Genomic DNA, 72,089 nt, shown 5'->3' with positions numbered 1-72,089 from the left:
CTTCTCTTTGTCTTTGGTATCTTGCATGGTTACTATCATGTGTGTAGGCGTAGGTTAATTTTTATGTATATTTTTAAACTGAGGATTCATGTCTTTCACTAATTTTAAAAATTCTCCACCACTATTTGAATAGCATGTCTGTCTTACCTGTCTCATCTTTCATTATGAAATTCTTTTAGTGTTAGAACTTGTTCTACACTAAATGTCCCTTAATCTCTTTCTCATTTCCATCCTTTTATCCTTCTGTTCTAAATTTTAGCGAATTACTTTATCTCTTTCCTAGTGCCTTGTGGACACCTTGATTTTAGTCTGGTGGGAGCCTTGTCATACTTCTGACTTACAGAATTGTAAAATAATAAATGTGTGTTTTTTTAATCCACTAAGTTTGTGACAATTCGTTACGGCAGCAATGGAAAACTAATACATACGGCAAAAGTATATTTAACTCCTTAAGAAACTGTCAAACGGTCTTTCAAAGTGGTTGTGCCACTTCACACTCCCATCAACAATATACGAGAGTTGCTTCACTTAAGCTCCACACATGGTTTTAATTTTAGCCATTCTAGTGGGTGTTTCATTGTGGTTTTAATTTTCATTTTTCTGGTGTTGAGTATCTTTGTATATTCTTATTGTCCATTTGCATATCTCCTTTTGTAAAGTGTCTGTTAAATCTTTTGCATATTCTTATTATTGTGTGTTCGCTTCTATTATTGAATTCTAAGAGTTTTAAAATATATGTTCTGGATACAGTCTTGTCTTCAAGTTCACTAATCTTTTATTCTTCAGTATCTAATTTATTCTTAAGTCCATGCAAAGAATTTTTCATCTAAGATATTGTATTCTTCAGTTCAAGAATTTCCTTTTATTTCTGTTTCATAGTTTCCCTTACTCTCGTTGGTATGTTTACATTTTTTTCTTTAAACCTTTCAACATATTTAAAATGGCTGTTTTAAAGTCCTTAAGTACTAATTCTATCATCTTTGTCATTTCTGTTTTTTTTTTTTTTTTTGCTTATTTTACTTTCTTTTATGTTTTTATAGTTCTAGAATATTTTGTTTTGGTGATGGACATTCTGAATGTTAAGTTGATATGTGTCTGGATTTTGTTGTCATCCTTTAATGAACACTGAATTTGTTTTGGAAGGCAGTTAATCTAATTGCAGATCACTTGGATCCTTTTGGAAACCCTGCTGGTGTAGCGGTTAAGAATTTGGCTGCCAACCAAAAGGTCAGCAGTTCGAATCCACCAAGTGCTTCTTGGAAACCCTATGGGGTAGTTCTAGTCTGTCCTGCAGGGTTGCTATGAGTCAGAATTGACTCAACAGCAAGGGGATCTGGATCCTTTTGAGGTTTGCTTTAAAGATTTGTTAGGACAGAGCTAGTGTAGCCTTTATGAGGGCTAGTTTATCCCTACCCCTCAGGCCTTTCAAGAGTCTCTACTGAACGTATCAGGTGTTCAGAGAAGTGTCTCCACTCTGGTTGGTTGGAACTCAAATATCTTTCAACATATATGTTATATGAGCTCAAGAATGGTCACCTTACAACAGATCAGTAGCTCTTTTTCAGGTAGCTGTTCTTTCTCCAGTCTTGTGGAGCTTCACCCTAAACCTGGGCAGCTCTGTATCCAGCCATCATTTCAGGAGCTCTTTCTCTGTGTAGGCTGACTTCTTTCTGGTACTCTGTGCCACAGATTTTAGCCACACTCCGGCCTCTCTAAAGCCCAATCTTTGTCTGCTCAACTCAATAAAACTGCCGTGATCTGCTCAGATTCTTTTCCCTCATGCTAGCATTCAGAAAGGACCTTCAGATTAGAAGCCCAAGCTATCATAAGGCTTGCCTCATTTGTTTTTCTACTTTCTGGAACTGCATTCTTTCCCTGTCTGTTTTCCACAGTATGAAAACTATTATTTCATACATTTTATCCTATTTTCTAGTTATTTACAGAGAAAGAGAGAGAGAGGATTAGTCCAGTATCAATTGTTCTATGGCCAGAAGTGGAAATTCTTTCAGTTAAATATTTAAGATAATTTTTATTATATGTTCATCCATAATTTAGAGGAGCTTTAGCAAAGGAATTTTCTCAGTTTATCTTAGTTTATCTCCTGTTTTTGATGTTTTCTTTCCTAATCTTCAGACCTCAGAACAGAAATCACCTATCACAGGAAACTTTGATCTCCTAGGTTTGGTCAAGGGCTTATTCTAGCCTCCCTGTCCTTCCACCACCATGACCTGGGGGTCTCGTGTGGTTACTTTCTGGTTAAATAAGCTCAGAGGAAGGGACGAGGTCTGTCTTGGTCATAGTTGTATCACCACATTGCCCAGCCCTGAGCAGACATGGGAGAGGCATAACTTTGTAGTTGCTGATTAACCAGCTAACTGAATATGTCTCCTTCTCACCAGTTGCCCGTTGAGTTGATTCTGACTTATGGTGACTCCATGTGTGTTAGAGTAGAACTGTGCTTCATAGGGTTTTCAGTGGCTGATCTTTAGGAGCAGATACAAGTCTTTTCTTCCAAGACATCTCTGGGTGAATTCGAACTGCTAATCTTTTAGTTAGTAGCCAAGTGCTTAACTGTTTGTACCACCCATGTACTCTTTTAGCTCAGAATGCTGTTGTTAGGTGCTGTTGAGTCAATTCCAACTCATAACCCCAGTAACCCCAGTGCCGACTCATAGCGACCCTATTTTCAATAGAAACACTGCCTGGTCCTGTGCCTTTTACACAACCTTTGCTATGCTTGAGCCCATTGTTGTAGCCACTGTGTCAATACATCTTGTTGAAGGTCTTCCTCTTTTTCGCTGACCCTCTGCTTTACCAGTCATGATGTCCTTTCTCTAGGGACTGCTCCCTCCTGACAACACGCCCAAAGTATGTGAGACGTAGTCTCGCCATCCTTGCTTCTAAGGAGCATTTTGGCTGTACTTCTTCCAAGACAGATTTGTTTGGTCTTCTGGCAGTTCATGGTATATTCAATATTCGTTGCCATTTAGCACAGAATAGGGGCTTAAAAATGTGTCTTAGCCCAATCAGCCTAACACTACCAGGAGCAAAAATGTCATTGAAAAAGTCAGATTTATTGACCCATTGTACACATGAAGGAACCATGGGGACATCTCACCAAACAAAGAAAAAGATAGAGTTACTATATCATTTTGGGGAAAGGTGGCAGTTAGGTGAGATTTAAATGAAACAGTGTTTAGATAGGTTCAAAGAAAAGCAAGGCTGTGTGTAAATGGGTCAGGATCAAGTCAAAGTTAATATACATGTGGAATTTCTGTCCAGAAACTCCTTATTGGAAGCTCTGAACATGAGTTGGAAATTGAGACTGCTTCTCTGTACGATAGTGAATTAGACCTTCCAGACAAGTGTGAGAGATTTCATTTTTATTGTTAGAATGTCAAACATCAAAGTTTCTGAGAGTCTATGATTTTAGAGAACAAAGTTTCTCAATAAGGAAGAAAGCATTAGTCACTCAAGGAGAGGGCTGTTGTGGCACTTTCCAGGTCCACCATGTTCTTGGGAGAAATATCTTTTCCTGTTAACTGTACACCTGGCTTTACCTATATCTGTTATTTCATGCTGTTTGATATAGTTTTACTTTCTAAAGTGTCAGCTATTACTGTTATTGATTTTATTCAGATTGGGCACAAAACAGGCACTCTACAAAGTTGTTGGTTACTAGTACTATTGCTTTGTTGCTATTTTTAGGGCTGGAGCAGAGGTGTTTGTGTCTTATGTCTACGGGGCTTTGCAGGGAGGAGGCTGGGTCAATGAGACATATGTGACTCAATATGTAACCTAGGTCAATCTTTAATCCCAAAGTGGTTAAGAACATGTGTTTTTTTAGCCAGATTTCCAGATATAAAATGGAGGTAATATGAGGATATGCCACTTGGTGGTGTAAGGATTAAATAACCTGAAAGATATAAATTACCTAAAACAGGGCTTGGTGCATAGGGGACACTCAGTACAGGCTAGCTGTTATTTTCCTTGTAGCCACTGATAGTTTTCCAAGCCTTTTTATGATCTGATCTCATTTTTATTGAAATAACAGTAATTATCATCAACCTCTGCTTGTTAGGAAACCCTGGTGGCATAGTGGTTAAGGTCTATGGCTACTAACCAAAAGATTGGCAGTTCAAATCCACCAGTTGCTCATTGAAAACCTTATGGGGCAGCTCTACTCTGTCTTATAGGGTTGCTATGAGTCCAAATTGACTCGATGGCAACGGGTTTTTTTTTTTTTTTTGGTCTGCTTGGTAAAGAGGAAGACCCTCAACTGAATGAATTGACACAGTGGCTGCAACAATGGGCTCAAACATAATGATTGTGAGGATGGTTCAGGATTGGGCATTATTTGTTTCATTCTGTTGTACGTAGGGTAATTATGAGCTGGAACACACTTGACAGCACCTAACAACAACAACAGCAACAACATCATCATCCTCATTTCACAAAAAGGAAATTAAAAAAAAATTGTGTTTTAGGTGTAAGTTTACAGAGCAAATTAGTTTTTCATTCAAAAATTTATATACAAATTGTTTTGTGACATTGGTTGCAATCCATGCAATGTGTCAATACTCTCCCGCTTTCCGTTTACACCTTGGGTACTCTGTGTCCATTCTTCTAGGTTTTCTGTCCCTTCTTCTAGGTTTTCTGTCCCTTCCTGCCTTGTCATCTTTGCTTTTGGGCTGATGTTGCCTATTTGGTTTCCTATGCTTAATTGAACTGAGAAACATGTTCCTCCCATGTGTTATTGTTTGTTTTATAGGGCTGTCTAAGCTTTGGCTGAAAGGTGGACTTCGGGAGTGGATTCAGATCTGAGTTAACACATGTCCAAGGGCTATAGTTTCGGGGTCCCTCCAGTTTCTGTCAGACCAGTAAGTCTGGTCACAAAAGCAGAAATTTTTGTTCACAGAGGGCTGAGATTATACAAGGAATTTTGGAAAAGCTGGGCTGGTAATTCCATTCCTAGGCATATATCCCAGAGAAATAAGAGCTGTCACACGAATAGACATGAGCACATCCATGTTCATTGCAGCATTGTTCACAGTAGTAAAAAGACAGAAATGACCTAGGTGCCCATCAACAGACAAATGGATAAACAAATTATGGTACATACAATGGAATACTATGCAAATGATAAAGAACAATGATGAATCTGAGAAACATCTCACAACATGGATGAATCTGGAGGGCATTATGCTGAGTGATTAGTCAGTCATGAAATGGCAAATATCGTATGAGACCACTATTACAAGAACTTAAGAAAAAGTTTAAACACAGAAAAAAGCACTCTTTGATGGTTATGAGGGTGGGGGGGAGGAGAATCGCTTACTAGATAGTAGAAAAGGATCAACTTTGGTGAAGGGAAGGACAACACACGATACAGGGGAAGTCAGCACAACTGGACCAAAGCAAAAGCCAAGAAGTTTCCTGGGCACATCTAAACACTATGAGGGGCAGAGTAGCTGGGAATGGGGCCTGGGGATCATAGTTTCGAGGGACATCTAGGTCAATTGACATAGAAAAGTTTATTAAGAAAATGTTCTGCATCTCACTTTGGTGAGAGGCATCTGGGCTCTTAAAAGCTTTCAAGCAGCCATCTAAGATACATCAATTGGTCCCATCCCACTTGAAACAAAGAAGAACGAAGAAGACCAAAGACACAAGGAAAATATTAGCCCAAGAGACTAAAGGACTACATAAACCAGAGATTCCACCAGCCTGAGACCAGAAGAACTAGATGGTGCCCAGCTACCACCACCAACCGCTCTGACAGTAATCACAATAGAGGGTCTTGGGCACAGCAGAAGAAAAATGCAGAACAAAATTCAAATTCATAAAAAAAAGACCAGACTTAATGGTCTGATAAAGACTGGAGGGACACCCAAAACTTTGATCCCTGGACACTCTGTTAACCTGGAACTGAAACCATTCCCAAAGCCCACTCTTCAGATAAAGATTAGACAGGACTATAAAACAAAAAATAATACACGTGAGAGTGTGCTTCTTAGTTCAATCAGATACATGAGACCAAATGGGTGGCTCCTGTACGGAGGCAGGATGAGAAGGCAGGAAGGGACAGGAACTGGTTGAATGGACACAGGGAACTGGGGGTGGGAAAAGGGGGAGTGTGCTGTCATATTGTGGGGATTGTAATTAATGTCACCAAAAATGTGTATAAATTTTTGTATAAGAAATTAACTTGAGCTGTAAATTTTCACATAAATCACAAACAAAACAAAACAAAACAAAACACCCGGGGCAGCGGGGAAGCTGGGCTAGAACCCAAAAACTCTGAGGCCAGGATTGGGATTCCAGCTAATGTCACAAACAAGGATTTTTTAAAATTGAGAACTTGGCCCTTCCAAAAGTCTGAAGTTGATAGTGGGCAGCACTGGTTTGGAGAAGAAAGAGCAGGTATGTTGATGGCTGGGAGGAGATTCCCTTCAGCATCTGGGGTGACACCTGATGTCGTATCTACTTTCTCTGTTACTTTTGGGATTATCATGATTATCTCTCTTCCCCTGCCTCCACCCGTATAAATTGGAGACTTGGGACTAAATCAACATCAGACCATTCCTTTGAAAGTGGTCTGAGTTGATAGGAACACAAGAGACCCAGTCCCATTCTTCTTAAGTTCAGTGGGTGGAAAGAAATCCCACCTTCTTAAGAGAAATTTGCTACCACTGGGGAGCTGTGAAGGTAGTTCCTGAATTTGAGGACAGATGAATCACTTATTCTAAAATTTAAATGTCCATGATTTTAATAGTCTGTAATTCTCAGATTTTTATTCTATAGATAATTTTTTTTTTTTTCTGTCAAAGGGTGACTTGTTAGTGACAAATAAAAAAATGATGTCGGTGTAACTTCTGGTAATGGCGACAGAGTGAAGTGGTTGTGGAAATCCTCTCACAGTTAGTTATTATAAAAATTTGGCAAAATACTTTAAAACTCCAACTATTTAGTGATATTAAAAAAAATCTTTTTAAATTGAACTTTAGATGAAGGCTTACAAAACAAACTAGTTTCTCATCAAACAGTACACACACTGTTGTATGACATTGCTTAACAACCTCACGACATGTCAACACTTTCCCTTCTCAACACTGGGTTCCCTATTACCAGCTGTCCTGTTCCCTCCCACCTTCCAGTCCCTGCCCCAGGGCTGGTGCACCCCTTTAGTCTTGTTTTGTTCTATGGACTGTTCAATTTGGCTGAAGGGTGAACCTCAGGGGCAGCCTCATTACTGAGCTGAAAGGGTGTCTGGGGGTCATACTCTCAGGGTTTCTCCAATTTCTGTCAGGCCAGCAAGTCTGGTCTTTCTTTTTTAGTTAGGATTTTGTTCTACATTTTTCTCCAAAACTCCAACTATTTAAAGGAATTGGAAAGTGTGTAAGAGCAGATAGAAACCGGAGGAGTATTAGCTCTTGAAGAACTGCGACTAGAAGGCGTAGAAATGGCAAGTTTACGGCTTTCTGGCCTGTGGACTCTCCCAACTCACACAGTTACGGCAATGGAAAACTGCAGCCTTATCAGCTCAGGATGCCAGAAAAGAGAGTTCAGGATTGGAAGAAGAGTTTGCACTTAAAAGGAGGTGGGGAGGGGTCCTGGTAATGAAAAAATTAAAGGAATGAATTTCGAATTCTGAGTTAAAAGTCTTCACAAATTCCTGACGGACAGTTAAACTGTACATGCATCAGGGGACTTCAAAACCCAAACCCGTTGCTGCTGAGTTGATTCCAACTCACAGCAACTCTATAGGACAGAGTAGAACTGCCCCATAGGGTTTCCAAGGAGCGGCTGGTGAATTCCAACTGTCGCCCTTTTGGTTAGCAGCCACAGATAGCCATAGCTTTTAATCACTGCACCACCAGGGCTCTCAGGAGACTTCAGGGCCTGGCAAATCAGAAAGTCACCTGGTAGATACCAGACAGGATTTATTCTTGAAACATAGAGCTGCACCAGGCGAGATCTGTGACTCTATTGCTTTTTGAAATCAAGTGTGTCACCTAACTTTATGCAGCTCAAGCAGCAAAAAGGTGAACTATTACCAGCTTGAGGTGCCAGAAGACAAAGTCCAAGACGAATAAGCCTGTTGGAAGTTAGGGGGGAAATCCTCAGAAGCAAGGGAACCACAGAGATTGTAATCACTTCCTGAATCCTTGGCTCACTGCCAAATCAGGAGGCACAGAGCAACCCCCTGCAGGACAGGTCTAACAAAGCAGCAGCTGGAAACCATAAGTGTAGAAGAGAAATATCAGTCATCACACATCGTGGAGAAGAGTTTGCAGTTTCAGTCCAGGCACGTTAGCTTCCAGCTAGAACAAAGAGCCACACAATCCTCAGAAGAATACGACAGAATCCAGAGAGAAACCACTAAAAAATAAGGCAAAGGGGTAATAGCTAAAATCCAATACGTAAGTTAAAATGTAATTATATAATATTTCAAATCATCAAAAGAAGGCAGGAAAGGATGAAGGTAGCAATAAAGAACAGAGGGTCAAACAGAAACAAATAATAAAGTGGTAGTCCTAAATATAATCATATCAATAACTAAGTGTTAATGGACTAAATACTCAAATTAAAAATTTAGAGGTGTTCCTACTATATGCTGCCTCAAGAAACACTCTTTAAATGTAAAGACTTAGGTAGGTTTAAAGTGAATGATGGAAAATTATATACCATGAAAACAGTAAGCATAAGAAAACTGGAGTGGCTATATAAGAGACTTCAAAACAAAGAGTGTTATCAAGTATAAAGAGTGACATTTTATAACAGTGAAAGGCAGAATTCACCAGGAAGACTTAACAACCGTAAACATGTATGTGATTAACAACCCTAGATAGGCTCAAAAAAGTGAAAAAAATTAATAGAAGTGATGAAAAATAGACAATTCCACAATTATAGTGGGAGATTTTAACAGCCATCTTTTGATAATTGACAGAATAACTAGACCTAAAATGCAAAAAAAATTTCAAAAAAGAATGAAGCTGGAGGACTTATTTTACTTGACTATAAGATGTAGTATATAACGCTACAGTAATCAAGATAGTCCAGTATTGGTGTATGAATAGAACAGAATAGAGAATCTAGAAATAGACCCACACATATATGGTTAAGAGCTATGGCTGCTAACCAAAAGGTCGGCAGTTTGAATCTACCAGGCTCTTCTTGGAAACTGTGGGACAGTTCTACTCTGTCCTATAGGATCACCATGAGTCAGAATCAACTTGACAGCAATGGGTTTTTTTGGTTTTCTTCTAAGAGTTTTATGATTTTAGTTCTTATATTTACTTCCTTAATCCATTTTGAGTTCATTTTCATATATGGTGTGAGGTATGGTCCAGCTTCATTCTTTTGCTGGAAATCCATTTATCCCTGCACCACTTATTGAGGAGGCTATTCTTTCCCCATTGGATGGACTTAGCACCCTTGTTAAAAATCAGTTGACCACAGATGTATGGATTTCTTGCTGAAATCTCAATTCTATTCCATCAGACCATGTGTCTATCATTATACCAGTCCCAGACTGTTTGGATTACTGTGGGTTTATAGTATATTTTGAATTCAGGAAATATGAGTCTCCTTACTTTGTTTTTGTTTTTCAAGATTGTTTTGGCTATTTGAGGTCTCTTGTTGCATATAAATTTGAAGATTGGCTTTCCATTTCTGCAAAGAAGGCTGTTGGAATTTTGATAGGGATTGTGTTGAATCTCTAGATCATTTTGGGTAGTAATGACATCTTAACGGTATGAAGTCTTCCAGTTCAAGAATGTGGAATGTCCTTCCATTTAAGTCTTTTAAAATTTCTCTCAGCAATGTTTTATTGTTTCCAGTGTACAAGTTTTTCACCTCTCTGGTTAAATTTATTTCTAGATATTTTATTCTTTTAGATACTATTGTAATTGAAATTGTTTTCTTAATTTCCTTTTCAGATGGCTCATTGCTCGTGTCTAAAATCTCAACCGGTATTTTGCATGTTGACCTTGTACTCTGCCCCTTGGCTGAATTTAATTATTAGCTCTATGGGTTAGTAGCTTTCCTGTGGATTCTTTGAGGATTTCTATATATAGAATACTGTCATCTGCAAAAAGGAATATTTTTACTTCTTCCTTCCAGATTTGACTGCCATTTATTTATTTTTTCCTAATTGCTCTGGCTAGGGCTTTCAGTAAAATACTGAATAGCCGTGGTGAGAGTGGGCATCCATGTCTTCTTTGTGATCTTAAGGGGAAAGCTGTCAGTCTTTGTCCATTGAATATGATGTTAGCTGTGGGTTTTTCACAAGTGCCCTATCTTAGTTATCTAAGTGCTGCTATAACAGAAATACCACCAGTGGATGGTTTTCTCTCTCTGTCGGCTATGGAGGTCCTTGTCATCAATCTTTCCTGGTCTAGGAGCCTCTCAGAGCAGGGATCCCAGGTCCAAAAGATGTGCTCTGCTCCTGGCACTTCTTTCTTGGTGGTATGAGGGCCCCCTGTCTTTCTGCTCACTTCTCTTTTATATCTCAAAAGAGATTGATTTAAAATACAATCTAATCTTGTAGGCTGAGTCCTGACTCATTAACATAACTGCCGCCAATCCTACTTTATTAACATCATAGAGGTAGGATTTACAACACACATCAGATGACAAAATGATGGACAATCACAATACTGGGAATCATGGCATAGCCAAATTGACACACATTTTTGGGGGACATAATTCAAGCTATAACACCAGTGGTAGTTGGGAGGGGAGAAAGGAGAACAATAACGATCCAGGCATTGGTGGTTGGAAGGTGGTTCTTTCAACATCTCTGGTCTGTTTACAGCTACACCCATTTTTTTCCCCCTTAGGAATGGAGGCCTGGTAGTAATTCAGTATTAAGCCCTTACCTTGGGCTTAATTGCCCTCAGTTGACAAACTAGACTGGATGTAGCCCCAGCCTTCCTGTGGGTGGGTAAGATTTTTAGCTGACGCTGGAAGGCAATCCCACTTTCTTAGGACAGAAATTGGCCACTTCAGGGAAGCTGCAAATATAGTCCCTAAAGATGAGTACAGAAGAGACCCTGCTTCTTAGATCAAAGTGCCCCTGATTTAAAGGTTTTTAAGAATCTATTATTCTCAGATATCTATTCTATTTTGCTTCTAAGTGTCAGGAGAGGATCATCGGGGAAAATAAAAAACTGATCCTTGTGCTTCTGTGTATCGCGGTGGCCACAGCTTATCCCTTTGCAATACGCCTTCCCTGTTTTTGAAAGAGTCCCTTGGCTGAGTTTTACAAATGTGAGTGGAGTCAGCCCTCGAGGCCCTGGTGGCAGGTTTAACAGGGCTTGAGTAAAAGGCCAATTTATTTGTCATCTGGGTTAGGACACTTTGTGTTGCAAGTAATAGAAGGCCAACTCAAACCAGCTGTATTAGTTTCTCAGGACTGCCCTAAAAACGTACCACAAACTGGATGGGTTAAAATGACAGAAATTTATTGTCTCTCGGTTCTGGAGGCTAGAAGTCTGAATTCGGGGTGTGAGTAGGGCCATGCTCTCTTTGAAAGCTCCAGGGGAAGATCTGGTCTTGTCTCTCCCAGCTTCTGGTAGCCCCAGACGGTCCTCAGCTAGCAGCTGCAGCATGACTCCAACCTCCACCTCCGTCATCACATGGCATCTTCCCTCTGTGTATCAGTCAGGATTATTAAAGTTATTATCACATATGATAATAATTGGTTAAACTTGTTGCCGTTGAGTTGATTTGGACTCACAGCGAACCTATAGGCTGTAATCTTTATGGAAAAAGCAGGCTGCCATATCTTTCTCCTGAGGAGTGGCTGGTGAGTTCAAACAGCTTTCAACCTTTCACTTAGCAGTGAGCACTTAACCACTGTGCCACCAGGGGTTCTCAATAATTGGTTAATATATATGTGTATACACACACACACATATTGGAGTCCTGGTGGCGTAGTGGTTAAACGGTTGGCTGCCCATCAAAAGGTGGGCAGTTGGAAACCACCAGCTGCTCCTTGGAAACCCTATGGGACAGTTCTACTCTGTTCTACAGGGTTGGTATGAGTCAGAGTCCACTCGACAGTGACAGCAATGTGTTTGGGTTTAGGTTTTATATATATATATAATATATATATATGTGTGTGTGTGTGTGTTTTCTTTTAAGGAATTGACTCTTAATGCCCCCTGCTGGTCACCTACCACTCCAAAAGGCAACCACTCTTCTGACTTTTGTGGCACTGGTGGTGCAGTGGTTAAGAGATACGACTGCTAACCAAAAGGTAAGCAGTTTGAATCCACCAGCCTCTCCAAGGAAACCCTATGGGGCAGTTCTACTCTGTCCCATAGGTTTGGAACAAGTCGGAATCAACTTGATGGCAATGGTTTTTATTCTGACTTCTAATAGTGTCACTAGTTTTGCATTTTATATTGAAAAAGCTCCTAAAATATATACTCTTTTGATTCTGGGTTTTTAAGCTCAATTTTCTATTAACGAGATTCATAAATATTATTGTATGTAGTTGTAAATAATTTGCTCTTACTGTGGCACAGTGCTCCATTGTGTAAATATACCACCATTTATTTACCCATTCCATTGTTGAGGGTGTGCTATGAGTTAGCTTTAAAATTATTAATGGGTGTTAAATTTTGGAAATTCCTTTTTTTTTTGCATTTATTAAGAAGATCACATGATTTTATCTTTTATTCTGCTGTTTTTATGAATTGCATTAGCTGATATTTAAATGGACATACCCAAAATAAAACTTACTTGGTCCTGATGAACCATTACGTTATATATTACTGGATTTGGTCTGGTAGTATTTTGTAAGAATTTTTGCATATACTGGTTTATAATTTTCTTGTCCTTGTCAGGTTTTGAAATAAAGCTTATACCGATTTCACAAAACGAATATGGACATTTTCCCTAATTACCCCCCACCCCCGAAAAGTTTTTACGAGATTGTTATTTCTTTCTTAGATATTTGGAAGAATTCATTGTTGAAGTCACTGTGGGCTGGAGTTTTCTTTGTGAGAAAGATTGTAATCACTAATTAAATTTCTTTAATAGATGTTAGACTATTCAGATTTTCTCCTTGCATCGGCTTTAGTAAGCTGTACTTTTCAAAGAACTTGTCCTTTTCATTCAAATTATCGAATTTGTTGACATAAAGGTGTTAATAATTGTGTTAGATTATGAAAATAACCATAGATTCTTCCCTTCACCATCTCCATGCCTTTTCTATTGCCCTCACCACTGAATTTGGGCTTGGCCACATGACTTATTGGTCAGTGGGACGACAGCAAATATGACAGAAACTGAATCTTATAAAGTTCTTTCTCATCGGGGGTTGCCCTATTTCGCCTGTTGGAATCTTGCTGCCGTACGAACAAGCACAGATTAGCTTGCTTGAAGTGAAACATCTGGCCCAGTTACTCCATCACCCTAGCCAACAGTCTGCCAACTGTCGGACATGTGAGTTAAAGACATCAGGGATCAGCCGGCCCCCAGATGACCTGACAACCACAGACACCTGAGTGAGAAGAACTACCTAGCAGAACTGTGAGTGAAATCAATGGTTGTGTTTTTAAGTTATTAATGTTGGGGGTGATCCGTTACATAACAAAAGCAAACTAATACCATCATATTCCTTCATTATTTTTAGATGTCTGTAGAATCTCTAATAATGTTTCATGTAAAAATTCCTGATACTGGAGATTTGTGTTTTCTTTTATTTTCATCAGCCTTGCCAGCAATTGATAGTATTAATCATTTTAACAAACTAACTTTGATGTTTTTGATTTTTGTCTATTTTCTGCTGTTTTCTATTTCATTACTTTCTGCGTTATTCTTTTCGTTATACTGATTTTTTTTGTTTGAAGTCTTTACTTCTCCATTTTAATAAGTTGAAACCTTGAATCATTAATTTCCAGTCTTTCTTCTTTTCTATTATATGCGTATAAAGCTATAGCCTTGTCTATAAACACTGATATAGTAGCTTGTCAAAAGTTTTGATATATTTTCATTATCATTTGGTGCCAGTATGTTATATTTTGACCCAGTGATCATTTAGAAGTATACAGTTTAATATACAGACTGTTAGAGAATTTGTAACTACCATTTTATTATTGAATTTTAGCTTAATTCCATTGTGATCATGCTGTGAATACTTTCAACTTTTGAAACTTTTTAAAATAAGTATGAGATGGATTGACACAGTGGCTGCAACATTGGGCTCCAACATAGCAATGATTGTGAGGATGGTGCAGTAATGGGCAGTATTTCGTTCTGTTGTACATAGCGTCGCTGTAAGTCACAACCAACTTGGCGGCACCTAACAACAACAACGATATATGACCCAGTATATGGTTAATTTTGGTAAATTTTCCATGAGTTGTTGACAGATAAATAAACAACTAGGTGCTCTATAACAATCAAATGATTTACAGGAGGCAATATCCCTCATACAGTGTAAAGTGCCGGACACATTAAATGACAAAGTAATTTACAAATAGTAGAGTGTTTGTCAGAGCCCTGGTGGCTCAGTGGTTATAAGCTCAGCTGCTAACCAAGAGGTCAGCATTTCGAATCCACCAGCTGCTCCTGGGAAACCCTATGGGGCAGTTCTACTCCATCCTATAGGGCTGCTATGAGTCAGCATCGACTTGGAGGCAATGAATTTGGTTTTGGTTTGGAATCAACACTTGTGGCACTTTTGCAGTCGTTTGTGGACATGGGCTGAGTGGTGATAAATTGGAGTCCCCCTATGAGCACATCACCAGCTGAAGTTGAACAAGGGGGCGCTCTGCCTACTTGTTCAGGCTCTCATGCTATAAACAAGCATCTTTTTCATGGTATATTTGGTGCCACTTTTTTTTTTTTTTTGCATATTTGTGCTTTTTTGTTGTTGTTGTGATCTCGCTATTTAATATGGCCCCTGAAGGGTAGCCTTGAAGTGCTATATAATGCTCTCAACTGCAAGAAGGCTGCAATGCTCTTTACAAAGAAAACGCGTGCGTGAGATAAGCTTCGTTCAAGCATGAGTTATCGCACAGCTGGCTGAGTTCAGTGTTAATGGTAAGTAAAGTGTCTTTGAACAGAAACACACATAAAACAAGGTTATATATTGATTAGTCAATGAAAATGTTGTGAGCACAGACTCGAAGAAACCTAACCCACTATTTCTCTGAGGCGTAATGGTTCAGTATTCACTAATTCAGTGTTTGGGGCAACTTTATAGAACATAACTACTAAGAATAACAAGAATTGACTGTTGTTAATATAAACATTTAAGATAAATGTTTTAAGCTGCTAAATTTGTGGCAACTTGTAACAGCAGCAATAGAAAACTAATTCAACCGGTGAATGTAACTCATTTAAATTATTGAGTTACTGATGTATTTGGACTTATTTCTAGTATTTGACCTTTACTATACCTTCTTTTGGTCTCTTCCCAATTTTGGAGACAATTATTGGGTTTTTATCGGGTTTTTCTTTACTCCTTTTTTTTTTTTCATATCAAATTTGCTGGTTCTTATCGTCTTTTAAAGCTTACTCATGCATACTTGATTTAACAAAACAATCCCAAATAATACAAGGACCTTAGAATGTATAAATTCTGATGAATCCGCTCCTCTCTTTTATGTTTTTGTTTTCCATTATTTAATTCCAACTTGTATTCATACTCCCGTAACTAGTCATTTTATGCTTACTTTTTTACCCCGGCAATTCTTGTTTAATATCTGTAAGACATTATTTCTTAGTCTCCTTCTGTGTGCCTCTTTCTCTCTCTGTTTCTCACTTTCTGTTTGCTTATGCCTCTATCCCTGTTTGTATACCCGTCTGTTGCCTTCCCGTTCTCTTTCTGTCCAGCCTGTTGCCTTCCTGTTCTCTTTCTGTCCAGCCTGTTGCCTTCCTGTTCTCTTTCTGTCCAGCCTGTTGCCTTCCTGTTCTCTTTCTGTCCAGGTGTCTCTCTTTGAGCTAGTGTCTTTTTCTCCCTCTGCCTTGGTTTTTCCGTCTCGGCTCCTTGTCTTTAGTCCTCCACTGTGTTTATCTCCCACCCTGCCCTAGAAAAATTTGATTCCATCACCCGGGCTTCCCTGAGGGTGAGGACAGAAGGAATTACAGCTCCATGTCTTCCTCCAGGAAGAGTGTGACTTCCCCTCCCCTTTTCCCTAGGGCTCCTTCTCCTCCTTTTAACTCAGGCAGACCATGTTGCATCCATTCCAAAGATAAGTTTATTTGGAAATGAAACAAAAAGTCCAGAGAAGTGTGAGACATAGACAACTTCCAGTCTCTGCAAGTGGCTAAAACATTTCTTTTGCTGACTGTGGGTTGGTAAGTAACCATGGGAGATGGATCATGTGGAAGATTAAGTTGTGTGTGTGTGGGAGAGAGGTTAAAAGCGAGAGGGACACAGGAGAAAGAGAGTGTGACAAAGAGAAGCACTGCCAGCTGCTGTGAGTTAGATCTTACGGTGTGTGCAGGCACATCCGGAAGGGCCACAGCAGCCTGTTGGTGGCCTGAGCTGATTCCGGTTGGGTCGATGTCCTCGGGCGCCCCCAGCGTCTGCAGCGAGAAGCTCTGGAGGATGGCCGTGAGATAGTGGAATAGCTTGTGCCAGCAACTCACCCAGGCACTTAGGACTCCCTCAAGTAGCGGTGAGAGGTGAGTTGAAATGGTAGATGAGATGAGAGGTTAGGTGGTTTGATCAAGGTCACACAGCTAATTAGCTGTGATCAATGTCCATGTTCTTAACCACTGCTGTCTTATCTATAGTCATTCTGAGGTGTAGTGTGCACACAGTAGGCAACATCGTGTTACCTCTTACAGTTATTCTATTCTTTCTGCTACTATGTAAACACCAAGTTGCTTAGTTCTGGTGTAATTTTTTACACAGTAATAACTAATACAGTCATATTTTCTTGCTTCATTGCATGCTTAGCAATTTTTCTTTTGATGCTAGACATTATTGAGTGCTGGATATTTTTGTATTTTTAGATTTAATCTTAAACTCTATTATGGGATACAGTTAAGTTACTTGGAAACACTTGATTCTTTAAAGGCTTTCTTTTAAGCTTTGTTAGATGGGACTAGAGTATCTTTTACTCTGGAAATAATTTTGGATGACTACTGAGAGATAATACCCTTCTGACTACCAATTGCTGCATAAATGATGATGTTTTCAACTCTGTAAGGGGAAGCAGGAGCTGTTTCCAGCCTAAGCGAGCTATGAGGATTGTTCTCTCTGCTTCTTTTGGATGGATTTCTTTACTCCTTACACACACATGCTAATCAGTCTCAGCTGCACCAGAGGCAGACCCTCCGCAGATCTCCCGAGCTCTCAGTCTGTGCAGCTCTCTCCTTCATGGTAGGCTTCTCTGACAACTCTAGCCACCTTGGCTTCCCTGGACTCCTCAGCTCTGTTTACTCAACACAGGAAGACTTTTAGGTTTCACCTGGGTTCCCCTTCCTTGTACTGCAGCTTGGAAACTGTCTATTGGCAACTGTCTACAGGCAATAAGTTGGGACAATTATAGAGATCAGCTTATTTGTTTCTTCTCTCTCAGGCTCATTCTCCTATGATGCCTGTGGTCTAATGACTGAAGACCATTGTTTCATATATTTTGTTAACATTTTTAATTGATTTAAGTGATTCAGGATAAAACTTGTCTCTGTTAACCCATCCTGACCAGAAGCAAAAGTCCCGAAAGTGCTATATAAGTGGTTGCTGTGATTGTTAACTCTTTTCCTTGGATCCGCACCCAGGATGGTGTGGAAAAGCACAGGTTTTGACTCAGCTTTGAATCTTCGCTCCACCCCTTCCTGACTGTGACCTCGGGGAAGTGATTTAACCTCTCTGGGTCTTAGTTTCCTCCTCTGGAATAGTACCCACCCTAAAGGGTTATTCCGAGGATAGAATGAGCTAGCTTGTGTGAAGCATTTAAAACACTGTATGACATACAGTGAGTGCTCATTATTAGTGGGCACTGTAGTAGAGGTAATGTCTTAGATGTAAACTACATTGGTTGAGTGTGGACTGTAGTTCCTGTTAGATGTGGGTTTGAGTCCTGATTTCTCCACTTAGTAGCCTTCTGACTTCAAGATGGTTCTTTAAATCGCTCCGTGCCTCTGTTTCCTCATCTGAAAAACTGATTATTTTGAGGCTTAAGGAAGCTCTTGCATGAAAAAGTGATTAAGACAAAACTTGACACCTGTTAAGTGCTCAGAAATATCATCATCATCACTCTCACAGTTACACATAAACCCATTGCTGTCAAGTCAATTCCAACTCATAGCGATGCTATAGGATAGAGTAGAAGTGCCTCATAGAGTTTCCAAGGAGCGGCTGGTGGATTTGAACTGCTGACTTTTTTTGGTTAGCAGCTGAATGCTTAACCACTGCACCACCAGGACTCCTACCCATGGTGGGCTCCAAATACCACTCGGAGACAGATAATGGGGCCATATGCTGCTGCTGCCCAATCTAGCATATCTTGTCACCACTCCTCAGAGGACACAACATCACGAGCTGGGATATTTTGTTGCAAAACTTCAAGTTATGCCATTCACGTTATAGTCTAAGTTTGAATGAAGTCTCTAAGAGCTGTGCAGTGCAGTCTGTGCTCCATATACGGTAGATCTGAAAGGTAGAGTGCAAATGGCCGAGGACTAAGGCTGACCGTCAGTTTTCCTTAGCTCTGCTAGCAGAAAGTTGAGTTTTTCCAGGATCCACTTCTCCAGGCTCCTTTTCTCCATCAACAAGTTATGTAGGACCTGGTCAGCAAATTTTCTTAGGACCTTCCACTTGTCACTATTGGAGAAGGTAATGCCTGGGAGAAACAGAGGGAGCATAGCTCAATTGACTCCTAGCCCCTGACACCATTGTCCTGTGAGTCTCCCTTCCTTGATGTCCACTGGGAGAGACAGAAAGATTTTATAAGACTCTACACTAGGAAGAATTTCCTGACCTCCAGGTGGGTCATATATCTCCTTTGGGCTACTGTACTTTCCAGGGCTTTCCCATCAGATCCCTGACCGGTCTAAAATGTCACTGCCTGATGACAGAGCTGTCTGCCCCCCCTGCCCCCGCATTGGACTGAGAGCTTTGAGAGGGCAAGGTCTATTTGTCTCTGAATCTCTGGGCTTAAAATAAACAAATGCATTATCCCATTGACTCTTCAATTTTCTCAAGATAGCAAACTGAGCATCAGCTAGCACAGACTACTAGCCTGAGGGTACACAGAATAAATGGCAGACCTCAGGCTGTTTCCTTGGTTCTGTGCGTTGAATAGTTAGGTGTTGGCTATTTTTTTAAATTTATTGTGCTTTAAGTGAAAGTATACAAACCAAGTCAGTCTCTCATACAAAAACTTATACACACCTTGCTATGTAACCCTAGCTGCTCTCCCCTTAATGTGATAGCACACTCCTCCTCTCCACCCTGTATTCCCAGCGTCCATTCAACCAACTCCTGTACCCCTCTGCCCTCTCATCTCCAGGCAGGAGCTGCCCACATAGTCTCATGTGTATACTTGAGCCGAGAAGCTCACTCCCCACCAGCATCATTTTCTGTCTTATAGTCCAGTCCAATTCCTGTCTGAAGAGTTGGGTTTGGGAATCGTTCCAGTCTTGGACTAACAGAGGGTCTGGGACCATGACCTCCAGAGTTCTTTTGGTCTCAGTCAGACCATTACATCTGGTCTTTTAATGAGAATTTGAGGTCTGCATCCCACTGTTCTCCTGCTCCATCCGGGATTCTCTGTTGTGTTGCCTTTCAGGGCAGTCATTGGTGGTAGCCGGGCGCCATCTAGTTCTTCTGGTCTCAGGCTGATGGAGTCTCTGGTTTATGTGGCCCTTTCTGTCTCTTGGGCCCATATTTACCTTGTGTCTTTGGTGCTCTTCATTCTCCTTTGCTCCAGGTGGTTTGAGACCAACTGATGCATCTTAGATGGCTGCTTACTAGCATTTAAGACCCCAGATGTGGTGGTGGCTATTTTTAAGAACACACTAGTATGTTTTCAGATATATTACTGTCCTAATACAATATAGCGAGGTGACCTTATCCCCTTTTTTCTCTTCCCTATTCCACCTGTACCTGAACAGATGAAACCATAAAGTCAAGCCCAGAGAGAGAAACATGAAGTGACATCAATATTAATAAATGGGTTTTGCCCCAGAGCTCTGTTTCAAGTCTGGGAACAGCTGGGACCCATCCTATGCTGGGGGCAGGGGTTCCCCATGGAACTCTGCAGGGTTGAGACGGGGAGCTCAGGATGAAGTTCTCCAGGTCCCTCCCTTTCAGCTAGGTATCTTTTACCAGTCTTATGTTTTACTGATAAATATCTCCATTTTTTCCTAGAATGCTCAGAAAGGAGTGGTCACGTATCCAGGTCACACAGAAACTAAAGAGGCAGCACTGGGATTCATCCTTAGGTCTGATTGGTTCCAGAGTCTGTACTTCTATAATACATGTTAGTAATTACCAATTCCCAAATGACTGCTAAAATTCAAGTAAAAACACATTGGAAACGGAATTTTTTTTTTTTTTTTTTTTTTTTTTTTTATCTTTTTTGGGTTGAGACCAATTGCTGCATCTTAGATGGCTGCTTGTTAGCATTTAAGACCCCAGACGCCACATTTCAAAGTGGGATGCAGAATGATTTCATAATAGAATTATTTTGCCAATTGACTTAGAAGTCCCCGCAAACCATGCTCCCCAGACCCCCGCGCTTGCTCCGCTGACCTTTGAAGCATTCATTTTATCCCGGAAACTTCTTTGCTTTTGGTCCAGTCCAATTGAGCTGACCTTCCATGTATTGAGTGTTGTCTTTCCCTTCACCTAAAGCAGTTCTTATCTACTGATTGATCAATAAAAAACCCTCTCCCACCCTCCCTCCCTCCCCCCCTCGTAACCACAAAAGTATGTGTTCTTCTCAGGTTTACTATTTCTCAAGATCTTATAATAGTGGTCTTATACAATATTTGTCCTTTTGCCTCTGACTAATTTCGCTCAGCATAATGCCTTCCAGGTTCCTCCATGTTATGAAATGTTTCAGAGATTCGTCACTGTTCTTTATCGATGCGTAGTATTCCATTGTGTGAATATACCACAATTTATTTACCCATTCATCCGTTGATGGACACCTTGGTTGCTTCCAACTTTTTGCTATTGTAAACAGAGCTGCAATAAACATGGGTGTGCATATATCTGTTTGTATGAAGGCTCTTGTATCTCTAGGGTATATTCCTAGGAGTGGGATTTCTGGGTTGTATGGTAGTTCTATTTCTAACTGTTTAAGATAACGCCAGATAGATTTCCAAAGTGGTTGTACCATTTTACATTCCCACCAGCAGTGTATGAGAGTTCCAATCTCTCCGCAGCCTCTCCAACATTTATTATTTTGTGTTTTTTGGATTAATGCCAGCCTTGCTGGTGTGAGATGGAATCTCATCGTAGTTTTAATTTGCATTTCTCTAATGGCTAATGATCGAGAGCATTTTCTCATGTATCTGTTGGCTGCCTGAATATCTTCTTTAGAGAAATGTGTGTTCATATCCTTTGCCCACTTCTTGATTGGGTTGTTTGTCTTTTTGTGGTTGAGTTTTGACAGAATCATGTAGATTTTAGAGATCAGGCGCTGGTCGGAGATGTCATAGCTGAAAATTCTTTCCCAATCTGTAGGTGGTCTTTTTACTCTTTTGGTGAAGTCTTTAGATGAGCATAGGTGTTTGATTTTTAGGAGCTCCCAGTTATCGGGTTTCTCTTCATCATTTTTGGTAATGTTTTGTATTCTGTTTATACCTTGTATTAGGGCTCCTAGGGTTGTCCCAATTTTTTCTTCCATGATCTTTATCGTTTTAGTCTTTATGTTTAGGTCTTTGATCCACTTGGAGTTAGTTTTTGTGCATGGTGTGAGGTATGGGTCCTGTTTCATTTTTTTGCAAATGGATATCCAGTTATGCCAGCACCATTTGTTAAAAAGGCTATCTTTTCCCCAGTTAATTGACACTGGTCCTTTGTCAAATATCAGCTGCTCATACGTGGATGGATCTATGTCTGGGTTCTCAATTCTGTTCCATTGGTCTATGTGTCTGTTGTTGTACCAATACCAGGCTGTTTTGACTACTGTGGCTGTATAATAGTTTCTGAAGTCAGGAAAGGTGAGGCCTCCCACTTTCTTCTTCTTTTTCAGTAGTGCTTTGCTTATCCGGGGCTTCTTTCCGTTCCATATGAAATTGGTGATTTGTTTCTCTATCCCCTTAAAATATGACATTGGAATTTGGATCGGAAGTGCGTTAAATGTATAGATGGCTTTTGGTAGAATAGACATTTTTACTATGTTAAGTCTTCCTATCCATGAGCAAGGTATGTTTTTCCACTTAAGTATGTCCTTTTGAATTTCTTGTAGTAGAGCTTTGTAGTTTTCTTTGTATAGGTCTTTTACATCCTTGGTAAGATTTATTCCTAAGTATCTTATCTTCTTGGGGGCTATTGTGAATGGTTGGAAACGGAATTTTTAACTTAAAATTTTATTTTGAAAATTTCAGTCGTATTAAAACATAAAAGAAGAGCATAATGGTTATTCCTCCTCCAGCTTAATGTTTGAACTCATGCCCATTCTTTGAAAATTTTTTATTAAAACATTTTATTGTGCTTTCGAGGAAAGTTGACACAGCAAATTAGGTTCCCATTTAACAATTTCTACACAATTTGTTCAATGACATTGGTTACATTTTTCTCAGTGTGTCAACCCTCATGCCCATTCTTGTTTCATCTACCTATACACCTAGCGCTTACACTCATTAAATTATCTTGAAATAAATCTCAGACCTCCTGTTTCATCTGCAAATATTTAAGCATGCATCTCTAAAAGACAAACGATTCTTTTAAAGACATAATCTGAATACTATTATCAAACTAAAAACTAGTAATTTAAAAAACTTCAGTAACTCTCCCATGTTGAAGTAGCTCTGATTTTCTTGTTTTGAAAGAATCATTCCAATCAGAATCCAAATAGATTTCTTTTTCTTCAATTTTGGTGAAAATATTCAAGCCAAAACACTTGCCAATTCACCAGTTTCTACATGTAAAATTCAGTGACATTGATTACATTCTTCATATTATGCAACCATTATCATTATCCTTTTCTGAATTATTCTGACACTAATAACAAACCCAATGCCTCTTAAGCAAAAACTCCCCTTTCCCCCCCTCTTGTAAAACCCATTGCCGTCAAGTTGATTCTGACTCATAGCAAACTTATACGATAGAGTAGAGCTGCCCCACAGAGTTTCCAAGGAGCAGATGGTAGATTCAAACTGCCAATCTTTTGGTTAGTAGCCGAGCTCTTAACCACTGCACCACCAGGGCTCCCCCTCCCTTGTAACCACTAATAATCTTTATTTTCTATATATTTGCTTATCTCATATAAATGAGATCATACAGTATTTGTCCGTTTGCTATTGACTTATTTCACTCAACATAATGTTTTCAGAGTTCATCCATGTAGTGACATGCATCAGGACTTCATTTCTCTTTATGGCTGAGTAACATTCCATTGTGTGTATATATATATATATACATAAAAAAAAAATATATATATACACCACATTTTGTTTATCCGTTCATCTGCCGATGGACATTTCTCAAACTCTTCCAAAAAATAGGAGAGGAGGGACCATTTCCCAACTTATTCTCCTAGGACAGTATTATCCTGATATGAAATCTCTGGGATAACATGAATACTTTAATAAATGCTTACACAATTGATTAGCTGCTTGGGAAAAAAAAAGTAGAAATAGAGCCATACCTCATTCTGTACACAGAAATAAACTCCAAATTAAGGATCTAAATGTAAAAAGAAAGCCAAATAATTACTAGAAGACACATGGGCAAATTTCTTTCTAAATTGGGTATACGGAAAGGCTTTCTACAGTGCGATGAGTCTCTTATATAGGGCTCTTCTGGCGTTGGGTTTATAATTCTGTCAAAATGATTGGCTAGGTCACAAGCTTGCAAAGGGATTGGTTAGTTTACTATGCAAAACAAAAACACCAAACTAAATTCGTTGCCATCAAGTTGATTCTGATTCATAGTGACCCTGTAGGACAGGGTAGAACTGCCCCATAGGGTTTCCAAGAAGTGGCTGGTGGATTTCAACCGCTGACCTTTTGGTTAGTAGTCGAGCTCTCAACCACTGCACCACCAGGGTTCCTATTATAAGTTGTGTAAAACCATCCAATTGGATTAAGTACGTTTCGGGAACTGGTCAATTGCTATGCAAATTGAGTGACTGTGGTCTACTGAGGGGATCAGTCAGCTCTTTGGCTGGGAGGGCCATGCCTGGAATTTGAATATAAAGGTCAATCTCACAGAGGTTGAGGACCTCACTACCATCAAGAAGAGCCTGGAGTGTAGCCATCCTTTGGACCTGGGGTCCCTGAGCTGAGAACCTCCCAGACACAGGAGACACAGAGAGAGCTGTAACACAGAAGATGGCGTGAGACAGCGAGAAATGGTGGTAACCACAGCATGGCCCAGTGGGAGAGAATCAGTGGCAGTAGTCCAAGCAGCAAGAGCCAGGAAATCCATCTGAGGCAGCTGCAGTGGGCTTGCAGGCCCACAGAGCAAGAAAGAGCTGAGCACTTTTGTGCAGGCTTGCTGGCAAATTTGGGTGCCTCTGGGCACTTGTCAGTGGAAGTAAAGAGGGTTACAACACTTGCCTGAGCAGGGCAGAGGCCCAGAGAAAGGCTTGTTGGCTGGCACGGCCAAGAGAAGGGCCACCTGGCTGCAGGCATGGCTAAGAGAAGGGCCTGCTTGTGGGCACAGCCAAGAAGGTGCTGAGAGCTGTCTTGGTTGGAAGTTGCCCTGATTGAAGAACTGTATGCTGTCTCCTGAGTTGTATCCTGCTACTTCCAAGCTGATCCTGATCCCGAGCTGGAGCCTGTTACTTCCCTAATAAACCATATAGTCGTGAGTATGGTCTACGAGTTCTGTGTTGACATTGCAATGAATTATCGAACCCAGTAGAGAAGTAGAGAGTGCTATGGGGGGTGGGGAAGGGCTGGTGTCAGAAATGGTGAAAAAGTTGGAGAGTGGAGGTATGTATGACCTGCACCTCATAGGAGTCAGCTCTATATTGATCCTGATTCTCATCCTTCCTTGTCATGTAGACAAGGTCTGATGTTAGTAGATTACAATTTCTAACTATAAGTCAATAAATGGCAATAAAAAAAATCAATAAATTTGACTATTATTGTGGAGCTGTCTATCTCACTTTTCAATGCTGTTAGAGTTTGTTTTATGTATCTGGAAGCCCTGCTGTTGGGTGTGTAAATATTTAATATGGCAATATCCTCCTGGTATATTGTCCCTTTAATCATTATATAGTGTCCTTCCTTATCCTTTGTGGTGGATTTAACTTTAAAGTCTATTTTGTCAGAAATTAATATTGCCATTCCTGCTCTTTTTTGATTGTTGTTTGCTTGTTATATATTTTTCCATCCTTTGAGTTTTAGTTTGTTTGTGTCTCTAAGTCTAGGGTGTGTGTCTTGTAGGCAGCATATAGATGGATCGTGTTTTTTTAATCCATTCTGCCACTCTCTGTCTCTTTGTTGGTGCATTTAGTCCATTTACATTCAGTGTAATTATGGGTAGTTACAAGTTTAGTGCTGTCATTTTTATGTCTTGTTTTGTGTGTTGTTGACGGTTTCTTTTTTCCACTTAATTTTTTTTGTGTTGTGTAGTTTTTCATTATATATTGTCTTTTCCTCTTATTTGTTGTTGTTGATTTTGTTTTTGCTGAGTATGTTTTTCTTGTATTTTATTTTGATGTGTAGGATTGTTAGTCTCCTTTGTGGTGACCTTAATATTTACCCCTATTTTTCTAAATTTAAACCAAACTTTTATTTCTTTATATCACCTAGACTTCCTCTCCATGTGGAAGATCTATGACTACATTTTTTATTCCCTCTTTACTGTTTTAATGTTGTCATCTTTTACATAATGACCTTGCTGTTTCCCTGTTTTGAGTGTTTTTTATCTTGATTTATTTTGTGATTTCCCTATCTGGGTTGATATCTGGTTGCTCTGTCCTGTGTTCTAGTCTTGGGTTGATATCTGATATTATTGATTTTCTAACCAGAGAACTCCCTTTAGTGTTTCTTATAGCTTTGGTTTGGTTTTTACAAATTCCCTAAACTTCTGTTTACCTGGAAATGTCCTAATTTTGTCTTCATATTTGAGAGATAGTTTTGCTGGATATATGATTCTGGGCTGGCAATTTTTTTCCTTCAGTGCTTTATATAAGTCATTCCATTGCCTTTATACTGCATGGTTTCTGCCGAGTAGTCTGAGCTTATTCTTATTGACTCTCCTTTGTGGGTGACTTTTCTTTTATCCCTAGCCACTCTTAAAATTCTCTCTTTACCTTTGGTTTTGGCAGGTTTGATTATAATATACCTTGGTGGCTTTCTTTTGAGATCTACCTTATGTGGGGTTTGATGAGTATTTTGGATAGATATCTTCTCATCTTTCATGATATCAAGGAATTTCTGCCAACAAATCTTCAACAATTCTCTCTGTATTTTCTGTTATCTCTCCCTGATCTGGTACTCCAATCACTGATAGGTTATTTCTCTTGATAGAGTCCCACATGATTCTTAGGGTTTCTTCATTTTTTAAAATTCCTTTATCTGATTTTTTCTTGGGAGATATTGATGCCAAGTGTTTATCTTCAATCTCAATAATTTTGCCTTCCATTTCCTCAATTCTGCTCCTCTCACTTTCTATTGAGTTGTCCAATTCTGAAATTTTATTGTTAATCTTCTGAATTTCTGATTGTTGCCTCTCTATGGATTCTTGCAGCCTATTAAATTTTTCATTATGTTTTTGAATAAACTTTTTAATTTATTCAACTGCTTTAACTGTGTATTCCTTGGCTTGTTCTGCGTTTTGCCTAATCTCCTTCCTTATCTCTTGAAGGGTTCTGTATATTCATCTCTTGTATTCTCCATCTGGTAATTCCAGGAAGACATCTTCATTGAGAAGATTCCTTGATTCTTTGTTTTTGAGAGCTTGTTGAAGCTGTCATGATCTGCTTCTTTATGTGATTTGATATTGACTGTTGTCTCTGAGCCATCTGTAAATTATTGTATGAATTTATTTTGTTTGCTTACTGTGTCATAGCTTCTTGCTTTGTTTTGTTTTGATATGCTCCAATCAGCTGCTTGAGTGAGGTAGCTTGATTATTTGTGCCTCTGAAGCTCTAACATCTTGTCACCAGATGATTAGAGCTGTTGCCAGGTATATGAGCCTAGGAGCCCATTCTCTTTTCTTGTATGGATTCATCTCAGGTGTCCAGGTAGTTGGTCATCAAGTGTGTGGTACAGACTCTGCCTTGCAGTCTTAGAGGGGCAGGGGTGATTGTGGTAGGCACAGGTATCTGGTTGCAGCAGCAGATCATGCTCTGAACAAGGCAGGGGGCTGACAACCATCCCCCGAGTTTCTGTGAGGAAAGTGTGTCCCTGTTCCCTAGAGTGCACAGGTAGGTAGGTTCTGTAGTGGAACCATGGACACCCAATATTTTCGGTTGTAAGGATGGAAGGCACCACTTATCCTTGGACCCCTGTCGTGGGTGGCTTGGTGACCTGGGTGGAGCCACCAGTCCTCACACCCCTGACATGGGTAGGTGAGGACCCTGTTTCATAAGCAAGTAGTGTCAAACATCAAAAACCCACCTTTCCACTACATAGCTGGAACAGTTGAAGTCAGATCTCAAGCACATACACAGTCTGCCAACAAGTGCCTAATCTCCTGAAATGGGCCCACACAGGTATTCAAAGTCCACAGACATTTTGTGCCTGGACAGGAGCCGCTTCTGTCCTGAGCTCCCCAGCTTAGTGGAGCTGGCAGATTATCTTTTCTCCGATTGTTAATTTATTCCTTATCCAAGGCCAGGAGAATGGCTTAGGTTGCACAGCAGGACCTACCTCAGGCCCAGGGAAATCGACAGCCACTGAAGTTGGCTTTGGGGCTGGGGGTGTGGTAAAATAAACACAAGTACTTAGCTTTTGCCAAGAGCACTGTTCTTCTCTCGTTCCGGAGGTGTGAGTAGACTGTGTGGGTCGCTGTTTGTCTCTGAGGAAACTGCAGCCTGAACGCTACCACCAGCCTCGCTATGTTTGCTCCAGGGGATCCTTCCTGAGGGGTGCTGGTTCCCACTGAGTTAGGTCTGGCAACTCCTTGCAGCTTCTGAGCTTTCTCTCCCTCCCCCTGCTTCTCAGTCTGATTTCCTAATTTTGCCTTTGATGTTCAGGGCTCTTAGCTTATCAGATATATAATCATTTCACTTGTTTTTCCAGGTCTTTTTTGTAAGAGGGATCACTGGAAGCATCTGACTACTCCACATCTTGGCCCGCCTCCTGCCTTTTCTTTCTTTCTTTTTTTATTTATTTGTAACTTTTCTCTCCAACAATGAACGATTTGGTTCTCACCATCCGTCATCTATTTATTTGTTCAACCCCTGTGAGGAGGTAGTCCTTTGAACAAATCTGGCGGCCATGTCTTCCTCATTCTTCCCTCTGCTAGTACCTTTAGGCTTCAAGAATAAACCACTGCACTTTCCCCATCCCTCCAAAGTCTAATGGTTTGTCTAAGTGTCAGCAGGGTAAAAGAGATACAGTCCCGGGCTGGGGCCAAGATATCCAAGTACCTACTGCAAGGGTGGTCAGACAGGAAAAATCTCTATGTAATGGGTGATGTAGGCTGGGTGTATAAAATGACTCGGGGAGAGAATTTTCTCCATCTCCTCACGTATGGTGTTAGTGAGCATGGACAGCATAAGTTTACAGCTCACCTAAGTGGGCCCCCCTGGTCACAGGGAGAACGGCAGAAGGTAGGCTCTTCTTGTGTCCATCATCCTCAATGCCAGGTGGAGAGTTTGCATGGAAGAGTTCTTTACATCCACCAGGACAGTTTCCAGTAGCCAGGGGGACCAGCCTGTCATATAACTACCCCATTTAAGTCTCTCACCCACGGCACAGAGTGGGGTGTGCATGGAAGGGTGGTCATCTCCACCCAGATTGCGCATGTGTTGTATGCTGTTTGCTTTCCATGCCTTAACATGTGTTCATACTCTAACTAGAAGGACGTGATATTCATGGAGCATCCATATTAGTTATTAGTTCCCTTTTTCTAATGACTCTCTGTCTATTTAGAAATTGGGAACAACTTGTGAGTAACACATAATTCTGGTGTGTTGTCTCTTAACCCCAGTATACATGGAAGACAGTTTCAGAATTTTAAACCTGTACCCCTGGGAGAAACAAATTTATAGTGTTTATATACAGTGTCCAGTTCTTTTTATCTTTAGCCTTACAGTTTTTTGTTCAAACATTGTTTCCCAAAGTTCCTTAGGTTCTTTTTTCTCCCACCTTCTTTATCATACATTTGTATGCTCTATGTTTTTTTATGTTACAGCATACATTTGTAAAATAGATTCATTTGTCACAGACTACTTTCTCTCCAGAGATCCCCGATATCCTTGTTGATACCGTTTTTTATTTTATTTTGCCTAATTTTGTTTTGTTTTTGGTTAGCATAAAGTTCACTCTGATATTTATAGTGCTATGGGTTTTGACAAATGCATGAAGTTATGTATCCACCACCTCAGTATGGTGTTGTTGTTGTGTGCCATCCAGTCGATTCTGACTCATAGTGACCTTATAGGACACAGTAGAACTGCCCCATAGGGTTTCCAAGGAGTGGCTTGTGGATTCAAAGTACTGACCTTTTGGTTAGCAGCCTGAGCTCTTAACCATTTCGCCACTAGGGCTCTATCAGTTCAGTACATAACAGCTATTTCACCGTAAATTTTTCCATGTGAATGCCATTTGTAGTCAACTACTCCTCCCTTCCCTAACCTCTAATTCTTTTTCCATACCTATAGTTTTGTTCTTTTCAGAATGTCATATAAATGGAATCATACAATAGTTAGCCTGTGGGGTTTGGTTTCTTTCACTTAGTATAAGGCATTTAAGGATCATTCATGCTGTTAAAAGAGTCAAAAGCTTGTTCCTTTTAACAGTCAAAGAGAATCCCATTGTATGGATGTACCACAGGTTAATTCTTTCCCCTGCTTGGCAAGCACACATAGCTTGGAGCCCAAATCGTCCTCTCACCTGTATATTAGTTGCCTCCAGCTTTTTATGATTATGAATAAGGTGCTGTAAACATTCACATACAAATTTTGCCTGCTAACCAAAAGGTCAGCAGTTGGAATCCACTCTGCTCCTTGGAAACCCTATGGGGTGGTTCTACTCTGTCCTATAGGGTCGCTATGAGTCTGAATCAACTTGACAGCAATGAGGTTTTTTTTTTTTTTTTTTTTTTTGGTTTTTAAGTTTTCAAATTATCAGGTAAATACCCAAGAGTACAGTATGGTAAGTCTATGTCTAAATTTATAAGAAACTGTCAAATTGATTTCTGCTACTGTTTTATTTCTAGCACTTTCATTCAATTGTTTCTTATAATTTACATTTCTGCTGAAATTACTTATCTGATCTTGCTTGATGTTTACTTTTTCCATTAGAACCTTTAATATATTTATCATAGGTATTTTAACCATGTTTGATAGTTGCAGCATCTGTAATTCAATGGTGGCAAAGATTCAGGTTCCTTCCATGTTGTTGCTCCTCCTTAGGGCATTTACCTCTCCACCTTCCTATCATCCTTCCAGCCACCAGAAGCATGAAATTTTCAGGAGGAAACCTGTCCCTCCTTTGAAGAGCATAATGTGGAAGTTGCACACACTGTCTCTAGTCACATCCTATTGACTGAAACTTGGTTTTATGGCCACTTCCAGCTGAAAGGACGCCTCGGAAATGTAGTCTTTATTCTGGATAGCCATGTGTCTGGATATGATTCCATTACTGTGGTAGAAGAGGGAAACAGATATTGGGGGACGTCTAGATGCCTCTGAAATACATTTTCTCCAATCTGATCATACATAGATTGATGTATCAAACCAGATGGCAATGAGAACTTTACTTCCAAATACTCCAAAACATCTGAATGCATTTCTCCTGGTAGGCACGGTATTGTCCAATGGTACATACCATTCCAGGGTATTTCACAGACCTCCTTCAAGTCCATCCAGCCATCTTAGGTTAAGGACACTGTGTTAGGGTTACTTGAGTCATCTCTGACCACATGCCCTGCCTCGTAAAGTGGTTGTTTGGATCAGAAGGTATTCCGCTTGTCAAGTACATAGCTTGGTGCCTGGCACAAAGCTGGTACATTATAAATAAATAGAGATAGCTTTGGCAGCATCACAACATCACTTAGTTCCATAAGGAGGGACGTGTGACTAGGCATAAAATGATCCCGCACTTCATGTACCCACTCCATGGAGTCCAAATCATCCTCTCACTGTCTCACTCAGCCCTGAGCTTGCTTCTGTCTCTGTATCTCTGTTTCTTTGCCTCTGTCATTCTCCATCTCTGCCTTTTTTTTTTCTATTTTGAATTCTGTCCGAGTCCTTGTTGTTTTTTTAAAAATAATTTTTATTGTGCTTTAAGTGAAAGTTTACAAATCAAGTCAGTCTCTCACACAAAAACCCATATACACCTTGCAACACACTCCCAATTACTTTCCCCCTAATGAGACAGCCTGCTCTCTCCCTCCACTCTCTCTTTATGTGTCCTTTTTGCCAGGTTCTAACCCTCTCCACCCTCTCATCTCCCCTCCATGCATGAGAAGCCAAAATAGTCTCAAGTGTCCACCCGATCCAAGAAGCTCACTCCTCACCAGCATCCTTCTCCAACCCATTGCCCAGTGCAATACATGTCTGAAGAGTTGGCTTCAGGAATGGTTCCTGTCCTGGGCCAAAAGAAGGTCTGGGGGCCATGACCACCAGGGTCCTTCCAGTCTCAGTCAGACCACTAAGTCTGGTCTTATGGGAATTTGGGGTCTGCATCCCACTGCTCTCCTGCTCCCTCAGGAGTTCTCTGTTGTGTTCCCTGTCAGGGCCATCATCGGTTATAGCCGGGCACCATCTAGCTCTTCTGGTCTCAGGATGATGTAGTCGCTGGTTCATGTGGCCCTTTCTGTCTCTTGGGCTCTTAATCACCTTGTGCCCTTGGTGTTCTTCATTCTCCTTTGATCCAGGTGGGCTGAGACCAATTGATGCATCTTCGAGGGCTGCTTGCTAGCGTTTAAGACCCCAGACTCCACTCTTCAAAGTGGGATGCAGAATGTTTTGTTACTAGATTTTATTATGCCAATTGACTTAGATGTCCCCTGAAACCATGGTCCCCAGACCTCTGCCTCTGCTACGCTGGCCTTCGAAGCATTCAGTTTATTCAGAAAACTGCTTTGCTTTTGGTTTAGTCCAACTGTGCTGACCTCCCCTGTAATGTGTGCTGTCTTTCCCTTCACCTAAAGTAGTTGTTGTTGTTTTCAATGTGTATGAGAGAGAGGGAGAGGGAGAGAGAGCTAGCTCTTCAGTTCTTCTGTTTCCTTCTTCCATAGCCACTGTGTCACTTCTCAGTCACTATCTGTGACTCAATGAAACTTTTTTCTGTTTGCTTTTCCTTCTGATTCTATCTCCCTCTATTTCTTTGTATTTCCTTAAAAAAAAAAAAAACCAAAAAACTGCGTCTCCCTTGGCCTTTACCTTTGACTTATTGAATTTCAGCCTCTCCCCCTGCCCCATCTGTATTTTGATCTTACTTTGGTTCTATTCTCCTCACCTTTCTTTTCTGTTTGTCTCTCTTAGCCTTGGTCTCTATCTCTATCACATGACATAAACTGCCCTTCTTTGGGTTTCTCTGTCTCAGGCTCTCTGCTATGATTTTCGTGTTTAACTTGCTTCTACCCTTTAGCTTAAGTGCCTCCACTCCTGCCTCGAGGAGGGGGTGGTGGCGGGGGCTTCTCTAAAGCTACTTTCTCCTTCCTTCCTTGTCTAAATGGGGAGACCAGTCTACCCCTCCTCCACCACCACCACCACCACAGGATAGGTAAAGAGGAGTCCCTGCTCCATTTCTATTTCAGTCTCCTGGGCCAGGAGCGAGGCCAGCTTGCATTTCAGTGGTTATTGGCGTGTGTTCTGCTTATATATGAGGCAATTTTCTTTGCTTCTCATAGCACCTAAGATTAGGCATTCTCTTTCCCTCCTAAATTCTTAGGGGTGGAGCAAAATAGCAGAATCTGGCGAATAGGACTTATGCCTAGAAGTTGGAAGGTACAGTGTTTACAGGGAGGTTGTTAATTGGGTTGAAGGGAAAAATCTTTGTGTGTATGAAAGGGCCTGGCAGCAGTAGAAGGCCAATAAAGCTTCTGGTGGGTGTTCTTGTATAACAGAAGGGTCCTGGAGACCATCTGCCTGGGTTCAAATCTTGGCTCTGCTAGCTTTTGATTCTGGGTCAAGGGGCTTCACTTCCAGGTGGCAAAGATAAATTGAAAACCACTTAGCTCATTGCCTGGCATATATTCTTTACAAACTATGTTATGCCAATTTTGCTAGATGTTCCCCGAGACCACAGTCCCCACAGCCCTCAGCCCAGTAATTTGGTCCTTCAGGAATTTTGGATGTGTCCTTGGACAAGTTTTGCTGGCTTCCCCAGTATTGTGTACTGTCTTACCCTTCACCAAAGTTCTTGTTTTGTTTTATGGGCCCGTCTAATCTTTGGCTGAAGGGTGAACCTCAGGAGTGACTTACATTTTTCTCCAGCTCTGTCCAGGACCCTCTATTGTGATTGCTGTCAGAACAATCAGTGGTGGTAGCAGGCACCATCTAGTTGTGCTGGACTCAGTCTGGTGAAGGTAGTGGTACTTGTGGCCCATTAGTCTTTTGCACTAATCTTTCCTTTGTGTCTTTGGTTTTAAGTCTTCTTTTCCTGCTACCCCCAGGAGGTAACCATTCCTTGTCTGCTCCTAGGTCCCTAAAAACCTCCGCCCCATATCAGTAGGAAGTAGCGAGATGAGTCGCTGACCCTTATCCCTTAAGATTAAGGAATTGCTACAACTCAAGGGGGGATTGTAACCTAACCTTACGAATCCCAGTATGTTTCTATTAGTCCTTAAACAAGCCCAAGTCAGATTTGGCCCGCCCTGCATGCACAGAAGGGCCAGCTGTGACTGCCAATTGACCTCAGCTGAGGATGCAACAATAGGAGGAATGAATCAGAAGGAAAATCATCACTCAGATCCTGCTTTGAAACAAGAAGTCTGACACGAACCATGTCACCTCCTGTCTCCTGGCTGCCTTCTAGAGTTTTCCCTCCCCAGAACACCTGTGTGGCGCCGTTTTCCTGCCAAATCACGTATAAGCTCAGCCTACCCATAGCTTGGGGATCCCGGATATGAGGAAATTCCTCCCAGCTCCTTGCTCTGCACATTGCAATAAAGTTACTTTCTCTTTCTCAAAGACTGGTGTCCAGATAATTGGCAAGTCTGAGCCTGCTGGAAAAGGACCCACCTTTCAGGGTGGGTAACAGCACTGCAGCTGGAGGCCATCAGCTCACTGCACTCTCTGCAACTGAATGGAAGTTCTTTCGTGAAGGGAAATCTGCTTGGCACATCTCCATGGCAACCACACACACACTGGCATACATCATTAAATTTTGGATACCCTTTCCATAAGTACAGCATTTTGGAGCTCAAACATCCTTAATTAGTTGTTGCTGTTAGGTGCCATCCAGTCAGTTCCCACTCATAGGATCCTATGTACAACAGAAAGAAACACTGCCCAGTCCTGTATCGTCCTCACAATTGTTGCTATGTTTGAGTTCATTGTTTCAGCCACTGTGTCAATCCACATCAATGAGGGTCTTCCTCTCTTTCGCTGACCCTCTACCGTGTATGATGTCCATCTCTAGGGACTAGGCGTGTGTCTAGAGGTGATCTTCCCTCCAGAGATTTTGAGTGGTGGTCTCTACATCTTAGACTTTGAAAACACACACACACATTCACCAGCAGGGTCTGATAAACCAACACAGGTAATCCTTGATTATCATTACTTAATATTATCTTTTGAATAGTAAACAAAACAACTTGTTGAATTGATTTTGATTGATCAATTTCTCTTGGTATTCTAATCTTTGTCTTGTTTTCTTTATTAAAAAACAAACAAAATTCTGATTAATTAGGGCCTGGCAAAGAGAAAGTAAGGAGAGATGGATTGATGGATGGACAGATGGAGTGAGTAAATGATGTAAGTGACTTGGAATTGAAGGGTCTGGGTATGTAGGGATGCATGTATGGGTAGCCCCATAAACGAGTTGATGTAAACAGGGGATGCAGGAGGCTCTGTGTTGTGTATGGGTGATGCCCGTTTTCTAATAAGACTTTCTAAAAGAGTATATTTAGCCTATTTGACATGTAGGGAACCGGAGGCCCAGAAAGGTCAAGTGACTTGTCCACTGAGGAGAAGATGGAGCTGAAACTTTAATCTAGATTTTCTTAGTCCCAAACGTGACAGCCCTGTAATTATGTTCACCTGCCTCCAGCACCCCACCAAGAGATGTTGAGACTAGGGATTGATCTGGGGAAGAAGGTCTGGGGGCTAAAAATGTGAAGAGAGGGGATGGCCCCAGTGGATTTTCTTGGGAGAATTCAATATACAGCTATTCAGGTGGGAAATTATAGGTTATATAACTACTTTCCAACAAAGCAAACTCTTTCCTGATGGTATCCAACACCCAGAAAGATAAAATCCCAGGTATTCAGGTTTTGTGATAACCTAATCTCTCGAAAACCTATTTAGGTAGGCTCTGGGGCCCTGAACACAGGTTCTCCGCCTGGCATCATGGAGCTAGGAGGCACTTTCACTATCTTTCTAGCACTCTGCTCTTCTTGTCTGATCATCCTCATTGCCTGGAAAAGAATCAGCAAGGGAGGGAAGCTGCCCCCAGGCCCCATGCCGCTGCCTTTCCTAGGAAACACCCTGCAAGTCCGCACTGACGCCACCTTTCAGTCTTTCATGAAGGTGAGTCTGTTCACCTCCTCTTGGGCAGGAATGGAAGCATTTAATTCTATAGCCAGTTATGTTTGGAAGCTTACAACTTCAGAAAACACAGAATCTTGGAAACCCAGACTTCCTGAACCTTAGAATTCTAGACTCTTAAAATCTTGGTAGCACAGACCTCTAGTATATTGGAACTACAGACTCTAAGAATCGAAGGACTTTGGAATCACAGTACCTTAAATTCTTAAACACAAGGACGCTTGCATTGAGACTGCCTTAGATCTTTGAGAAGCAGTATCATGAAATCTTAGGGTTTCAGTAATTTAGCATCTCAGAGATAGAAGTATGAATCTTGGAGTTCATACACTCCAAGTCCATCATTTTACAAATGAGGGGGTTAAGGCTTGAGGTGATGGGATTTGCCCAGGATCACAGAAGCCCAGGCTTCTATGCTTTTTTCTCAACAGCCCTTCCAAACCCAGGGCTTACATTTTATTCTTCCTACCCTCATCAGTGTTCCCCTGAAATCACCACCGCTATAATTTTTGATTGATCTATACTTGGTGTAACAACCAGCACCCTCCTCTTTTCTTCTCCTCCACCCCCAGCTTAAGGAGAAATATGGTCCGTGTTCACTGTATACTTGGGACCCAGGCCAGTAGTTGTTTTATGTAGACGCGAAGCAGTGGAGGAGGTTCTGGTAGACCAAGCAGATGATTTCAGTGGCCGTGGAGAATTGGCTTCCGTAGAGCGAAACTTCCAAGGTCGTGGGAGGTAACAACAATGATAACAACAGACATGTTTATAATGTCTGAGGCTCTTTGATAAGAACTCTACATGCAATATTGCATTGACTCCTTGAGAGAACTACTGATTTTGTGCTAACTTTTCAAATAAGGAAGCTGAAGATGAGAAATCTCAGGATTCGGTACAAGGTAAGTAGTAAAACCAGGATTTGAATACAATTTACTGACTCCAGAGTGCCTGGTGTGTTACTTCTGTTTTATCTTTTAATGGAGTAGCTACAATCTTTGTGTACCCACTCATGCCCTCATGGCCAACCTTCCTTCATACCTTTCTAAAACACATACACAACACACAGGCTCCTGCATCCCCTATTTAGATAGACTCACTTATAGGGTTACCCATAAAACCATCTCTAGCTACTCATACCCTTCAATTACAAGTAGCCTCAGATCATTCATTCCATCCACTCATCCATCAATCCATCTCTCCCTACACCTGTACTTCCACCTGTCCACTTTTTCATTGATCCATGCATTTGCCCAAAAATCCATTTATTCATTATTTTTTCTATACAAATATCTAGACATCCATCTGTTACCTGCCATTTATCCTTTCACCTACCTATCCATCCATTCATTCATTTATTAATCTTTACAACCATTTATCCATTCAGTTCTCGAAACATGCATCCATAACCATTCACCCATCCATTAGCTCTTCCATCCATCCATCCAGTCATAAACTCTTCCTTTTATCCAACACTCCACCTACCCTTTTGTTAGCTTTCCAAATGTCTGTTCAAATATCCATGCATATCTGGAAATTTCTAAATGCTTCTTTTTGTTTTTTTTAGTGGTGAGGGGAAGGTAATGGATAGAAGAGGTGAGAAATTTGGGTGGGGTTGAGCAGAAGGAACAATGGAGAAGGGAAGGAATGTGGTAGAAGAATGACGGGGAAAAATTAGGTTGGAAATCTCTATATGTCTCTCACTGGATGGTAACTCCTTCTGTTTCAGTATACTGATGTCCAGGTCTGAGCTTGTGTGTACTTGTAGGTACATGTCCAGAGACTACAAGAGGTATATAGAAAATAGAGGGTGCCTGCCCATTTCAGGGTGCTCCACATGACATTCTATCCATTACTACCCAAACTTACCATGTTGTTGTTATTGTTAGGTGCCGTTGAGTTGGTTCTGACTCATAGCAACCTTATACACAACAGAACAAAACACTGCCTGGTCCTGTGTCATCCTTACAATCATTGTTATGCTTGAGGCCATTGTTGCAGCCATTGTGTCAATCCACCTTGTTGAGGGTCTTCCTCTTTTCCGCTGACGCTGTACTTTACCAATCATGATGTCCTTCTCCAGAGACTGATCCCTCCTGATAACATGTGCAAAGTATGTAAGAAGCAGTCTCGCCATCCTTGCTTCTAAAGAGCATTCTGGTTGTACTTCTTCCAAGACAGATTTGTTCGTTCTTTTGGCCAAAAAAATCCAAACCAAACCCAGTGCCATTGAGTCGATTCTGACTCATAGCGACCCTATAGGACAGAGTAGAACTGCCCCATAGAGTTTTCAAGGAGTGCCTGGCAGATTTGAACTGCCGACCCTTTGGTTGGCAGCTGTAGCACTTAACAACTACACCACCAGGGTCAGTCCATGGTATATTCAATACTCTTCGCCAACGCCACAGTTCAAAGGCGTCAATTCTTCTTTGGTCTTCCTAATTCATGCTTGCTTGCTTTCACATGCATATGAGGTGACTGAAAATACCAAGGTTTGGGTCAGGTGAATCTTAGTCTTCAAGGTGACATCTTTGCTCTTCAACACTTTAAAGAGGTCCTTTGCAGCAGATTTGCCCAATGCAATGCGTAGTTTGATTTCTTGACTGCTGCTTCCGTGACTGTTGATTGTGGATCCGAGTAAAATGAAATCCTTGACAACTTCAATCTTTTCTCCGTTTATCATGATGTTGTTCATTGGTTCAGTTGTGAGTATTTTTGTTTTCTTTATGTTGAGGTGCAGTCCATACTGAAGGCTGTGGCCTTTGATCTTCATTAGTGAGTGCTTCAAGTCCTTTTCACTTTCAGCAAGCAAGGTTGTGTCATGTGCATATCACAGGTTACTAATGAGCCTTCCTCCAATCCTGATGCCCCGTTCTTCTTCATAGAGTCCAGCTTCTTGGATTGTTTGCTCAGCATACAGATTAGATAGGTATGGTGAAAGATTACAACCCTGATGCACACCTTTCCTGACTTTAATCAGTATCCCCTTGTCCTGTCCGAACAACTGCCTCTTGATCTATGTAAAGGTTCTTCATGAGCACAATTAAGTGTTCTGAAATTCCCATTCTTCGCAATGATATCCATAATTTGTTATGCTCCACACAGTCGAATGCTTTTGCGTAGTCAGTAAAACACAGGTAAACATCCTTCTGGTATTTTCTGCTTTCAGCCAGGGTCCATCTGACATCAGCAATGATATCCCTGGCTCCATGTCCTCTTTTGAAACCAGCCTGAATTTCAGGCAGTTCCCTGTCGATATACTGCTGCAGCCATTTTTGAATGATCTGCAGCAAAATTTTGCTTGTGCGTGATATTAATGATATTTGCTGCAGTCTGAAATTGATCAAACTTGCAATCAAGATGCATTGATAATTACCAGTGTTTGGAATGGGAAAGTTGGAGACAAAGAAGAAGCATCAGTAGTTGGAAAATACGGCCTTGGTGATAGAAAAAATGCTGGAGATTGAGTGATAGAATTTTGCAAGACCAACGACTTCTTCATTGCAAATATTTTCCTTCACCAACATAAATGGCGACTATACACATGGACTTCGCCAGATGGAACACACAGAAATCAAATTGACTACATCAGACTTACCATGCATTCATCCAATTATTTATCCAGCTCTCTGTCCTTTGAGAAGCTCTCCTTGATACCTCCTAATTCTTTCTACTCTGATTCCTTTTCCCCTCACTTCAGCCCTAGGCTATATTTGAGGATCTTATAGAGAGGAAATCTTAGCCTCCCCATTCAGACTGGGGTTAGGAGGAGGTTTCTGGAGAGCAGAATTTACAGCTTTCATGATATGTCTACCTCATGGCTCAGCACAGAGTTGGAGATAAGAAGCAGGGCGGGAGATACAATGGCCTGATACTGAGATCCTGGCAGGTGTAGCCCTGGCTAATGGTGAACGATATCCCTGACCATTCTCTGGGACTTTGGGATGGGAAAGCGAAGCATTGAGGGGTGGATCCAAGAGGAGGCTGGCTACCTACTGGAGGCATTACATAAGACCAAAGGTACTGGGGCCACATAGCAGAAGGCTATAAGGTGAATGGGTGGTTGTAGACAGCTCAGTCTAGAAAAGATAGGCCTTGGCAGGAAGAGGTTCTATAATGATTTAGGCTTCACAGATTTTTCTAGTCAGGTTCCATGTTAAAAGTTAACATGAAATACCTTTACAATCCCCTTGTCCAGAGACCTTTAATCTCAGCAAATCTTAGGGAGTCTGTGAGCCGCTAAAATTGTGTGCCTACTTTGGGAATATAGGGCTTGTGCCTTTTTCTGGACACATAATTAAATTTCATTGTATTTTTAACTGAGTCCAATTCTCATCCAAAAATAAGGTTAGAAACCACTGAGGTCTAGAGAAAAAAGACATAGAAATTTTTCTCTGAATCAGAAATTCTTCACCTGAGCTCCATGGTTGCTTAACAGGATCTATGTGAAGGCTTTGAATATCTATACATGCCCAGAAATCATTTTCAAAATTGTATATATGTGAGTATGTACATTTTTCTGTGGAGAATGTCCCAAAATCCACTGGCATGACACCAGCATCCTATTTTACAGATGCGGGTGACTGAGGGCTAGGGGAGAATATTCCTTTTTTTTTTTTAATTGTACTTTAGATGAAGGTTCACAGAACAAACTAGTTTCTCATTAAACAGTTAGTACACATATTGTCTTATGAGATTGGTTAACAACCTCACAACATGTCAACACTCTCTCTTCTCAACCTTGGGTTCCCTATTACCAGTTTTCCTCTTCCCTCCTTCCTCTTAGTCCCTGCCCCAGCACTGGAGTGCCCCTTTAGTCTCGTTTTGTTTTATGGGCCTGTCCAATCTTTGCCTGAAGGGTGAACCTCAGGAGTGACTTCATTACTGAGCTGAAAGGGTGTCTGGGGCCCATACTCTCAGGGTTTCTCCAGGCTCTGTCAGGCCAGTAAGCCTGGTCTTTCTTTTTCAGTTAGAATTTTGTTCTACATTTTTCTCCAGCTCTCTCTCTGGGATCCTGTATTGTGATCCCTGTCAGAGTAGTCAGTGGTGGTAGCCGGGCACCATCTAGATGTACTGGACTCAGTCAGCTGGAGGCCATGGTAGACGTGGTCCACTAGACCTTTGCACTAATCTTTCCCTTGTATCTTTAGTTTTCTTCATTCTTCCTTGCTCCTGGAACGGTGAGACCAATGGAGTATCCCAGATGGCTGCTCACAGGCTTTTAAGATGCCAGATGCTATTCACGAGAATAAAATGTAAAACATATTCTTTACAAACTGTGTTATGCCAATTGAGCTAGATGTTCCCTGAGACCATGGTCTAGGGATAAATATTCTTAATAGCTCAAATGGCATCAGTGATAGAGCTAGAACCAGAATCCAGTTCTTCTTTGTATATAGCTGTTACTAGCACTTCTTTCCCAAATTTGTGACACCATCCCCCAAACATGTACAAAAAAAAAAAAAATAATAATAATACCAAGCCCTTCTAGCATTTATTGAGTCATTAATGCATGCCAGGCAATGTGCCAACCATTTTACATGTATCACTGTATTGAATCCTCATAAATCAATGAAACAGTTATTAAACAAATTTGCAAATTGTAAAATCTAGACTCAAGACACAGCAATGAAATGACTCACACATGATATTAAGTCCTAAAGCCAGGACTCCATGCAGGACTGAGTGTTTCCGCATCCCATGTTCCCAATAATTTCCTGCAACTTAGACAATTTTCATCACCAGGTGCCTCCATCAAGTCCACCTTCTTCCTGAGCCATACTGTGTTCCAGGTCATCAGTTCTGTTGTTTTTGGAAGCTGCTTCAAATATGAGGACAAGCAGTTCCTGAAACTGCTGAGGCTGATCAACGAGACTTTCATCAAGATGAGCACACCCTGGGCACAGGTGCCTACCACTTACTTTTCTGCCCACCCTACCACGAATCTCAATTACCTAAGTGCCTGCCTATACCTGACTTAATCCTCCCACAACCCTGGGAGGCAGGTATCAATATGCCCAAGTCTCCAAAGAGTGAAGGGACATGCCCAAGTCTCAGACCCACACTAGATTTTCAGCCCAGCTTTGTGATTCCGGATTCAGCTCATGCCAGCCCCACCAGTGACAAACCTTCTCTGATCTATTGCCCACAGTTATACAATATGTATTCCAGAATCATGCAATATTTTCCAGGAAGACACAATTGAATCTATTATCTGATAGAGGAGCTCAAGGACTTCATCGCCTCTACAGTCAAGGTCAACAAAACGTCTCTTGACCCCAAACATCATCGAGACTTTGGTGGCTGCTTCATCATCAAGATGCGTCAGGTACCTCCTCCCCTTCCACCTACACTTTCTTCTCATTTTCTCAATCCCTGGGCCTTGCCACAATAAAACTATATGTAAACAAGTTCGGGACAAAAGAGCAAGTATTGTTTCGCATGGTTTACTTACATTTGGAAATAAAATATAGAAACCATAAAAGTATAAACTCTTAAAAGTTTAGAATAGTCTTGGGAAACATCTAGCTCAATTGTCATAACATAATTTGTAAAGAATATGTTCTACATTCTACTTTGGTGAATAGTATCTTGGTCTTAAAAGCCTGTAGATGGCCCTCTAGGACACTCCATTGGTCTCACCCTTTCGGGAGCAAGGAAGAATGAAGAAAACTAAAAATGCAAGGGAAAGATTAGTGCAAGGGTCTAGTGGACCACATCTACCACAGCCTCCATTTGACTGAGTCCAGCACAACTAGATGGTGCCCAGCTACCACCACTGACTACTCTGACAGGGATCACAATAGAGGATCCCAGAGAGAGAGCTGGAGAAAAATGTAGAACAAAATTCTAACTGAAAAAGAAAGACCAGGCTTACTGGCCTGACAGAGCCTGGAGAAACCCTGAGAATATGGCCCCCAGACACCCCTTCAGCTCCGGAATGAGGCCACTCCTGAGGTTCACCCTTCAGCCAAAGATTGAATAGGCCCATGGAACAAAACAAGACCAAAAAAAACAAACAAACAAAAAAAACAAAAAAAAAAACGTGCAAATCAAGTCTGTCTCTTATACAAAAGTTTATATATACCTTGCTATGTATTCCTCGTTGCTCTCGCCCTAATGAGACATCACACTCCTTCTTTTTACTCTGTATTCCTGGTGTCCATTCAGCCAGCTTCTGTCCACCTCTGCCTTCTCATCTCCCTTCCAGATAGGCGATGCCCACATAGTCTCACACGTCTACTTGAGCCAAGAAGCTCACTCCTTACCAGTGTCATTTTCTATCTTATAGTCCAGTCCAATCCCTGTCTGAAGAGTTGGCTTTGGGAATGGTTCCAGTCTTGGGCTAACAGAAGGTCTGGGGACCATGACCTCTGGAGTCCTTCTAGTCTCAGTCAGACCATTAAGTCTGGTCTTTTTACGAGAATTTGAGGTCTGCATCCCACTGCTCTCTTGCTCCATCAGGGATTCTCTGTTGTGTTCCCTGTAAGGACAGCCATCGGCTGTAGCCAGGCACCATCTAGTTCTTCTGGCCTCAGGCTGATGGAGTCTCTGATATATGTGGCTCTCTCTGTCTCTTGGGCTCATAATTACCTTGTTTCTTTGGTGTTCTTTATTCTCCTTTGATCCAGGTGGGTTGAGACCAATTGATGCATCTTACATGGCCGATTGCTAGCGTTTAAGACCCCAGATGCCACTCACCAAGATGGGATGCAGAATGTTTTCTTAATAGATTTTATTATGCCAATTGATGTAGATGTACCCTGAAACCGTGGTCCTCAGACTCCTGCCCCTGCTACTCTGGCCTTCGAAGCATTCAGTTTATTCAGAAAACTTCTTTGCTTTTGGTTTAGTCCAGTTGTGCTGACCTCTCCTGTATTGTGTGTTGTCTTTCCCTTCACTTAAAATAGTGCTTATCTACTATCTAATTAGTGAATACCCCCCTCGCTCTCTCCCTTCCCACCTTCATAACTGTCAAAGAATATTTTCTTCTGTATTAAACTATTTCTTGGGTTCTTTTAATAGTGGTCTCATACAATATTTGTCCTTTTGCAACTAATATCACTCAGCATAATGCCTTCCAGATTCCTCCATGTTTTGAAATGTTTCAAGGATTCATCGTTGTTCTTTACTGATGCGTAGTATTCATTGTGTCAATATACCATAATTTATTTATTCATTCATCTGTTGATGGGCACCTTGGTTGCTTCCATCTTTTTGCTATTGTAAACAGTACTGCAGTGAACTTGGGTGTGCGTATATCTGTTTGCATAAAGGCTCTCATTTCTCTAGGACATATTCCAAGGAGCAGGGTTGCTAGATTCTATGGAGCCTCCTGCCTCCCTCTTATAAGGACACTTGTGATTACATTTAAAGATCATCTGGACAATCTTCCCATCTCAAGATCCTTAATTAAACTGCATCTGCAAAGAATCTTTTGTGATATAAGTTAATATTCACAGGTTCCAGGGGCTAGGTATCTTTGGTGGCAATTTTCAGCTACTCAATGCCTGTATTAGTGTCCCGCTGATGCTGTAACAAACTACCACAAACTTAGTTGCTTAAAACGACACAAATATATTACCTTATAGTTCTGAGGAGCTATAGGGTAATACAGCTAGAATCCATCTCCAGTGAGTGGTAATCTGGTCTGTTTGTGGAACCAGGAAGATGAGTGCTTCACTGTTTTCCTTAAGAAGTGTCTTCAATTTTAGCCCCTTTCACTCCTAATAAAGTTAAAACAAGGCAACAGGTTTCTCCTGGTTCAGATGATGGGAGACATTTACCTGCTTTCACTCACATTTTTATAGCCTCACCCCCATTGTCCTAGTTTGTCTTTTACCATTATAAATAATCAAATGTTTTTCAGACACCTTCTATAGTAGTTCCTAGTGCTGTAGTAACAAAGTACCATGAACTTAAAAAAAAAAAAACTTGTTGTCACCGAATTGATCTGACTTATAGCAACTTTATATATAATACCATGAACTGGGTGGCTTAAAAGAACAGAAATCTATTCTCTCACACTTCTTGGGGCCAGAGGTCTAAATTCAGGGTGTTGGCAGAGTCATACTCTCACTGAAGACTCTAGGGGAATATCCTTCCTTGTCCCTTCTAGTTTCTGGTAGCACCTGGTGTTCCTTGGTTTGTAGCAGCTTAACTCCAATCCCTGTCTTCACATGACCATCTTTGTTCTGTGTCTCTGTGTGTCTCTTCTTCTGTTCTTATAGGGACACCAATCATACTGGATTACGGCCCACCCTATTTCAGTATGACCTCATGGTAAGCTAACTGATTACATCTGCAAAGACCCTGTTTCCACATAATGTTACGTTCACAGGTACCAGGAATTAGGACTTCAACATATCTTTTGGGGAACACAATTGAACCCCTGACACTTTCTATGTATAGGCATGTTTTAGTTTCTTGCATGTTGAATTTTATGTAATCCTTGAGTGTCTAGGATCTTGATACAACTATCACACCTATTTTCAAGATGAAGAAGCAGAGGATCATAGGTAAGATTTTTTGCCCAAGGTCACTCATCCGGAAAGTGACAGAAGGGTGACTCCACCAAGGGTGCTTTTAATCACTATCACATAACTTCTCATGTGCTTCGACCCTGTCTTAGTTGCCTATCTGTCTTTTTCCCATCCTGCCAAAAATCGTTTATGAAAACTCAGCCAGAATGAGGACACTGCCCTGGTCATCAGCCTTCCATGGTTACTCTACTTTCAAGAGCAAATGCCTCAAATGGCATTCAAGGCTCCAGGCTGTCTTCCTCCCAATGGTCTGATGAATACTGATCGTGCACTACCCATGTGCCAGGTATGAAGTATAAAGAGGCAATCCAAAACTCATGCCCAGTATTCTACAGAGCTCACTGTCTGCTGGAGGTATGAGTACATGGCCCTTCCTGGCTCCCAAGTTGAGTACTCTAACACAAACACCTCCTGCTGTTTCTCTGCATCCTTCTCTATGTTTCTGGCTTATTCAAGTAAAGATCCATGAAGAGATAAGACAGGTGACTGGACCTCACCGAATCCCAAGCATGGACAACAGGGTCAAGATTCCCTGCACAAATGCCGTGATACATGAGATACAGAGACTTACAGACATTGTGCCTATGGGTTTCCCCCACAATGTCATCTGGGACACTCATTCCCAAGGCTTCCTTTTGCCCAAGGTAGGGTTGAAGCCACCCTATCGCCCTGTCTTCTCTCCTGCCCTTCCCTTCTTTCCTGTGTCCCTACCGTCATACCTCAACACTGGATAACCCCTAACTGTCCCCTTCTACAGTCCGGGGCACCTATGTTTTTCCCCTGCTTGATTCAGTCCTCAAAGACCCCAAATACATCCGCTACCCAGATGCTTTTTATCCACAGCACTTCTTGGATGAGCAGGGCTGTCTCAAGAAGAATGAAGCCTTTGTTCTTTTTTCCTCTGGTATGTTGTTATGGTCTGGACTTCCCCCAGGGACCTGCTACATACTGCATCCTTCCCCCAACCGTGGTCTATCTAGGACTCTGAGCATAAGAGAAGCAATGCCACCTATTGAGCCCCCTTGCTGAGCATGGTAATCCACAATCCCTTTAAGTGGGTATTATAGTGACCCACCAAGGCGCTGTGGAGGCATCTGAGGCTTGGAAAGGTAGTCTTGCCAAAACTCCCCATGCCCCACCCTTACACCCTGTGCAGGTGTGAGCTGACCTTTCACCCTCCCCTGTGCCCACAGGAAATCGCATCTGCCTGGGCGAGGCCATGGCAGGAATGGAACTCTTTCTCTACTTCACCTCCATCTTTCAGAACTTCTCCCTGTGTCCACTGGTGCTGCCCACAGACATCGACATCACCTCCAAAATCTCGGGATTTGGCAACATTCCCCCACCTATGAGCTCGGCCTGGTGGCCCGCTGCGCGCCCCCTGTTGGGCTCATAAGGTGATGCTGGAGGACAATGTCTGCTCACATGTACGGTCACAGCGAATCACCTTGTTTCACTAAATTTCCACAGTATTCACAGGAGACAGGCATTTTTAACCTGTCATGGAACACAAGTCTTCCAAGTTCACCCTGAAAATATAGAGCTGTATATCTTGTACTATCAAAGCCCCATCCAACAATTCTGCAAAATTCTCAAGGACTTACCTTCTCATGATCATATCCTGCTAGGCTTTCTGCTTCCAGCAAATTCTTATTGCCTGTAGGTTCTTCACCTTTAGGTGGTCCTGTTGTCTCTGGCCTGACATTAACCCAAATGTGGGTCACAATGCTTTCTTCTCGAATCTAATCTCCTTTCAAAAGGTGAAAACAAAACAAGCGATCAGGAACTGAAGACTGTTGAATGTAGGATGTTGATTGTTGTGTGTGACTTCAGTGTAGAACACAGCAAAATGGACCTTTAGATTCTGCTATTATTAATCACCCTTTCTCCAGCCCGCATCACAGAACTCTGATTGGCTGGGCTATCTCGAGGAATACCCCAGCTTCAACCATCGTGCCCGGTCATTGCCCCTAAACACCCCTCCCCCCATCATCCTTATCTGGTTGCTTTCACCACCGCTCCCAATTCCAAATTCTCCTCACTCCATTTTGAAGAATACTTCAGCTGCCCCCAGCTTCTATTATCCCATTTTCATTTCCCTCAGCGATCAGCTAATGAACGTCTTCTTTTATATATTCATTTACTCAAGCAATATTTATCGAATACCCAACATGTGCCAGCACACTCTCCAGGTACTTGGAATCCACCTGTGAACACAACAGACAAAAATTCTGTCCTCAGTTGGCAATCAAGGTCACAAAACAATGTATGTATTAATTGTCTCATGAGAAACTAATTTGCCCTGTAACCATCTAAAGCGTGCGCGCACACACACACACACACACACACACACATCCTGTCATCATGGAGCTTACATTCTAATGGGGAAGATAGGCAATAAACTTGATAAATAAGCCAATCATTTATTATGTTAGAAAAGTAAAGCAGGTAAACAGGATAGGGAATTCCAGGTTTGGAATCATGTGTCGGTGACGAGGGGAGGTCTCACAAGCTGGTAGAGGAGCTAGCTATGCAGCTATCTGGGAAGTGAGCCTTCCTGGAAGACCCAGTGCAAGAGAGATTAAAAAGGCAGGAACATGTCTGTTTTTTTTGTCTGTTTGTTTTTTTTTTACAAAGGGACTAGTATGGCTAGAATGGAGAAAAAATAGAGAGTAGTAAAGGAGATGAGGCCAGGGAATTATTGAGGCTAGATCATGTGGGACTTGGGCCACTAGGAGGATTTTGGATTTTACTCTGAATGAGACGGGGGTTTCTTTGGGGCAGGTGGGGGATGAGAGTTGGTGGTGAGCAGAGTGATGTGTACTGATTTGTTTCAAAAAGCTCCCTCTAGCTGCTGCATGGAAAATAGACTGGGGGGTGAGGATGAGAACAAAAGCGGAAAAACAAATGAGAAGGCTACTGCAAGCGGTGATGTTAGCTCAGACACAGTAGGAATCAGTGCAGGTGGGGAGAAGTGGGTGGTTTAGGCTGTATTGTGAAGATGTAGTCAGTAGGATCTCTGATGTATTGGATGTGGAGTTTGGATGTGGAGTATGGTGACCCATGTGTATCATAGTAGAATTGTTTTCCACAGAGTTTTCAATGGCTGAGTGTCATGGATTTAATTGTGTCCCCCCAAAGTATCTGTCAACTTGGCTAGGTCATGATTCCCTTGTATGATTGTCTACCATTTTATCATCTGATGTGGTTTCCCAATGTGTTGTAAATCTTATCACTATGATGTAATAAGATGGATTAGCGGCAGTTATATTGATGAGGTCTTTAAGATTAGATAGTATCTTAAGCCAATCTCTTTTGGGATATAAAAGAGAGAAGCGAGCAGAGGGACATGGGGACCTCATACCACCAAGAAAGCAGTGCTGGGAGAAGATAACATCCTTTGGACCTGAGGTTCCTGCCTGAGATGCTCCCAGACCCAGGGAAGACTCATGCATCACAAGGACCTTCCTCCAGAGCCGACAGAGAAAGAAAGCCTTCCCCTGGAGCTGGTGTCCTGAATTTGGACTTCTAGCCTACTGGACTGTGAGAGAATAAACTTCTCTTTGTTAAAGCTACCCACTTGTAGTATTTCTGTTATAGCAGCACTAGATGACTAAGACACTGAGTTTTTGTAAGTTCATCACTTCTTTCTTCCAAGATGCCCTTGCGTGGATTCGAACCTCCAAATTTTTACTTAGCAGTCAAGTGCATTAACCTTTTGCACAGGTCAGGAACTCTCATTACAGTTTACCCGTAAACCCATTGCCATCGAATCGATTCTGACTCATAGTGATCCTATAAGACAGAGCAGAACTGCCTCATAGAATTTCCAAAGAGCCCCTGGTGGATTTGAACTGCTGACCTTTTGTTTAGCAGCTGTAGCTCTTAACCACTTCTCGACCAGGGTTTCCCATTACACATTAAAAAAAAAAAAAATTTTTTTTTTCTTTTAATTAGAGGGGTGAAAATTAAAACCACAAGGAAATACCACTACACCCTACAGAATGGCTAAGACCAAAACAACTGACAATATCAACTTCTGGTGAAGATGCAGAGCAACGAGTACCTTCATATAGTGTTGGTGGAATGTAAAATGATGTAACCACTCTGGAAGACTGTTTTGCAGGTTCTTATAAAGCTACACATACATATACCAAAGACTCAGCAATTCCACTTCTAAATATGTAGACTATTGACAGAAATGAGAACTACGTTAACACAAAAACCTGTATGCAAATGTTGATACCAACTGCGATGGTTATACCAACAAGAACAACAAATAGGAAAATAACACGTGTTGGCGACGATGTGGAGAAATTGGAACACTCGTACATTGCTGGTGGGAATGTTAAATTGTGCAGCTGCTGTGGGAAAGTTTGGTGCTTCCTCAAAACGTTAAACATAGAATCACTGTCTTAGTTATCTAGTGATGCTATAACAGAAATACAAGTGGATGGCTTTAACAAACAGAAATTTATTCTCTCATTGTCTAGCCACTGAAAGTCTGAATTCAGAGCACCAGCTCCTGGGAAAGGTTTTCTCTTTCTCTGTGTTGGTTGTGGTGGAAGGTCCTTGTCATCAACCTTCCTCTGTTCTAGGAGCTTCTCAGTGTAGGCACCCTGGGTCTAAATGATGCTCTCTGCTCCCAGCACTTCTTTCTTGGTGGTATGAGGTCCCTCTCCTCTCTGCTTGCTTCTCTCTTCTATACCTCATATGATATTAACTCAAGATACAACCTAATCCTGTAGATTGAGTTCTGCCTCATTAACATAACTGTCTCTAATGCTGCCTCATTAACATCATAGAGGTTAGGATTTACAACACAGTAGAATTACTTCAGATCACAAAATGGTGGACAACCATACCATACTGGGAATCATGTCCTAGCCAAAGTGACATACATTTTTGTGGGACACAATTTAATTCATAACAATCACCATAAACCAATTGCCCTGGAGTCAATTCCAATTCATGGCGACCTCATTTGTGTCAGAGTAGACTGTGCTCCATAGTGTTTTCAATGGCTGATTTTTCAGAAGTAGATCTCTAGGCCTTTCTTCCGAATGCCCCAGAAATTCTACTCCTGCTATATACCCAGAGAAATTGTAAACAGGTATTCAAACAATAGTTGACATGAATAATAGTACCACTGTTCACAATAGCTAAACAACCCAAGTGGGCATCAACTGAGGAATGGATAAACAAAATGTGACATATCCAAACAAGGAAATATTCAGCCATAAAGAGGAATGAAGTATTGATACATGTTAATAGATGGATGCATCCCAAAAACATTACGCTCACTGAAAGAAGCCAAACACCAAAGGTCACATATTATATGATTCTATTTATATGAAACATCAGAATAGTTAAATTCACAGACACAGAAAGTAGGTTAGTGGTGCCAGGGCCTGGGGGGCAGAAAGGAATAGGGAGTAACTGCTTATTGGGGTCTCCTCTGGAGGTGAAGAAAGTATTTTTGAACTAGATAGACGTTGGTTCCACAAAATTGTGAGTGTACATGTTATTGTTGTTGTTAGTTGCCGTTGAGCTGGTTCTGACTCATAGTGACTCCATGTACAATAGAACAAAATGCTGCCCAGTCCTGATCCATCCTCACAATAGTATCTATGCTTGAGCCCATTGCCAATCCATCTCATTGAGGATCTTCTTTCTCACTGATGCTCTACTTTACCGAGCATGATGTCCTTCTCCAGGGACTGGTCCCTCCTGACAACATGTCCAAAGTAAGTGAGACAAAGTCTCACCATCCCCCCTTCTAAGGAGCATTCTGGTTTTACTTCTTCCAAGACAGATTTGTTCATTCTTCTGGCAGTCCATGGTATATTCAACATTCTTTGCCAACACCGTAATTCAAAGGCATCAATTCTTTGATCTTCCTTATTCATTGTCCAGCTTTCACATACATTTAGGCAGCTGAAAATACAATGGCCTGGATCAGGCGCACCTTAGTCCTTAAAGTGACATCTTTGGTTTTTAACACATTAAAGAGGTCTTTTACAGAAGATTTGCCCAATGCAATGTGGCGTTTGATTTCCTGATTGCTGCTTCCATGGGTGTTGACTGTAGATCCAAGTAAAATGAAATCCTTGTCAACGTCAATATTTTCTCCATTGGTCCAGTTGTGAGGATTTTTTTTTTTTATGCTGAGGTGTAATGCATACTGAAGGCTGTAGTCTTTGATCTTCGTCAGTAAGTGCTTCAAGTCCTTTTCACTTTCAGCAAGCAAGGTTATGTCATCTGCATATTGCAGGTTGTTAATGAGTCTTCCTCCAATCCTGACACCAGGTTGTTCATATATTCCAGCTTCTCACATTATTTGCTCAGCATACAGATTGAAGAAGTATGGTGAAAGGATACAACCCTGATGCACACCCTTCCTGAATTTAAACCATGCAGTATCCCCTAGTCCTGTTCGAAGATTGTCTCTTGATCTATGTACAGGTTCCTCATGAACACAATTAAGTGTTCTGGAATTCCCATTTCCACAATGTTATTCATAATTTTTTTTTTTTTTTGGTTTTTTTAAAAATCTGCATAGCAGTATGGTAAAGGTGCGCTGAGTTGTTTATTTTTAACACATGGTTCCTTGATGCTTTCAAGATTAACTCCAAACACCCCAGGTGGCATTCAAGGCTCTGGCCTGTGTGTCTCCCGATGGTCTGATAGATACTGATGGAGTATTACCCACATGCCCAGTGTTAAGTATAAAGAGGAAATCCAAAACTTATGGCCAGTGCTCTACAGAGCTCACTGCATAAACACCTCCTGACCTTCCTCTGCACCCTTCTCTGCTTTGTTTCTGACTTCTTCCACAACAAGATTAACGAGGTGATTGGATCTCACTGGATGCCGTGTGGATGACAGGGCCAAGATGCCCAACAGGGATGCTGTGATCCATGAGATACAGAGACTGACAGACATTGTGCCTATGGGCGTCCCCCACCACGTCATCCGGGACACTTATTTCCGAGGCTTCCTTCTGCCCAAGGTGGGGTGAACCCTCCTTGTTGCCCTTTTCCCTCCCCTAGGCCCTTCTCCTCTTCTAGGTCTGTATCCCCACACTTTGATGTTGAATATCCCCTCACTGTCCATTTCTCCAATCCAGGGCACCGATGCCGTTCCCTTTCTTGGCTCAGTCCTCAAAGACCTCAAATGCTTTCACTAACTACCCAGATGCTTTCTATCCGCAACACTTACTTCCTGGTTGAACAGGGCCGGTTTCAAGTAGAGTGAAGCCTTTGTGGCTTTTTCCTCAGGTAGGTTTCTATAGGGTCTTGACTGAATGCAACAGTTTTCCCCAGGAACATCCTATGGTTGTCCCTCAACCCTTGTTCCATCCAGGAATCTGAGCATAAGAGAAGTAGTGCCACATGTTGAGCCCCCTACTGTGTCCCAGCCCCTAGCTAATCAATGTAACGCACAAACTCTTAAAGTGGATACTGTGGTGACTACTGACCTAAAGGTTGGTGGTTGGAACCCACTTAGCAGTGCCAAGAATGAAATGCCTGGTGATCTGCTTCTGTAAAGATTACAGCCAAGAACCCTTACAGAGCAGCTCTACTCTGTGACACAAGGGTCGCCATGAGTCAGAATCTATTAGATGGCAATGGGTTTTGTTTCGTTCTGTTTATAGTGACCCCCAGTCGCTAAGGAGGGAGCTGAGGCTCGGAGAGGTGATCAAGCAAGAAGCTGCCCACTCCCCCAGAAAACATGTCAGCCTGGGTGAGGCCTTGGTCCACAGAGAATTCTTTCTCTACTTCTCCATCTTCTAGAACTTCCCTCTGCACCCGCTGTTGCCACCCAGACATCAACACCACCCCTAAACTCTCCGGCTTTGGTAACATCTTCTACCTACCTACCCCACCCCACCCCCCCACCTATGAGTGCTGCCTCTTGGCAGCTGAGCGCCCCCTGCTGGGAGAAGGGAGAAGTCAGAGAACAATGTCAGCCCACATGTACATATGCGTCTCGAGGGCACTGGGGTGGGTAGATTCTCACAGTATTTGTAAGAGACGGGCACTATTCTATCATGGAGCAGCGGTCTGCTAGGGTGACTCTGAAAATATAGAGCTGTACATCTTCTGGAAACCCTGGTTGCGTAGTGGTTAAGAGCTACGGCTGCTAACCAAAAGGTCAGCAGTTGGAATCCATCAGGCACTCCTTGGAAACTGTATGGGGCAGTTCTACTCTGCCCTATAGGGTCACTATAGGTCAGAATCGACTGGATAGCGACGGGTATGGGTACATCTTCTACATCCAGTACAAAAGTAAAGCTCCATCCAACATTTCTGTAAAATCCCTTGCAGCATTTACCTTCTCATAATCATCTCCTGCTAGGCTTTCTGCCTCCACCAAATTCTTGTTGTCTATTCTTCACCTTTGTCTCTGGCCTGATAATGACCCTAATGTGGGTCATAATCCTTCCTTCTTGATTCTTATCTCTCCCACGAGAAAAAACAAATAGAGCAACCAGGACTGCTGAATGTAGTGTTTATTTTGTGTTGTAACTTCACTGTCCGAACTAAACCAAACCTGTTGCCGACAAGCTGATTTGACTCATACCCTATAGGACAGAGTACAACTGCCTCATAGGGTTTCCAAGGAGCAGCTGGTGCATTCCAACTGCTGAGCTTTTTGGTTAGAGCTTTTTAACACTGTACTGCCAAGGCTCCAACTTCACTGTAGGGCACAGCAAACAACTTCAAATAGACCTTTAGACTTCCCTCTTATTAATTATCCTTTCTCCAGCCCACATTAGAGATACTCACTGGTTGGGCATCTTGGGTAATGCCCCTGCCTCAACTGTCCTGCTCCTGAGCAACCCCCTCCCCAACAACTCTCCCTGGAAACACCTACCTTCCTGGTTTTTCTCACCACCACTCTTAACTCGAAATTCTCCTCACTCTGTTTTGAAGAATAGTTTGGCTTCCCCCCAGCTTCTATTATTCCATTTTTAAACTTTATCAACTTACTCAGTTAATTAAAGCCTTCCCTCATTATTCAATAATTACCAAATACCCAGCATGTGCCAGCACAGCACACCCTCCAGGTGCTTGGGATTCATCCAGACAAAAACTCCTGCCCTAGCTCCTGTATGGAGAGGAGATGAGAAGACAGAGGGGGACAGGAGCTGGCTGAACAGACATGGGAGATACAGGGTGGAGAGGAGGAGTGTGCTGTCTCATTAGAGGGAGAGCAACTAGAAGTACATAGCCTGGTGTATATAAATAAATTTTCGTATGAGAGACTGACTTAATTTGTCAACTTTCACTTAAAGTACAATAAAAAAAAATTCTGCCCTCATGGAGCTTACATTCTAGTGCGGAAGGTAGACAATAAATGATAAATATGCAAAACATTTATTACGTTAGAAAAGTTAAAGCAGGCAAACGGGATAGGGAATTCCAGGTTTGGAATTGTGTATCAGTGGCTAGGTGAGCTCTCACAAGGAGCAAGCCATATGGTATCTGGGAAGGGAGTGTTTTTTGTAGAGATTTTAAAAAAAAATCTCATAGTTGTAAAGGCAGGTGCCTGAGTGTGATCAAGAATCCACAAGGAGTCTAATGTGGCTGGACTGCAGGAGGAAGGGAGAGAGTAGGAATAATGAGATGGGTTCAGAAAATTATCAAGGGCCAGATCGTGGGAGATCTTTTGGACCACATGAGGACTTCTGCTTTTAATGAGAAAAATGAGGGTCCTTGAGGGGGCTCAGTTGTCAGAGGTTGAACTGCACTGACACATTTTCCAAAGCTCACTCCAGCTGCTTCTTGGGAGAAGAGAATTCAGGAATTGGGATGAAAACAAAAACAGGGATACCAGTTTAGGGGCTAGCATCTCATCCTTTAGTACTTCTCCGTCAATCTGAAACTTTCCAGGCTCCCTCGGGCCCCAAAATAAAGTGCATATTTTTAAGCAACATAAACTACTCATTGCATTGGACAAATCTGCTGCTAAAGACCTCTTCAAAGTGTTAAAAAGCAGTGATGTCACTTGAAGGACTAAGGTGTGCCTGACCCAAGCCATTGTGTTTTCAATCACCTCAGGTGTATGCAAAAGCTGGACAACAAATAAAGAAGACCGAAGAATTGATGCCTTTGAATTATGGTATTGGTGAAGAATGTCAAATGTACCATGAATTTAAGTAAACATATATCCACTCATTTGTTCATCAAATATTTACTGGGCATCCATTCTGTTTCAGGCACTGGGAATTAGTCAGAAAATACAGTACATTCTAGTAAGGAGGTCAGAAGGCAAAAAATAATCCCATAAACAAATAAAGGGATCAGGTAATTTCAAAGAGTGATGAGCACTATGAAGAAAATCAAGTAAAGTAATAGAAAAACAGGATCTTGCAGTGAAAGAAGACAACCGAGATTAGTGGCGAAGAAAGACCTCTCTGAAGAAACTCAACTTCAAATAAGACTTGTTGCTGTTAGGTGCCATCGAGTCGGTTCTGACTCATAGTGACCGCATGCACAATAGAACGAAACACTGCCCGGTCCTCTGCCATCCTTACAATTGTTATTATGTTTGAGCTCATTGTCGCAGCCTCTGTGTCAATCCACCTCGTTGAGGGTCTTCCTCTTTTCCACTGTCTGTCAGTTTGTCATACTGTGGGGGCTTGTGCATTGCTGTGATGCTGGAAGCTATGCCACCAGTATTCCGATACCAGCAGCATCACCCATGGAGGACAGGTTTCAGCTGAGTTTCCAGACTAAGACAGGCTAGGAAGAAGGACCCAGCAGTCTACTTCTGAAAAGCATTAGCCAGTGAAAACCTTATGAATAGCAGCAGAACATTGTCTGACACAGTGCTGGAAGATGAGCCCCCCAGGTTGGAAGGCACTCAAAAGATGGCTGAGGAAGAGCTGCCTCCTCAAAGTAGAGTCGACCTTAATGACGTGGATGGAGTAAAGCTTTCGGGACCTTCGTTTGCTGATGTGGCACGACTCAAAATGAGAAGAAACAGCTGCAAACATCCATTAATAATTGGAACCTGGAATGTGTGAAGTATGAATCTAGGAAAATTGGAAATAGTAAAAAGTGAAACGGAATGCATAAACATTGATATCCTAGGCATTAGTGAACTGAAATGGACTGGATTTGGCCATTTTGAATCAGAAAATCATAGAGTCTACTATGCTGGGAATGACAACTTGAAGAGGGATGGTATTGCATTCATTGTCAAAAAGAACATTTCAAGATCTGTCCTGAAGTACAACGCTGTCAGTGATAGGGTAATACCCATATGCCTACAAAGAAGACCAGTTAATACGACTATGATTCAAATTTAAGCACCAACCACTAAGGCCAAAGATGAAGAAATAGAAGATTTTTATCAGCTGCTGCAGTCTGAAGTTGATCGAACATGCTATCAGGATGCATTGATAATTACTGGTGATTGGAACGCGAAAGCTGGAAACACAGTAGAAGGATCGGTAGTTGGAAAATATGGCCTTGGTGATAGAAACAATGCTGGAGACTGAATGATTCAATTTTGCAAGACCAACGACTTCTTCATTGCAAATACCTTCTTTCACCAACATAAACGGCGACTATACACATGGATCTCACCAAAGGAGACTTAAATATTATGAAATAGCCTACCAAGAGATGTTGGGGAAGAATTTTTCAGGCTATGGGACAGTTAATGTAAATGTATACTTATTTATATATACTTATGTGCATTCGGGAGCCCTATTGGTACAGTTCAGGAGCCCTGGTGGTACAGTGGTTAAGAGCTTGGCTGCTAACCAAAAGGTCGGCAGTTTGAATCCACCAGCTGCTCCTTGGAAACCCTATGGGGCAGTTCTACTCTGTCCTATTGAGTCACTATGAGTCACAATTGACTTGACGGCAATGGGTATACGTGCATTCAGGGGTGTCTAAAAGTCTACCTAGATATGAGGTCTCACCTCTGTGTGAGGGGATTTCAGGTTGCATCGCTTACCTGTTGCTGGGTAACACACCACAACATCTTGTTCATCAATAAGCATTTATGTAACACACGGAACTGTGGGTTGGCTGAAGTTGGCTTTTCTAGGCTGGGCTCAGCTGGATGGCTCCACTCTACGTCTCTCATCCTCCTCCTGTCTAGTGGGTTAGCCTACACCTGTTGTTCTCATGACGAGGGCAGAGATGCAAGAATGAAAGCTCAATTGCATAAGTGCTTTTCAAGCCTGTGGTCACATCAGGTCCCTTACTCAAAGCAAGTGACAGGGCCATGCCTAAAATCAAAGTGTGAGGATGTACACTCTGCCCAGGGAGGTAGTGGGGAGGAAGGAGTGAATATTTCTGAACAAAAATTTAATCTACCATAGGTATGATATTTTTTTACTTTCTTCTTTATCCTTTCTGTGTTGTTTAAATTACTTTAATAACAAGTATGTATCATTTTAACATCAGAAAAAATAATAAAGTCATTTTTGTTTAAACAAAAGAGAACAGAGCTGCCCAGATATTTAAGATATCTATTGTTTTACAATATCAAGGTATACAGTGGTTTATTTTTTGGGTGAAACCTATTGTACTAGTTTCCTAAGGCTGCATAACAAATAACACTAAGTGTGTAGCTTAAAAGAACAAAAATTCATTCTCTCAGAGTTCTGGAGGCCAGAAGTCCAAAGTAAAATTGCTGGCAGGGTGACACGCCCTCCAGAGACTCTGGGGGACAATCCGTTCCATGCCTCTCTCCTAGCTTCTGGTTTGCTGCTGCAATCCTTGGTATTCCATGGTTTGTAGCCCCATCCTATACTCTCTCCCTCAGTCTTCACATTGTTTCCCTCTCCGCTGTCTTCTCTTCTGTGTCTTCAATCTCTCTCTGCTTTTCTCTTACAAGGACTTTTATCATTGGATTTAGGGCCCACTCAGATAATCCAGGATGATCTCCTCATCTCAAGATCCTTAACTAAATTACATCTGCAAAGACCTTTTTTCCAAATAAGGTCACATTCACATGTTCCAGAAATTAAGATATGGACATATCCTTTTGGGGGTCACCCTTTTTTTTTTTTTTTTATTCTACCGATTACACCTATCATACATACAAATGGGTGTATAGAATGTATATGAAGTGTTCCGTGAAAATTGTGATAGTTAAGGTTATGTGTCAACTTGGGCAGGCCTTGATTCTCACTGGTTTGGCAGATATTGTGTGATCAGACCATTCTGTATCTGATGTGAGCAGCCAATCAATGGAAAGGTGAGTTTCCTTGGAAATGTGGCTTTTATCCAATATATGCATGTTCTCACAAAATTCACCCTCTCTTGACCCTGCATCCCATCCTGTATTTGCCTTGTCATCCTCTAGCCTCCAGTTCTTGGGACATGAGCCAGTAGCATTCTTCCTGGCCTGCAGATTCTGAGGTTGTCAACCCCTGCAACCAAGTAAGTCAGGAGAAGCCTCCAACCTGCTGCCTGAATCACCGACTTGGGACTTGCCAGCCTGCACAATTGTGTGAGCCATTTCCTTGAAATAAATCTCTCTTCCTAGTGAGAGAGAGAACAAATCTGCTGCAAAAAGGCCTCCTTAAAGTGTTAAAAAGCAAAGATGTCACCTTGAAGACAAAGGCGCGCCTGACCTAAGCCATGGTCTTTTCAATCACCTCATATGCATGTGAAAGCTGAATGATGAATAAGGGATACTGAAGAATTAATGCCTTTGAACTGTGGTGTTGGCGAAGAGTATTGCATATACCATGGACTGCCGAAAGAATGAACAAACCTGCCTTGGAAAAAGTACAGCCAGAACGCTCCTTAGAAGCAAGGATGGCGAGGCTACATCTCCTATACTTGGGACATGTCATCAGGAGAGATCAGTCTCTGGAGAAGGACATCATGCTCGCTAAAGTAGAGGGCCAGTGAAAAAGAGGGAGATCCTCAATGAGATGGATTGACACAGTGGCTGCAACGACGGGCTCAAGCACAATGACAATTGTGAGGATGGCGCAGGACCGGGCAATGTTTCGTTCTGTTGTATATAGGGTAGCTATGAGTCAGAACTGACTTGATGGCACCTAACAACAACAACAAATATATATTTATATATAGGAAATAATTATTTTATTTTAAAAAATTTTTATTGTGGTTTAAGTGAAAGTTTACAAATCAAGTCAGTCTCTCATACAAAAATTTATATACACCTTGCTATATACTCCTAGTATCTCTCCCCCAATGAGACAGCACATTCCTTCTCTCCACTCTCTATTTTTGTGTCCATTCAGCCAGCTTCTGAACCTCTCTGGGAAATAATTATTTTTAATTTAGGAAATGAAATATTATTAATGCTTTAGAGACCACACTCTGTCCCTTTCTAATCTTATCCCCTCTCTCCTTCCAGAGATAATCTCCTTTCTCAATTTTCCATTTATTATTCTCTTGCTTTTCTTTATAGTTATACCAATGAGTTATCCTTAAAGAATACTTTGTTTAGTTTTATCTGTTTTTAAATTTTATATAAATGGGATTACACCATATGTATGCTTTTATTATTTGCTTTTTCCACTCAATATTATATTTCTGTAATTCATCCCTGTTGACCCATGTAGCTATAGTTCCTTATGGATTGTATATTGTATGAACAGTTTCATTTTATGAAAATACCACAGTCTCTTTATCCATTCTCTTGTTGACGGACACTTGGGTTGTTTCATGACTTTTTTATATGTCTCCTGGTGCAAACTTGTAAGAGTATCTCCAGGATACATAAATTTAAGGGGGAGATTACTGAGTCAAGTTGGTTCAATAAAGCTGAACTTTCCCAACATTACTGCACAATTTACAATTCCACCAGCACTGGAAAAAGTTCCCATTGCCTCACATATTCTCTATCAGTTGGTATTATCAGAGACTTTCAGATTTTCCTAATTTGGTACATAACAAAATGGTGTATCATTTAAGTTATAATTTGCATTTCCCTTATTACTGGTACAGCTAAGTATCTTCCACATGTTATGGGTCATTTATATTTCTTTTTCTGTGAAATGAGTGTTTGTGTCTTTTGCCTATCTTTTCTCTGGTTTGTATTTTTTGTTATTGTTGATTCTTAAATGTGATTTATCCTTTCTAAGGCATTAGTTCTGACAGATGATATTGAGCTCAATATCATCACTCAAAACAAGGCCAAGGGCCCACTGTGGAACAGACCCATCAATGGCTCATATGTGAGTACAAGTTGAAACTGAAGAAAATTAGAACAACCCAACAAGAGCTAAAGTATGACCTTAAGTATATCCAACCTAAATTTAGGGACCATTTCAGGAATAGATTTAAAGTCTGAACACTAACGAGTGAAGGCTAGATGAGTTGTAGAACGACATCAAGGACATCATATGTGAAGAAAGCAAGAAGTCACTAAAAAGACAGGAAAGAAAGAAAAGACCAAAGTGAATGCCAGCAGAGACTCTTGAAACTTGCTCTTGAACACTGAGTAGAGAAAGCAAAAGGAAGAAATGATGAAGTAAAGAATTGAACAGAAGATTTCAAAGGGCAGCTCGAGAACACAAAGTAAAATGTATAATGACATGTGCAAAGAGCTGGACATAGAAAACCAAAGGGAAGAACACACTCAGCATTTCTCAAGCTGAAAGAACTCAAGAAAAAATTCAAGCCTCAAGTTGCAATACTAAATGACACAGGAAGCAGCAAGAGAAACAAACAAACAAACAAACAAAAATCATATATCCAACAAAACTGTCTCCCAAATATGAAGGCCAAGTTAGGACATTTCCAGATAAACAGAATTTAGGGAATTCATAAAAACCAAGCCAAAACTACATGAAATACTAAAAGGAGTTCCCTGGATAGAAAATAAATAATATCAGATATCAACCTAAGACTAGAACACAGGAGAGAGCAACCAGATATGAACCCAGACAGGGAAATCACAAAAATAAATCAAGATGAAAAACACTCAAACAGGTAACAGTGATGTTATTATGTAAAAGAAGACAACATTAAAACAATAAAGAGGGACTAAGAAATGTAGTCATAGATCTTTCATATGAAGAAGAATATAAAGTGATATAAAGAAATAAAAGTTAGCTTTAAATTTAGAAAAATAGGGGTAAATATTAAGGTAACCACAAAGGAGACTAACAATCCTACTCATCAAAATAAAATAAAAGAACAATAGAAACTAAGCAGAAACAAAATCAATGAATAAGGGAAAAAGACAATATATAAACTACTCAGCACAAAAAATTAAGTGGGGAAAAAAACTGTCAACAACACACAAAAAAAGACATCAAAATGATAGCACTAAACTCATACCTATCCTTAATTACCCTGTATGTAAATGGATTAAATGCACCAATAAAGAGACAGAGAGTGGCAGAATAGATAAAAAAACACAATCTGCGTATATGCTGCCTACAAGAGATATACTTTAGACTTAGAGACACAAACAAACTAAAACTCAAAGGATGGAAAAAAATATATCAAGCAGACAACACTCAAAAAAGAGCAGGAGTGGTAATATTAATTTCGGACAAAATAGACTTTAAAGTTAAATCCACCACAAAGGATAAGGAAGGAAACTACATAATGAATAAAGGGACAATATACCAGGAGGACATAACCATATTAAATATTTATGCAGCCAATGACAGGGCTGCAAGATACATAAATCAAATTTTAACAGAACTGAAAAGTGAGATAGATACCTCCACAATTATAGTAGGAAACTTCAACACACCACTTTCGATGAAGGACAGAACATCCAGAAAGAAGCTCAGTAAAGACAAGGGAGATCTAAATGCCACAATCAACCAACTTGACCTCATAGACATATACAGAACACTCCCTCAACAGCAGCCAAGTATACTTTCTTTTCTAGTGCACATCAAACATTCTCTAGAATAGACCACATATTAGGTTATAAAGCAAGCCTTAACAGAATTCAAAACATCAAAATATTACAAAGCATCTTCTCTGACCATAAGGTCATAAAAGTGGAAATTAATAACAGAAAAAGCAGGGAAAAGAAATCAAACACTTGGAAACTGAACAATACCCTGCTCAAAAAAGACTGGGTTATAGAAGACATTAAGGATGCAGTAAAGAAATTCATAGGATCCAATAAGAATGAAAACGATTCCTATCAGAACCTTTGGGACACAGCTAATGCAGTGTTCAGAGGTCAATTTATATTAATAAATGCACACATTCAAAAAGAAGAAAGGGCCAAAATCAAAGAATTATCCCTACAACTTGAACAAATAGAGAGCAACAAAAGAAACCCTCAGGGACCAGAAGAAAAGAAATAATAAAAATTAGAGCAGAATTAAGTGAAGTAGAGAACAGAAAAAAAATTGAAAGAGTTAACAAGACCAAAAAGTGGTTCTTTGAAAAAATTAACAAAATTGATATAAACCATTGGCAAAATTGACAAAAGAGAAACAGGAGAGGAAGCAAATAACTCAAATAAGAAATGAAATGGGTGATATTACAAAAGACCCAACTGAAATTAAAAGAATCATATCAGATTAGTACAAAAAATTGTACTGTAACAAATTTGAAAACCTAGAAGAAATGGATGAATTCCTAGAAACACACTACGTACCTAAACTAATACAAATGGAGGCAGAACAACTAAATAAACACATAACAAGAGATTGAAAGGTAATTAAAAAACTCCTAACAAAAAAAGGCCCTGGCCCAGAATGCTTCACTGCAGAGTTCTACCAAACTTTCAGAGAAGAGTTAACACCACTACTACTAAAGGTATTTCAGAGGATAGAAAAGGACAGAATACTCCCAAACTTATTCTATGAAGCCAGCATATCCCTGATACCAAAACCAGGTAAAGACACCACAAAAAAAAAAAAAAAAAAAAAAAAAATCACAGGCCTATATCCCTCATAAACTTAGAAGCAAAAATCCTCAACAAAATTCTAGCCAATAAAATTCAACAACATATCAAAAAATAATTCACCGTGACCAAGTGGGATTCATACCAGGCATACAGGGATGGTTCAACATTAGAAAAACAATTAATGTAATCCATTATATAAATAAAACAAAAGACAAGAACCACATGATCTTATCAGTTGATGCAGAAAAGGCATTTGACAAAGTTCAACACCCATTCATGATAAAAACTCTCAGCAAAATAGGAATAGAAGGAAAATTCCTCAATATAATAAAGGCCATTTATACAAAGCCAATAGCCAACATCCTCCTAAATGGAGAGAGTCTGAAAGCATTCCCTTTGAGACTGGGAATCAGACAAGAATGTCCTTTATCACCACTCTTATTTAACATTGTGCTGGAGGTCCTAGCTGGAGCAATTCAGCTGGATAAAGAAACAAAGGGCATCTAGGTTGGTAAGGAAGAAGCATCTCTATTTGCAGATGACATGATCTTATACACAGAAAACACTAAAGAATCCTCAAGAAAACTACTGAAACTAATAGAGGAGTTCAGCAAAGTATCAGGATACAAGGTAAACATACAAAAATCAGTTGGACTCCTTTACACCAACAAAAAGAACATTGAAGAGAAAATCACCAAATCAATACCATTTATAGTAGTCCCCAAGAAGATAAAATACATAGGGATAAACCTTACCTGAGATGTAAAAGACCTATGCAAAGAAAAACTACAAGACACTACTGCAAGAAACCAAAAGAGACCTACATAAGTGGAAAAACATACCTTGCTCATGGATAGAAAGACTTAACAGTGTAAAAACGTATATTTTAGTGAAAGTGATCTGTAGATACAATGCATTTCTGATCCAAATTCCAAGGACATTTTTTAATGAGTTGGAGAAACAAACCCCCAACTTCACATGGAAGGGAAAGAGGCCCTGGATAAGTAAAGCATTACTGAACAGCCTGGTACTGGTACAACAACAGATACATAGACCAATAGAACAAAATTAGGAATCCAGACACAAATCCATCCACATATGAGTACTTGATATTTGACAAAATATCCGTTAAATGGGGGAAAAGACAGTCTCTTTTACAAATGGTGCTGGCATAACTGGATATCCACCTGCAAAAAAAAAATGAAACAAGACCCACACCTCACACCATGTACAAAAACGAACTCAAAATGGATCAAAGACTAAATATAAAATCTAAAACGATAAAGATCATGGAAGAAAAATAGGGACAACGTTAGGAGCCCTAATACATTAATAATACTTTACTAACAGTGCACCAGCTCCAGAAGAGAAACTAGATAACTGGGAGCTCCTGAAAATCAAACACCTATGCTCATCCAAAGACTTCATTAAAAGAGTATAAGGATTCCCTACAGACTGGGTAAAAGTTTTTAGCTATGACATTTCCGATCAGCATCTGATCTCTAAAATCTATATGATACTGCAAAAACTCAACTGCAGAAAGACAAATAATCCAATTAAAAAACGGGCAAAGGATAAAAACAGGCACTTCGCTAAAGAAGACATTCAGGTAGCTAACAGAACATGAGGAAATGCTCACCATCATTAGCCATTAGAGATATGCAAATCAAAACTACAACGAGATTCCATCTCAACGAGTCTGGCATTAATCCAAAAAACACAAAATAATCAATGTTGGAGAGGCTGTGGAGAGATTGGAACACTTTTACCCTGCTGGTGGGAATGCAAAATGTTACCACCACTTTGGAAATCGCTTTGGTGCTTCCTTAAAAAGCTAGAAATAGAACTACTATGTGATCCAGCAATCCTACTCCCTGGAATATATCCTAGAGAAACAAGAGCCTTTACACGAACTGATATATGCACACCCATGTTCACTGCAGTAAGTACTGTTTACAATAGCAAAAAGATGGAAGCAACCAAGGTGCCTATCAACAGATGAATGGATAAATAAATTATGGTATATGCACACAATGGAATATTACACATAGATAAAGAACAATGATGAATCCCTGAAACATTGCATAACATGGAGGAATCTGGAAGGCGTTATGCTGAGTGAAATTACTCAGTTGCAAAAGGACAAATATTGTATGAGACCACTATTATAAGAACTCAAGAAATAGTTTAACACAGAAAAAAATATTCTTTGATGGTTATGAGAGTGAGGAGGGAGGGAGGGAGAGGGGTATTCACTAATTAGATAGTAGACAAGAACTATTTGAGCTGAAGGGAAAGACAACACACAATACAGAAGAGGTCAGCACAGTTGGACTAAAGAAGCAAAGAAGTTTTCTGAATAAACTGAATGCTTTGAAGGCCAGCATAGCAGAGGCGGGGGTATGGGCACCTTGGTTTCAGGGGACATCTAAGTCAATTGGCATAATAAAATCTATTAAGAAAACATTCTGCATCCCACTTTGGAGAGTGGTGTCTGGGGTCTTAAATGCTAGCAAGTGGCCATCTAAGATGCATCAATTGGTCTTAACCCACCTGGAGAAAAGGAGAATGAAGAACACCAAAGACACAAGGTAATTAGGAGCCCAAGGGACAGAAAGGGCCACATAAACCAGAAGCTACATCAGCCTGAGACCAGAAGAACTAGATGTTGCCCGGCTACAACCGATGACTGCCCTGATAGGGAACACAACAGAGAACCCATGAGGGAGCAGGAGAGCAGTGGGATGCAGACCTCAAATTCTCATAAAAAGGCTGGACTTAATGGTCTGACTGAAACTAGAAGGACCCCGGAGGTCATGGTCCCCAGGCCTTCTGTCAGCCCAAGACTGGAACCATTCCCAAAGCCAACTCTTCAGACAGGGATTGGACTGGACTATCAGACAGAAGATGATACTTGTGAGGAGTGAGCTTCTTGGATCAAGTAGACACATGAGACTATGTGGGTAGCTCCTGTCTGGAGGGGAGATGAGAAGGCAGAGGGTGACAGAAGCTGGCCGAATGGACACGAAAATAGATAGCTGAGAGAAGGAGTGTGCTGTCTCATTAGGCGGAGAGCAATTAGGAGTATATAGCAAGGTGTATATACATTTTGTATGAGACTGACTTGATTTGTAAAGTTTCACTTAAAGCACAATAAAAATTAAAAAAAAGAAACAAGCAAACAAAAAACCCCAACCCATTGCCACTGAGTCAATTCCAACTCATAGTGACCCTGTAAGATAGAGTCGAACTGCCCCTTAGAGTTTCCAAGGAGCACCTAATGGGTTTGAACTGCTAACCTTTTGGTAAGGAGCGGTAGCTCTTAACCACTACACCATCAGGGTTTCTGCATTAAAAGAAGATGGAAGGACGGAGGTGGAGCCAAGGCGGTGGAATAGACAGACCCTTCTGTCAAGACCTCTTTACAACAAAGACTGGAAAAAACAAGTGAAACAAGTATATTTGTGACAAGCTGGGAGCCCTGAGCATCAAAGGCAAGCTTAGACAATGAACTGAGGGGCAGGCGGAGAGAGGCCATTCAGAAGTGGAAAGGAGTTACCGGACCTGAATCGCAGGGGGCCCTCAGGCACCATTTATGGAGTGGCATTGGTGGGTTGGTTCTAGCGTTCAGCTGCGGTTTCCTCAGGGAGAAACAGCAGCCACACAGCCTACTCACACCTCCAGAACCTGAGGAGAACGGGTCTCGGCAAAAGCTAAGTACTTGCGTATATTTTACTGTGCCCCCCACCAGTCCCCAAGCCGGCTATAGTGGCTGAATCCCTGGGCCTGAGATAGACCCTGGTGAGCACCTACAGCCATCCTTTGGGCCTTGGGGAAGGAAAAAATTTGCATTTGGGGGAAAAAGATAATTTGCTAGCTCCATTAACCAGGGGAGCTCAGGACAGAAGTGGCTTCTGTCCAGGCATAAACCGTCCTTGGATCTTCAGCACCTTTCTCTTCTGCATGGACCTGTGTGGGCCAAATTTCAGGAGAATAAGCCCTTGTTGGCAAGCTCCAACCATTTCAGCTGTGCGGTGGAGAGGTGGATGTTTGACGTTTGATATTGCTTTGCTGTTAAACGAGGTCCTCACCTACCCACATCAGGGACCTAAGGACTGGTAGCTCTACTCACGTCACCCAGCCACTGGTGACAGGCGTCCAAAGATAACTGGTACCTCCCAGTCCTTACAACCAAAAACTTTGGGTGCCCACGGTCTGTCTGCAGAACCCACCCACCAGCACGCTTTAGGGAACAGAGACGCATTTTCCTCAGAGACACTTGGGGGTCAGTTCTCAGCCCCCTGCCTTGTTCAGAGCGTGACCCCCTGCTGCAATCAGATACGGGTATGTACGCCAATCACCTCTGCCCCTCTATGACTGTAGGACAGAGCCTGTACCACATACTTGATATCAGCTACCTGGAAACCTCAGCTGAATTCATATAAGAAAACTGAATGGACACCTAAACTGATATACCTGATGACAGCTCTAACCAGCTGGAGACAGGACACCAGAGCTCCAAAGGCAAAAATAATCAAGCTAGCTCACTCAAGCAACCCATAGGGGTATACCAAAGCAAAACAAAGCAAGCAGCTACGACACAGTAAGCAAGAATAAACTAATACAATAACTTATAGATGGCTCGGAGAGAACACTCAATATCAAGTCACATAAAGAAACAGACCGTGATCACCTCAACAGGCTCTCAAAACAAAGAATCCAGGGATTTTCTAGATGAAAGTGCATTCCTGGAATTACCACATGCAGAATACAAAAGTTTAATATACAGAACCCTTCAAGACATCAGGAAGAAAATGAGGCAATACGCAGAACAAGCCAAGGAACACACAGATAAAGCAATTGAAGAAATTAGAAAGATTATTCAGGAACATAATGAAAAGTTTAATTAGCTGGAAAAATCCATAGACAGCAATCAGAAACTGAGAAGATTAACAAAAATCACAGAATTAGATAACTCAATAGAAAATCAGAGGAGCAGAACTGAGCAAGTAGAAGCTAGAATTTCTGAACTAGAAGATAAACCACTTGGCACTAATATATTTGAAGAAAAATCAGATAAAAGAATTAAAAAAAAAGAAGAAACCTTAAGAATCATGTGGGACTCTATCAAGAGAAATAACCTACGAGTGATTGGAGTACCGGAAGAGGGAGGAATAACAGAAAATACAGAGAAAATTGTTTAACATTCGTTAGCAGAAAACTTCCCTGATATTGTGAAAGATGAGAAGATATCTATCCAAGATGCTCATCGAACTCCATATAAGGTAGATCTTAAAAGAAACTCACCAAGACATATTATAATCAAACTTGCCAAAACCAAAGATAAAGAGAGAATTATAAGAGCAACGAGGGATAAATGAAATGTCACCTACAAAGAAGAGCCAATAAGAATAAGTTCGGACTACTTGGCAGAAACCATGCAGGCAAGAAGGCAATGGGATGACATATTTAAAAAATTGAAGGAAAAAATTGCCTGCCAAGAATCATATATCCATCAAAACTGTCTCTTAAATATGAAGGTGAAATTAAGACATTTCCAGATAAACACAAGTTGAGGGAATTCATTAAAACCAAACCCAAGCTACAAGAAATACTAAAGGGAGTTCTTTGGTTAGAAAATCAATAATATCAGGTATCAACCCAGGACTAGAACACTGGGCAGAGCAACCAGAATTCAACCCAGACAGGAAAAAACAAAACAAAGCAAGATTACGAAAAAAAAAAAAAAAAAGCCCAAAACAGGGTAATAGTGATGTTATTATATAAAAGAAGACAACATTAAAATAATAAAGAGGGACTAAGAAATGTAATCATACACCTTGCATCTGGAAAGGAAGATACGGAGATACAAAGAAGTAAAAGTTAGGTTTAAATTCAGAAAAATAGGGGTGAATAATGAGGTAACCATAAAGGAGACAAACTATCCCACTCATCAAAATAAAATACAAGGAAAAATACAGACTCAGCAGAAATAAAATCAATAGCAACAAATATGAGGAAAGGACCGTATATAAAGAAAATCTACTCAGCACATAAAATCAAGTGTGAAAAAGAAAGTGTCAACACACAAAAAAAGACACCAAAATGATAGCACTAAATTCACACCTATCCATAATTACCCTGAATGTAAATGAACTAAATGCACCAATAAAGAGACAGAGAGTCCACAATGGATTAAAAAACAAGATCCGTCTATGTGCTGCCTACAAGAGACACACCTTAGACTTAGAGACACAAACAAACTAAAACTCAAAGGATGGAAAAAAATATATACTAAGCAAATGACAATCAAAAAAGAGCAGGAGTGGCAATATTAATTTCTGACAAAATAGACTTTAAAGTTAAATCCATCAGAAAGGATAAGGAAGGACACTATATAATGATTAAAGGGACAATACACCGAGAAGATATAACCACATTAAGTATTTATGAACCCAATGAAAGGGCTGCAAGATACATAAGACAAACTCTAACAGCATTGAAAAGTGAGATAGACAGCTCCACAGTAATAGTAGGAGATTTCAGCACACCACTTTCAGTGAAGGACAGGACATCCAGAAAAAAGCTGAATAAAGACGTGGAAGATCTAAATGCCTCAATCAACCAACTTCACCTCATAGACATATACAGAACATTCTACCCAACAGCAACCAACTATACTTTCTTTTCTAGTGCACATGGAACATTCTCTAGAATAGACAACATATTAGGTCATAAAGCAAGCCTTAGCAGAATCCAAAACATTGAAATATTACAAAGCATCTTCTCTGACCATAAGGCCGTAAAAGTGGAAATTAATAACAGGAAAAGCAGTGAAAAGAAATTAAACACTTGGATACTGAACAATATCCTGCTCAAAAAAGACTAGATTACAGAAGACATTAAGGATGGAATAAAGAAATTCAGAGAATCCAATGAGAATGAAAACACTTCCTATCAGAACCATTGGGACACAGCAAAAGTGGTGCTCAGAGGCCAATTTATATCAATAAATGCACACATCCAAAAAGAAGAAAGGGCCAAAATCAAAGAATTATCCCTACAACTTGAACAAATAGAAAGAGAGCAACAAAAGAAACCCACAGGCACCAGAAGAAAATGAATAATAAAAATTAGAGCTGAACTAAATGAAATAGAGAACAGAAAAATAATTGAAAGAATTAAGAGGATCAAAAGCTGGTTTTTTGAAAAAAATCAACAAAATTGATAAACCACCAGCCAAACTGACAAAAGAAAAACAGAAGAGGAAGCAAATAACCTGAATAAGAAATGAGATGGGCGATATTATAACAGACCCAACTGAAATTAAAAGAATCATATCAGATTACTATGAAAAAGTATACTCAAACAAATTTGAAAACCTAGAAGAAATGGAGGAATTCATAGAAACACACTAGCTCCCTAAACTAACACAAACAGAGGTAGAACAACTAAATAGACCCATAACAAAAGAAGAGATTGAAAAGGTAATCAAAACACTCCCAACAAAAAAAAGCCCTGGTCCAGATTGCTTCACTGCAGAGTTCTACCAAACTTACAGAGAAGAGTTAACACCACTACTACTAAAGGTATTTCAGAGCATAGAAAAGGACGGAATACTACCAAGCTCATTCTATGAAGCCACCATATCCCTGATACCAAAACCAGGTAAAGACACCACAAGAAAAGACAATTGTAGACCTATATCCCTTATGAATGTAGATGCAAAAATCCTCAACAAAATTCTAGCCAATAGAATTCAACAATATATCAAAAAAATAATTCACCATGACCAAGTGGGATTCATACCAGGTATGCAGGGATGGTTCAACATTAGGAAAACAATTAATGTAATCCACCACATAAATGAAACAAAAGACAAGAATCACATGATTTTATCAATTGATGCAGAAAAGGCATTTGACAAAGTTCAACACTGATTCATGATAAAAACTCTCAGCAAAATAGGAATAGAAGGAAAATTCCTCAATATAATAAAGGCCATTTATACAAAGCCAACAGCCAACATCACCCTAAATGGAGAGAGCCTGAAACCATTTCCATGGAGATCGGGAACCAGACAAGGATGCCCTTTATTACAACTCTTATTCAACATTGTGCCGGAAGTCCTAGCCAGAGCCATTAGGCTAGATAAAGAAATAAAGGGCATCCAGATTGGCATGGAAGAAGTAAAAGTATCTCTATTTGCAGATGACATGATCCTATACACAGAAAACCCTAAGGAATCCTCCAGAAAACTACTGAAACTAAGAGTTCAGCAAAGTATCAGGATACAAGATAAACATACAAAAATCAGTTGGATTCCTCTACACCAACAAAAAGAATATCGAAGAAGACATCACCAAATCAATGCCATTTACAGTAGCCCCCAAGAAGATAAAATATTTAGGAATAAATCTTAACAGAGATGTAAAAGACCTATACAAAGAAAACTACAGTACACTTCTGCAAGAAACCAAGAGCGACTTACATAAGTGGAAGAACACACCTTTCTTGTGGATAGGAAGGCTTAACATTATAAAAATGCCTATTTCACTGAAACCATCTATACATTTAATGCAATTCTGATCCAAAGCCCAAGGACATTCTTTAATGAGATGGAGAAACAAATCACCAACTTCATATGGAAGGGAAAGAGGCCCTGGATAAATAAGGCATTAGTGAAAAAGAAGAACAAAATGGGATGCCTTACTTTACCTGATTT

At 40.8% G+C, this 72,089-nt stretch overlaps 1 pseudogene; it reads left to right on the top strand.

Moving 5' to 3' along the window:
• Positions 1-35,792: 35,792 nt before the first annotated feature.
• Positions 35,793-52,547, top strand: LOC126086304 (cytochrome P450 2G1-like; annotated as a pseudogene).
• The last annotated feature ends 19,542 nt before the right edge of the window (positions 52,548-72,089 follow it).

This window comes from Elephas maximus, chromosome 11 (genome assembly GCF_024166365.1).
Source record: "Elephas maximus indicus isolate mEleMax1 chromosome 11, mEleMax1 primary haplotype, whole genome shotgun sequence".
NCBI lineage: Eukaryota > Metazoa > Chordata > Mammalia > Proboscidea > Elephantidae > Elephas > Elephas maximus.
This window is presented reverse-complemented; position numbering and strand designations above follow the sequence as displayed.